Below are 62,223 nucleotides of genomic sequence, written 5' to 3'. Positions count from 1 at the left end.
AACATTACGGTAGTCCTAATTTTGTTCGCAAAACATTCAAGAACTAGTGGAAATAATTGTTGGTTTCACTTTAGCTTGGGTTAAGTCCAGTGGTGTAAAGAAAAATTACTTTAAAGTACTACTTAAGTCGTTTTGGGGGGTATTTGTACTTTACTTTACTATTTATATTTTTGACAACTACATTCCTAAAGAAAATAATGCACTTTCTACTCGATACAGTTTACTTTGCACCAAAAAAGTACTAGTTACATTTTGACTGCTTAACAGGACAGGAAAATAGTCCAATTCACGCACGTAAAGAGAAGATCCCTGGTCATCCCTATTGCATCTGATCTGGCGGACTCACTAAACACAAATGCTTTGTTTGTAAATTAAGTTCTTAAATAAAGAAAAACAAGAAAATGGTGCCATCTTGTTTGCTTAATATAAGGAATTTGAAATGATTTATACTTTAACTTTTGATACTTAAGTATATTTTATACCAAATACTTTTTTACTTTTACTCAAGTATGATTGTACTGGGTGACTTTCACTTTTACTTGAGTCATTTTCTATTAAGCCTCCTGTTGTGTTTGTTTCATGTTAGTGTAACAGTATAACTTTAGTACGTCCCCTCCCCCCGACACGGGCGCGAACCAGGGACCCTCTGCACACATCAACAACTGACACCCACGAAGCGTCGTTACCCATCGCTCCACAAAAGCCGCAGCCCTTGCAGAGCAAGGGGCAACAGTACTTCTAGGTTTCAGAGCAAGTGACGTAACTGATTGAAACGCTAGTAGGTCGTACCCGCTAACTAGCTAGCCATTTCACATCCGTTACACTCACCCCCCCTTTCCCGCAGCAACCAGTGATCCGGGTCACGGCACCAATGTAACAGTATACCTTTAAACCGTCCCCTCGCCCCGACACGGGCGCGAACCAGGGACTTTCTGCACACATCAACAACGGTCGCCCACGAAGCACGGTCGTTACCCATCGCTCCACAAAAGCCGCGACCCTTGCAGAGCAAGGGGCAACACTACTTCTAGGTTTCAGAGCAAGTGACGTAACTGATTGAAACGCTACTAGCGCGTACCCGCTAACTAGCTAGCCATTTCACATCCGTTACATTAGTTAATTCTGTGTTCCCGGTCCAAAATGGCCGCCCCATTATAGCTGATTATAAATCCATAATAATACAACCTAATGTTGTGTTAGATTGTTTTATCAACTTAAGTTCCTGTGAACATTACAAGTGTTGAACTTCTATTTGCTATTTATGGCCTGTAGGCCTCATTGACCTGAGCTCATACAACTCGTTTTTGAGTAAAAAAAAGCATAATGTCTGGATTATTTTGACTGTAACAAATACTCTGATGAAACATATTGTGCTATTTATCACAGACTACTTTGTTTAACAAGGACTCTCTCCTCCTCACCAGCATCATGATCAAAGATATTTTTTATTTATTTAACCTTTATTTAACTAGGCAAGTAAGTTAAGAACAAATTATTATTTACAATGACAGCCTAGGAACAAGTGGGTTGTTCAACTGCCTTGTTCAGGGGCAGAACAACATATTTTTACCTTGTCAGCTCGGGGAGTCAAACTAGCAACCTTTCCGGTTACTAGTACAACGCTCTAACCACTAGGCTACCTGTCGCCCCACTAGGCTACCTGATCAAGAGCCTCACATACCGTTTGGTCATTGTGCTGCCACAGAATGAATTGTGTGCAAGAAAAAGCTTTATATACCAGAGCTGCGAGAAAAGTTCTATATATTATTGAAACAATGTTGCGATTGTTTGTGAGAATGCCAACAGGTGTGTTTCCCGTGGAGGAAAGATTCTATTGGAGAAAGGAAGCCAAGATGGACACACTTCCTCTCCCAGACCCCCCCCCCCCCACACACACACACACATCACACACACACATACACACATGAATGTGGGATCTGGGAGAGGAAGTGTGTCCATCTGATGAATGGGCATGTGCCTGAACTCAATTTTATACACTAATTGTAGTCTCACCCATTCATTTCTAATGACCGGTCAAAGGGAACACCACAGGTGTACAAAAGTTAAATAAAACCCCCAAAATGTAATGAAAATCATCCAAATGTATGTTGTGTGTTCAGATGCCCTGTGTGGACAAAGTCATGGTATCTTATGACAATCAGATTAAATGAACGACACGTTTTAGAGAGAAAACTTCAAGAATGAAAATTGGGGACTTTTTCCCACCACTGGTAAAGACTGTTCAAATACTCTTATTATAATGTTATACTGCTATTATAATGTTATTACAACGGTCATTATAAAGTTACTAAACTGTTATTATCAATTTAATAAAGAAAACATTGATGCTGTATCTGCGCGGAATTATATTGTCAGTTTCCTTCCATTCCATCAGTTACTGCGCCTGCGCCTCTCGAGCCGTAGCCTGCTGCAGGCGCGCTCGCTGATTGCGGCAGTGGCAAGCCTCTCTCTGCTAAATAATAACTTTTTTTTAAATTCCCGCATGCCGTTTTGTTTTCTTTTATACATTTCAAGTGCAGTCAAATCATAGTCTTAACCGACATGGTCTATCGTCGATCCAGTAGGTTAACCTAGCTAAAGGGGTGGATGGTTATTCAGAGATTATACGCTCCTCATCATCAAACGGTGGGTACTCCGCTCCGGCGTCATGCACAGCAACACAGCCAGGGATGCAGCGTTATATCAATGCATATAGAATTAAGCCTACTTGTTAAACCCCCCCGGACCAAACCCACCCTCCCCCCAATGAGAATATCGTCGTGATGGCTGATGAAGATGGACAACAACAACCTGGTCAGCTGAAGCCCAACTCGGTATTGGGCTCTCTTCCAACGCTAGTACCAGGACTCCAGGGGCCTGAGGCCAATGCGTTGCAGTACAAAATTAAGAATTCAATTTGGTAAGACATGTAGCAATGCAATGGCCAATGCACACACACACTATACACACTTCACTCGCTTATAAATTAGCCACGGTGCTGCACAGGTACAACATGATGACAGATCAGGAACTCGCTCTCATTTAGCTATTGGATTCGTTAGCTAATCAATATGTAGTTAGCTAATAGCTAACTAAAATGATGTGTTTTTAACTAGCTAGTAGTAGAATATTAATTGCGTTTAGTTTGTTAGCTAGCTAACTAGCTAATATTGGTCATCTCTCCTTGCTAGGCTGTGGGGCTGGTTGTGAAATGATTGCTGCTAGTTAGCCTAGATAGCTAGCCAATTTTACAGACAGTGAAATAGCTGGCTGTACACACACACTGTAGCTTGCTAGCTACAACATGACAACTAGCTAGCTAACATTGATAATGTAATGTGTGTGTAATAGCTAGCTAGCTACATGTATGCATGCATAGCCAAGGGAGGCCCAATGAAAGTCATAAGACTGCAGTATGATTAGCCAGCTATATGTCCATGACATAAATTACCCATAATGCCATTGAATCCAGTGTTTGGGCACAACGTGGACTGTTCCGTATTCTTGTTGATGAGACCTGTCCTAGATAGTAATACTTTGGCTAGGTGGGATATCCACCACGTTGCTTAGGCCTATCATATCTTGTCATATTCTGTCACATCCTATCACATCCTATCAAATCTTATCCTATCATACCCCTATCACATCCTATCATAAGTGAATAGGGTGTAGGTAGGCCATAGGGCCTCGGGGTCTCCTTCTAGATTCTATTGCTATGATGTAAACGCAACATGCTGTTGTGTGGTCCAGAAGAGGACTGGCCACCCCTCATAGCCTGGTTCCTCTCTAGGTTTCTTCCTAGGTTTTGGCCTTTCTAGGGAGTTTTTCCTAGCCACCGTGCTTCTACACCTGCATTCTAGCTGTTTGGGGTTTTAGGCTGGGTTTCTGTACAGCACTTCGAGATATTATCTGATGTACGAAGGGCTATATAAAATAAAATTGATTGATTGATTGATTGAATTGAGGGCTTGTACTGACCTGAGAACATGTTTGTTATGCTACTGCCTTTTCCCACTGTCTCTCTCCCTTTCTGCCCCCCTCCCTCTCTCTCTCTCTATTCCCCCTCTCTCTCTCCCCCCTTCTCTCTCTCTCTCTCTCTCTCTCTCTCTCTATTCCCCCTCTCTCTCTCCCCCCCTTCTCTCTCTCTCTCTCTATTTTTCTCTCTCTCTCACTGTAGCAAATCTGTCCAGTCAAAAGTGGACAACATATTGGTGAGTAGTTGTGATCGTCATAGATAGATATCAGTTTATGTCTTAGATGCAGAGTGAAAAACAAGACTTTAGACTTTAGGTCAAAGGTGCCGGAATCTACCGGAATGCACCAATTTAGTGATGATTTCGATTTCCTTGTGTCTTTTTGAAGAATATGGCAGAGAAATACCAGAAATTGCGAGTACAACTGTGTTTCAGTAACAACTTTATTTAAATGAGGTATATACCGCAGGTATAATGCGGGTTATAAGCATGTAGTTATGAGCCTTCATAATAATGTCATAAGGCTGATAAGCTATCGAGGTTTGGGGTCAATTCCATTTAAATTCCAATTCAGGAAGGACACTGAAATTTCAAATTCTTTTCACAATGAGGACATTTTGGTATTGGAATCGGAGTTTTGTTTACTTTGTGGATTCACTGGAATTGAAATGGAATCGACCCCAAACCCTGAAGGGATCACTGAATGTGTTATTATTATTACTATATCGCTTGTCTGTGTCAACATAGAGAGCATGACAGTCTGTCTGGTCTGTTCATCCTGTCACCGCGGGCCCGTGTCTCAGAGTAATGAGTGCTGTGCGAAGATTCTGTCATGTCTCTGGTCTGGTCTGTTCATCCTGTCACCACGGGCCCGTGTCTCAGATGTCGGCTTGATAATGTTACGCTGTGTCATTATCATACGCAAAGTCTTAACCTGGGTCGTGTTCATCAGGGCACAACCATAGCAAAATGGTTTTCAACGAAATGCAAAAAAAACATTTGATTGTTATTGGACAGGTCCAGGTAGTTCCTTACAATGTCAGTCCATTTTTTTTCTTCTCTCTTTGTGTGCTTAATGAACACAATCCTGGTAATAAGCCTTACTGATATGATGACCCATTTAATATGTGTGCCTTACGTGTGCCAATCATAATAGAATGAAAGCAGACTATAGCTAGCCTAAATTGTTTAGAAAAGACTGTGGCAGGCGGCTGCTAACAAGCAGGTTGTCACGCCCTGACCATAGTTTGCTTTGTATGTTTCTATGTTTTGTTTGGTCAGGGTGTGATCTGAGTGGGCATTCTATGTTGTATGTCTAGTTTGTCTATTTCTATGTGTTTGGCCTGATATGGTTCTCAATCAGAGGCAGGTGTTAGTCGTTGTCTCTGATTGGGAACCATATTTAGGTAGCCTGTTTTGTATTGTGGGGTGTGGGTGATTGTTCCTGTGTTGTCACCATACGGGACTGTTTCGTCTTCGTTTATTTTGTCCGTTTTTTGTTCTTTATGTTCAAGTATCCTTATTAAAATGGATACTTACTACCCTGCTCCTTGGTCCTCCTCTCTTTCTCCTAACGATGGACGTTACACAGGTTGTGGTGGAATCCAGTAAATTGCTATTTTATTCTCCGCTGATTGGCTGACAACTCTCATCTCATTCATAAGTATCGCTACCCTTAACAACAAAGAGGCAAATAGAGAATGAAGTGATGACATTCATGAAAACTTTAGAAACCAATTGAAAAGGAGGTGGGGTGTCATCTGTTGTGTAGTGGGAATCAAATACGTGTTGTCAGTGAGCCAGCAACATGTGTAGTGGGAATCAAATACAGGTTGTCAGTGAGCCAGCAACATGTGTAGTGGGAATCAAATACAGGTTGTCAGTGAGCCGGCAACATGTGTAGTGGGAATCAAATACAGGTTGCCAGTGAGCCAGCAACATGTGTAGTGGGAATCAAATACAGGTTGTCAGTGAGCCAGCAACATGTGTAGTGGGAATCAAATACAGGTTGCCAGTGAGCCGGCAACATGTGTAGTGGGAATCAAATACAGGTTGTCAGTGAGCCAGCAACATGTGTAGTATTTTGATTATCATGATAACCACATTTACATGGCATTTTAGTCTTATCTAGAAAGACTGACATGTAACTGCCAAAGTAATGGAAACACTTGATTGAATGGTGGATACAAAGTATATTTAAAGCAGGTGCTTCCACACAGGTGTGGTTCCTGAGTTAATTGAACAATTAACATTCCATCATGCTTAAGGTCATGTATAAAAAAATAGCTGGGAAGTCGATGATTCTGGCTACCGTAGTTATGGCCCCGTCGGATGACAATGCCCCCCATCCACAGGGCACGAGTGGTCACGGAATGGTTTGATGAGCAGGAAAACATGAAAACCCCATGCCAGTCACCAGATCTCAACACTGTTGAACAATTCTGGGAGATTTTTTTTATTTAACCTTTATTTAACTAGGCAAGTCAGTTAAAGAACAAATTATTATTTACAATAACAGCCTAGGAACAGTGGGTTAACTGCCTTGTTCAGGGGCAGAACAACAGATTTATACCTTGTCAGCTCAGGGATTCGATCTAGCAACCTTTTGGTTACTGGCCCAACGCTTTAACCACTAGGCTACCTGCCGAGATGCTGTGTTTTCCACCACCATCAACAAATCACCAAATTATGGAATTTCTCTTGGAAGAATGGTGTCTCATCCCTCCAATAGAGTTCCAGACACTTGTAGAATCTATGTCAAGGTGGATTGAAGCTGTTCTGGGTTGTGGTGACCCAACGCCCTACTAAGACACTTTATGTTGGGGTTTCCTTTATTTTGGCAGTTACCTGTAACTACAAGCAGTACATTGGGGCGGCAGCGTAGCCCAGTGGTTAGAGCGTTGGACTAGTAACCAAAAGGTTGCAGGATTGAATCCCCGAGTTGTAGTTCTTCCCCTGAACAAGGCAGTTAACCCACCGTTCCCTGGGAGGCTGTCATTGAAAATAAGAATTTGTTCTTAACTGACTTGCCTAGTAAAATATATATATATTTTTTTAAAGTAGTACATTCAACTAAAGTAAGTAGTAACTGGCAACAGTGAAGCAGTACTACATGTTTTGTTTCCCCTCTACTACCTCTCATTTTACAGCAAGATGTTGAGAAGTTTACAGACATCGAAAAACTCTACCTCTACTTGAAGTTGCCTTCTGGTCCCAGCAATGGCAATGATAAAAGGTAATTTCTTGTTTCTCCTTTTTCTCTCATTTATTAATAATAATATATATATATATATATATATATATATATATATATATATATATCCCCAGTATACCCCCAGTATATATATATGTCATGTAGCAGATGCTTTTATCCCAGGGAGACTAAATGTTTGGTATGGGTGGCACCTGGAATCAAACCCGCAGTCCAGGCATCGCGAGGGCCTTGCTCTACCAACTGAGCCATACAGAACCATTTAGCTATACCTCATTGCACTTTGTAGCCTATATTTTATAATATACATACATATATATATATACATATATATATACATATATATACATATACATACATATATATACATATATATATATACATATATATATATACATATATATACATATACATCATATACATATATACATATACATACATATATATATATACATATATATACTTTCCGAAAGTATTCACTCCCCTTTGCCTTTTTACAAATGTTGTTGTTTTACAAAGCAAGATTCAAATTGATTTCATTATCATATTTTGTTAACGATCTACACAAAATACTCTATAAAGTCAAAGTGGCAGAAAAATTCTAACATTTGTAAAAAAAAAAAAATATATATGTATTTTTAAAAACATGAATAATAAAACAGTAATATATCTTGATAAGTATTCAACCTCCTGAGTCATTACATGTTAGAATCACCTTTGGCAGTGATTACAGCTGCAAGTCTTTCTGGGTAAATCTCTAAGAGCTTTCCACTCTTGGATGGTGCAACATTTGCCTATTATTCTTTTGAAAATTCTTCAAGCTCTGTCAAATAGTTTTTTGATCATTGCTAGACAACCATTTACAAGCCTTGTCATAGATATTCAAGCAGATTTAAGTCAAAACTTTAACTCGGCCACTCAGGAACATTCACTTTCTTCTTGGTAAGCAACTCCAGTGTAGATGTGGCCTTGGATTTTAGGTTATTGTCCTGCTGATACGTGAATTATTCTCCCAGTGTCTGGTGGAAAGCAGACTGAACCAGGTTTTCCTCTCGGATTTTGCCTGTGCTTAGCTCCATTCCGTTTCTTTTTTAACCTGAAAAAGTCCCCAGTCCTTAACGATTACAAGCATACTCATAACATGATGCAGCCACCGCTATGCTTCAAAATATGGAGAGTGGTACTCAGTAAAGTGTTGTATTGGATTTGCCCCAAACATAACACTTTGTATTCAGGACAAAAAGTGAATTGCTTTGCCACATTCTTTGCAGTATTACTTTAGTGCCTTATTGCAAACAGGATGCATGTTTTGGAATATTTTTATTCTGTACAGGCTTCTTTACTTTCACTCTGTTATTTATGTTAGTATTGTGGAGGAACTACAATGTTGTTGATCCATCCTCAGTTTTCTTCTATCACAGAAAGTCACCATTAGCCTCATGGTGAAATCCCTGAGCAGTTTCCTTCCTCTCCGGCAACTGAGTTAGGAAGGACGCCTGTATCTTTGTAGTGACTGGGTGTATTGATACACCATCCAAAGTGTAATTAATAACTTCACCATGTTCAAAGAGATATTCAACATTTTTTGTTGTTGTTGACCCATCTACCAATAGCTGCCCTTCTTTGCGAGGCAATGGAAAATCTCCCTGGTCTTTGTGGTTTAATCTGTGTTTGAAATTCACTGCGCGACTGACGGACCTTACAGATAATTGTATGTGTGGGGTGTCATGTTAAACACTAATATTAATGTTTTACTCCTGAACCTTTTTAGCCTTACCATAAGAAATGGGTTGAAAACTTATTGACAATCAAGCTTTTTATTTTAAATCTATTTGTAAACATTTCGAAAAACATAATTCCACGTTGACATTATTGTGTGTAGACCAGTGACAAAATGTAATCCATTTTAAATTCTGGCTGTAACACAACAACATGTGGAAAAAGTCAAAGGGGTGTGAACACTTCCTGAAGGAACCGTATTCTCTCATTCCACTTTGTATCCTATATTTTATAATATATTCTCTCATTCCACTTTGTATCCTATATTTTATAATATATTCTCTCATTGCACTTTGTATCCTATATTTTATAATATATTCTCTCATTCCACTTTGTATCCTATATTTTATAATATAATCTCTCATTGCACTTTGTAGCCTATATTTCTGTTTGTGGAGCAGGAAGTTACAAACTGTTATGGCCATTTTATTTTTGGGGGTTTCCTGATATGTTTTTACCCAGCTGTTTTTTGATCACAAGCAGGTAGAGCGCTGCCCGATCCCGACAGGCCACGACATTATACATCCGGTTAGGGCCTATTTTTTTCATCAATAACTAGAGTACCGGCAGGGCTCGTTCAAAACTAAATTGATCAGTAACATTTTGAAGCTGAGCCATTCGCTCGTGCTCTGCTGCTGCTGCAGTACAGTCATATCTGACTAAGATCATTACCATGGTGTCTGAAGCGCTTCAGCCTCGTCAAATACAAGACAGAAGAGGTTATTTTTGTCCCGAGTTTAGAGTAATGAAAAGTAGCTAACAGCTAACTGCTTTCTGGTGTATCTTCGTTGAGCGGAGCAGAGCTCAAGCGGAGCCGTTGCTACGGTTACTCACAGACTCAGAGTCGCCATAAGCAGAGCGCATGCAGAGCGAGCTGCGCGCAGGGAGCTGGTGACAGACAGAGAGGAGCAGCTCATGGATTTACAAAAAAATAGGAAGTTATTTCGGATTTCGGGCAGAGTCCTTACATTTGGCAGAAGTAATCAGGCCTGGGTAGGTAGGGCCTGAACTTCCCAGGCATGGGTGGGCGGGGGCTTAAAATGAATGCCCGTGCAGGGCTCTACAAGCAGGATGTATTCATTCGACTAATATTTCAGTGCATTTTGGGAGAATTTTTTTTTCTCTACAATTCCTTTGCATCAATATTCAACACTGCAGTCTCTGTATTGTGATCTAATGCTTATGACTGCTCATATAATGTTTATTCGTACGATTATGAAGCGCTACTAGTATAATGATTGATTTGCTATTATATCCAGCTTTCCGTGTTTCTTAATTTGTTACTCCGTCTTTATCTGTTTGTCCATCCATTACCTCAACTCTTCAACACTGCAACATCACTAGGAATGAGAACCAGAGAGCCACCACTCCTGGACTATGGTACTTACTACATTACACACACACACGCACACACACACACAGACGCACACACAGACGCACACACACACACACACACACACACACACACACACACACACACACACACACACACACACACACACACACACTATTCCCTGAAAGAAATCCAAAACAAAACCGGAGACCGTCTTTCTTTACACACTGCCTTGTCTTTTCAAGGTCAAACACACATCACAAGAACGTATCAGTTTCCAGGTCCGTTTCACCACTAACCTGTTTGTGTCGGTGTGACTTTAACCGTTTCAGTGACCAGAGTGGCATGTCGTCCAGTCGGACACAACAGATGTACGCTTTCAACTGGATCCGGAATCACCTAGAGGAGCACCCTGAGACATCACTGCCAAAGCAAGAGGTGTACGACGAGTACAAGTGAGTATGGCCTGTACATTAGGTTTGCAAAAGGTTTTCCAGGAAATCCTGGTTAGAAGATTGACAGGAATCAAAAGGGAATAAGCAAAAAAAATCTTAAATCCTCCAAACCAGGATTTCTGAAAAACCTGGTTATTTTTGAGGAAAGGTACTGGAATTTTGTAACCCTACCTGGGTTCTCAGCACAGAATCTCCATCGAAAGTGCTTCCTAGACTAGGTTTAAACTGTGTCTGAGACAGCAGCCGTTGAGTGTATTAGTAGTGGTTTGTCCGGTTGAAGGAATGGATTGATGAATGTACCTTGTGCCAAAATCGTCGATAGGAAAATCATCCAAGTTCTAGTTCAAAAGTTTTAAGTTTATTTGCCACGTTTACATTTATTATATTTGTTTATCTTATATTCACTGGAGAATCATTTAACTTTAGTGTGTTTCTTTCTGTCAATCAAATGTATTTTATAAAGCCCTGTTCACATCAACAGTTACCCAGCCTTAAACCCCAGAGATGGCAAGCAATGCAGGGGCAACAGTGGTTAGGAATAACTCAACATGTACAGATTGTATTGTATTAATACAAGTCATGTCTACCATATTGTATTAATACAAGTCATGTATATCATATTATATTAATACAAGTCATGTATATCATATTGTATTATTACAAGTCATGTCTATCATATTGTATTAATAAAAGTCATGTATATCATATTGTATTACAAGTCATGTCTATCATATTGTATTACAAGTCATGTCTACCATATTGTATTAATACAAGTCATGTATATCATATTATATTAATACAAGTCATGTCTATCATATTGTATTACAAGTCATGTCTATCATATTGTATTACAAGTCATGTCTATCATATTGTATTAATACAAGTCATGTCTATCATATTGTATTAATACAAGTCATGTATATCATATTGTATTAATACAAGTCCTGTCTATCATATTGTATTAATACAAGTCCTGTCTATCATATTGTATTAATACAAGTCATGTCTATCATATTGTATTACAAGTCATGTATATCATATTGTATTAATACAAGTCCTGTCTATCATATTGTATTAATACAAGTCATGTCTATCATATTGTATTACAAGTCATGTCTATCATATCGTATTATTACAAGTCATGTAACCTCTTGCCTTTTGCACACATTGTATATAGATTCTCTTTTTTCTACCATGTTATTGACTTGTTTATTGTTTACTCCATGTGTAACTCTGTGTTGTTGTCTGTTCACACTGCTATGCTTTATCTTGGCCAGGTCGCAGTTGCAAATGAGAACTTGTTCTCAACTAGCCTACCTGGTTAAATAAAGGAGAAATAAAAAATGTCTATCATATTGTATTACAAGTCATGTCTATCATATTGTATTACAAGTCCTGTCTATCATATTGTATTCCAATTTGTAAGTCGCTCTGGATAAGAGCGTCTGCTAAATGACTTAAATGTAAATGTAAATTACAAGTTCTGTCTATCATATTGTATTAATACAAGTCATGTCTATCATATTGTATTACAAGTCCTGTCTATCATATTGTATTACAAGTCATGTCTATCATATTACATTACAAGTCATGTCTACCATATTACATTAATACAAGTCATGTCTATCATATTGTATTACAAGTCATGTGTCAGGACCCGGTGCGAGAAACAGTCACTAATAATCGTCAGAACCCAGAAGATGAGGCAGACACAGCAGTACTAGAGATGGTGGTTTAATTAAAGAACAAAATCTTCAGGCAAAGAATCTAAATCCACAATGTCCAAACATAAAGCCAAGAAGCACAAAATGGATATCCTCTAAAATACAAAGCAACTCCACAAAGTGGTAAAAACAGCAGGGAAAAACAAACCTGAAAAGACTACTCAAAAATACACAAGAACTAAACCAGAGAACCTCTGGAAAATCCAATAGGAGAATCATATGTTCAGAACAAGGCTTGGGCTGGGGCTGGGTGCTAACATACAAACACTGAGCAAGGAACTGAGGAACACACAGGGTTTAAATACTAACAAGGGAACGACACACAGGTGCAAACAATAATTAGAGCAAGGAAAAACAAAAGGTACAAAAAAGGTGCAATGGGGACATCTAGTGACCAAAACCTGACACATGTCTATCATATTGTATTAATACAAGTCATGTCTATCATATTGTATTACAAGTCATGTCTATCATATTGTATTACAAGTCCTGTCTATCATATCGTATTACAAGTCATGTCTATCATATTGTATTAATAAAAGTCATGTCTATCATATTGTATTACAAGTCATGTCTATCATATTGTATTAATACAAGTCATGTCTATCATATTGTATTAATAAAAGTCATGTCTATCATATTGTATTACAAGTCCTGTCTATCATATTGTATTAATACAAGTCATGTCTACCATATTGTATTAATACAAGTCAAGTCTATCATATTGTGAATGTGTTTCAGGAGCTACTGTGACAGTCTTGCCTACCACCCATTGAGTGCTGCAGACTTTGGAAAGATCATGAAGCATGTGTTTCCCAACATGAAGGCTCGCCGCCTGGGCATGAGGGGCAAATCTAAATACTGTTATAGTGGACTGAGGAAGAAAGCGTTTGTTCACATGCCTTCTCTGCCCAACTTGGACTTACAAAAATCAGGCGACGGGGTAAGTTTTACACGATGGCTCTTTTTTTTCTTTGCCAGGAAGTGGCCATAATAATTTCAGAGTAAGTACATATAGATTTCATGGTTGGGGTCAGTTCCATTTCATCATGGTTGGGGTCAGTTTCATTTCATCAGGGTTGGGGTCAGTTCCATTTCATCATGGTTGGGGTCAGTTCCATTTCATCAGGGTTGGGGTCAGTTCCATTTCATCAGGGTTGGGGTCAGTTCCATTTCATCAGGGTTGGGGTCAGTTCCATTTCATCAGGGTTGGGGTCAGTTCCATTTCATCATGGTTGGGGTCAGTTCCATTTCATCAGGGTTGGGGTCAGTTCCATTTCATCTGGGTTGGGGTCAGTTCCATTTCATCATGGTTGGGGTCAGGTCCACTTCATCAGGGTTGGGGTCAGTTGAATTTCATCAGGGTTGGGGTCAGTTCCATTTCATCCGGGTTGGGGTCAGTTCCATTTCATCAGGGTTGGGGTCAGTTCCATGTCATCAGGGTTGGGTTCAGTTCCATTTCATCAGGGTTGGGGTCAGTTCCAGGGTCAGTTCCATTTCATCAGGGTTGGGGTCAGTTCCATTTCATCAGGATTGGTGTCAGTTCCATTTCATCAGGGTTGGGGTCAGTTCCATTTCATCAGGGTTAGGGTCAGTTCCATTTCATCAGGGTTGGGGTCAGTTCCATTTCATCAGGGTTGGGGTCAGTTCCATTTCATCAGGGTTGGGGTCAGTTCCATGTCATTACGGTTGGGGTCAGTTCCATTTCATCATGGGTTGGGGTCAGTTCCAGGGTCAGTTCCATTTCCTCAGGGTTGGGGTCAGTTCCATGTCATTACGGTTGGGGTCAGTTCCATTTCATCAGGGTTGGGGTCAGTTCCAGGGTCAGTTCCATTTCCTCAGGGTTGGGGTCAGTTCCATTTCATCATGGTTGGGGTCAGTTCCATTTCATCAGGGTTGGGGTCAGTTCCATTTCATCAGGGTTGGGGTCAGTTCCATTTCATCAGGGTTGGGGTCAGTTCCATTTCATCAGGGTTGGGGTCAGTTCCATTTCATCAGGGTTGGAGTCAGTTCCATTTCATCAGGGTTGGGGTCAGTTCCATTTCATCAGGGTTGGGGTCAGTTCCATTTCATCTGGGTTGGGGTCAGTTCCATTTCATCATGGTTGGGGTCAGGTCCACTTCATCAGGGTTGGGGTCAGTTGAATTTCATCAGGGTTGGGGTCAGTTCCATTTAATCCTGGTTGGGGTCAGTTCCATTTCATCAGGGTTGGGGTAAGTTCCATGTCATCAGGGTTGGGTTCAGTTCCATTTCATCAGGGTTGGGGTCAGTTCCAGGGTCAGTTCCATTTCATCAGGGTTGGGGTCAGTTCCATTTCATCAGGATTGGTGTCAGTTCCATTTCATCAGGGTTGGGGTCAGTTCCATTTCATCAGGGTTAGGGTCAGTTCCATTTCATCAGGGTTGGGGTCAGTTCCATTTCATCAGGGTTGGGGTCAGTTCCATTTCATCAGGGTTGGGGTCAGTTCCATGTCATTACGGTTGGGGTCAGTTCCATTTCATCATGGGTTGGGGTCAGTTCCAGGGTCAGTTCCATTTCCTCAGGGTTGGGGTCAGTTCCATGTCATTACGGTTGGGGTCAGTTCCATTTCATCAGGGTTGGGGTCAGTTCCAGGGTCAGTTCCATTTCCTCAGGGTTGGGGTCAGTTCCATTTCATCAGGGTTGGGGTCAGTTCCATTTCATCAGGGTTGGGGTCAGTTCCATTTCATCAGGGTTGGGGTCAGTTCCATTTCATCAGGGTTGGAGTCAGTTCCATTTCATCAGGGTTGGGGTCAGTTCCATTTCATCAGGGTTGGGGTCAGTTCCAATTCATCATGGGTTGGGGTCAGTTCCATTTCATCAGGGTTGGGGTCAGTTTCATTTCATCATGGTTGTGGTCAGTTCCATTTCATCAGGGTTGGGGTCAGTTCCATTTCATCAGGGTTTGGGTCAGTTCCATGTCATTACGGTTGGGGTCAGTTCCATTTCATCATGGGTTGGGGTCAGTTCCATGTCATTACGGTTGGGGTCAGTTCCATTTCATCAGGGTTGGGGTCAGTTCCAGGGTCAGTTCCATTTCCTCAGGGTTGGGGTCAGTTCCATTTCATCAGGGTTGGGGTCAGTTCCATTTCATCAGGGTTGGGGTCAGTTCCATTTCATCAGGGTTGGGGTCAGTTCCATTTCATCAGGGTTGGAGTCAGTTCCATTTCATCAGGGTTGGGGTCAGTTCCATTTCATCAGGGTTGGGGTCAGTTCCAATTCATCATGGGTTGGGGTCAGTTCCATTTCATCAGGGTTGGGGTCAGTTTCATTTCATCATGGTTGTGGTCAGTTCCATTTCATCAGGGTTGGGGTCAGTTCCATTTCATCAGGGTTTGGGTCAGTTCCATTTCATCAGGGTTGGGGTCAGTTCCATGTCATCATGGTTGGGGTCAGTTCCATGTCATCACGGTTGGGGTCAGTTCCATTTCATCAGGGTTGGGGTCAGTTCCATTTCATCAGGGTTGGGGTCAGTTCCATTTCGTCATGGTTGGGGTCAGTTCCATTTCGTCAGGGTTGGGGTCAGTTCCATTTCATCATGGTTGGGGTCAGTTCCATTTCATCATGGTTGGGGTCAGTTTCATTTCATCAGGGTTGGGGTCAGTTTCATTTAATCAGGGTTGGGGTCAGTTCCATGTCATCACGGTTGGGGTCAGTTCCATGTCATCACGGTTGGGGTCAGTTCCATTTCATCAGGGTTGGGGTCAGTTCCATTTCATCAGGGTTGGGGTCAGTTCCATTTCATCAGGGTTGGGGTCAGTTCCATTTCATCATGGTTGGGGTCAGTTCCATTTCATCAGGGTTGGGGTCAGTTCCATTTCATCAGGGTTGGGGTCAGTTCCATTTCATCAGGGTTGGGGTCAGTTCCATTTCATCAGGGTTGGGGTCAGTTCCATTTCATCAGGGTTGGAGTCAGTTCCATTTCATCAGGGTTGGGGTCAGTTCCATTTCATCAGGGTTGGGGTCAGTTCCATTTCATCTGGGTTGGGGTCAGTTCCATTTCATCATGGTTGGGGTCAGGTCCACTTCATCAGGGTTGGGGTCAGTTGAATTTCATCAGGGTTGGGGTCAGTTCCATTTAATCCGGGTTGGGGTCAGTTCCATTTCATCAGGGTTGGGGTCAGTTCCATGTCATCAGGGTTGGGTTCAGTTCCATTTCATCAGGGTTGGGGTCAGTTCCAGGGTCAGTTCCATTTCATCAGGGTTGGGGTCAGTTCCATTTCATCAGGATTGGTGTCAGTTCCATTTCATCAGGGTTGGGGTCAGTTCCATTTCATCAGGGTTAGGGTCAGTTCCATTTCATCAGGGTTGGGGTCAGTTCCATTTCATCAGGGTTGGGGTCAGTTCCATGTCATTACGGTTGGGGTCAGTTCCATTTCATCATGGGTTGGGGTCAGTTCCAGGGTCAGTTCCATTTCCTCAGGGTTGGGGTCAGTTCCATGTCATTACGGTTGGGGTCAGTTCCATTTCATCAGGGTTGGGGTCAGTTCCAGGGTCAGTTCCATTTCCTCAGGGTTGGGGTCAGTTCCATTTCATCATGGTTGTGGTCAGTTCCATTTCATCAGGGTTGGGGTCAGTTCCATTTCATCAGGGTTGGGGTCAGTTCCATTTCATCAGGGTTGGGGTCAGTTCCATTTCATCAGGGTTGGGGTCAGTTCCATTTCATCAGGGTTGGAGTCAGTTCCATTTCATCAGGGTTGGGGTCAGTTCCATTTCATCAGGGTTGGGGTCAGTTCCATTTCATCATGGGTTGGGGTCAGTTCCATTTCATCAGGGTTGGGGTCAGTTTCATTTCATCATGGTTGTGGTCAGTTCCATTTCATCAGGGTTGGGGTCAGTTCCATTTCATCAGGGTTTGGGTCAGTTCCATTTCATCAGGGTTGGGGTCAGTTCCATGTCATCATGGTTGGGGTCAGTTCCATGTCATCACGGTTGGGGTCAGTTCCATTTCATCAGGGTTGGGGTCAGTTCCATTTCATCAGGGTTGGGGTCAGTTCCATTTCATCAGGGTTGGGGTCAGTTTCATTTCATCATGGTTGTGGTCAGTTCCATTTCATCAGGGTTGGGGTCAGTTCCATTTCATCAGGGTTTGGGTCAGTTCCATTTCATCAGGGTTGGGGTCAGTTTCATTTCATCAGTGTTGGGGTCAGTTCCATTTCATCAGGGTTGGGGTCAGTTCCAGGGTCAGTTCCATTTCATCAGGGTTGGGGTCAGTTCCATTTCATCAGGATTGGTGTCAGTTCCATTTCATCAGGGTTGGGGTCAGTTCCATTTCATCAGGGTTGGGGTCAGTTCCATTTCATCAGGGTTGGGGTCAGTTCCATTTCATCAGGGTTGGGGTCAGTTCCATTTCATCAGGGTTGGGGTCAGTTCCAGGGTCAGTTCCATTTCCTCAGGGTTGGGGTCAGTTCCATTTCATCTGGGTTGGGGTCAGTTCCATTTCATCAGGGTTGGGGTCAGTTCCATTTCATCAGGGTTGGGGTCAGTTCCATTTCATCAGGGTTGGGGTCAGTTCCATTTCATCATGGGTTGGGGTCAGTTCCATTTCATCAGGTTTGGGGTCAGTTCCATTTCATCAGGGTTGGGGTCAGTTCCATTTCATCAGGGTTGGGGTCAGTTCCATTTCATCAGGGTTGGGGTCAGTTCCATGTCATCAGGGTTGGGGTCAGTTCCATTTCATCAGGGTTGGGGTCAGTTCCATTTCATCAGGGTTGGGGTCAGTTCCATTTCATCAGGGTTGGGGTCAGTTCCATTTCATCAGGGTTGAGGTCAGTTCCATTTCATCAGGGTTGGGGTCAGTTCCATTTCATCATGGTTGGGGTCAGTTCCATTTCATCATGGTTGGGGTCAGTTTCATTTAATCTGGGTTGGGGTCAGTTTCATTTAATCAGGGTTGGGGTCAGTTCCATGTCATCACGGTTGGGGTCAGTTCCATTTCATCAGGGTTGGGGTCAGTTCCATTTCATCAGGGTTGGGGTCAGTTCCATGTCATTACGGTTGGGGTCAGTTCCATTTCATCATGGGTTGGGGTCAGTTCCAGGGTCAGTTCCATTTCCTCAGGGTTGGGGTCAGTTCCATGTCATTACGGTTGGGGTCAGTTCCATTTCATCAGGGTTGGGGTCAGTTCCAGGGTCAGTTCCATTTCCTCAGGGTTGGGGTCAGTTCCATTTCATCAGGGTTGGGGTCAGTTCCATTTCATCAGGGTTGGGGTCAGTTTCATTTCATCATGGTTGTGGTCAGTTCCATTTCATCAGGGTTGGGGTCAGTTCCATTTCATCAGGGTTTGGGTCAGTTCCATTTCATCAGGGTTGGGGTCAGTTTCATTTCATCAGTGTTGGGGTCAGTTCCATTTCATCAGGGTTGGGGTCAGTTCCAGGGTCAGTTCCATTTCATCAGGGTTGGGGTCAGTTCCATTTCATCAGGATTGGTGTCAGTTCCATTTCATCAGGGTTGGGGTCAGTTCCATTTCATCAGGGTTGGGGTCAGTTCCATTTCATCAGGGTTGGGGTCAGTTCCATTTCATCAGGGTTGGGGTCAGTTCCATTTCATCAGGGTTGGGGTCAGTTCCAGGGTCAGTTCCATTTCCTCAGGGTTGGGGTCAGTTCCATTTCATCTGGGTTGGGGTCAGTTCCATTTCATCAGGGTTGGGGTCAGTTCCATTTCATCAGGGTTGGGGTCAGTTCCATTTCATCAGGGTTGGGGTCAGTTCCATTTCATCATGGGTTGGGGTCAGTTCCATTTCATCAGGTTTGGGGTCAGTTCCATTTCATCAGGGTTGGGGTCAGTTCCATTTCATCAGGGTTGGGGTCAGTTCCATTTCATCAGGGTTGGGGTCAGTTCCATGTCATCAGGGTTGGGGTCAGTTCCATTTCATCAGGGTTGGGGTCAGTTCCATTTCATCAGGGTTGGGGTCAGTTCCATTTCATCAGGGTTGGGGTCAGTTCCATTTCATCAGGGTTGAGGTCAGTTCCATTTCATCAGGGTTGGGGTCAGTTCCATTTCATCATGGTTGGGGTCAGTTCCATTTCATCATGGTTGGGGTCAGTTTCATTTAATCAGGGTTGGGGTCAGTTTCATTTAATCAGGGTTGGGGTCACTTCCATGTCATCACGGTTGGGGTCAGTTCCATTTCATCAGGGTTGGGGTCAGTTCCATTTCATCAGGGTTGGGGTCAGTTCCATGTCATTACGGTTGGGGTCAGTTCCATTTCATCATGGGTTGGGGTCAGTTCCAGGGTCAGTTCCATTTCCTCAGGGTTGGGGTCAGTTCCATGTCATTACGGTTGGGGTCAGTTCCATTTCATCAGGGTTGGGGTCAGTTCCAGGGTCAGTTCCATTTCCTCAGGGTTGGGGTCAGTTCCATTTCATCTGGGTTGGGGTCAGTTCCATTTCATCAGGGTTGGGGTCAGTTCCATTTCATCAGGGTTGGGGTCAGTTCCATTTCATCAGGGTTGGGGTCAGTTCCATTTCATCATGGGTTGGGGTCAGTTCCATTTCATCAGGTTTGGGGTCAGTTCCATTTCATCAGGGTTGGGGTCAGTTCCATTTCATCAGGGTTGGGGTCAGTTCCATTTCATCAGGGTTGGGGTCAGTTCCATGTCATCAGGGTTGGGGTCAGTTCCATTTCATCAGGGTTGGGGTCAGTTCCATTTCATCAGGGTTGGGGTCAGTTCCATTTCATCAGGGTTGGGGTCAGTTCCATTTCATCAGGGTTGAGGTCAGTTCCATTTCATCAGGGTTGGGGTCAGTTCCATTTCATCATGGTTGGGGTCAGTTCCATTTCATCATGGTTGGGGTCAGTTTCATTTAATCAGGGTTGGGGTCAGTTTCATTTAATCAGGGTTGGGGTCACTTCCATGTCATCACGGTTGGGGTCAGTTCCATTTCATCAGGGTTGGGGTCAGTTCCATTTCATCAGGGTTGGGGTCAGTTCCATGTCATTACGGTTGGGGTCAGTTCCATTTCATCATGGGTTGGGGTCAGTTCCAGGGTCAGTTCCATTTCCTCAGGGTTGGGGTCAGTTCCATGTCATTACGGTTGGGGTCAGTTCCATTTCATCAGGGTTGGGGTCAGTTCCAGGGTCAGTTCCATTTCCTCAGGGTTGGGGTCAGTTCCATTTCATCAGGGTTGGGGTCAGTTCCATTTCATCAGGGTTGGGGTCAGTTCCATTTCATCAGGGTTGGGGTCAGTTCCATTTCATCAGGGTTGGAGTCAGTTCCATTTCATCAGGGTTGGGGTCAGTTCCATTTCATCAGGGTTGGGGTCAGTTCCAATTCATCATGGGTTGGGGTCAGTTCCATTTCATCAGGGTTGGGGTCAGTTTCATTTCATCATGGTTGTGGTCAGTTCCATTTCATCAGGGTTGGGGTCAGTTCCATTTCATCAGGGTTTGGGTCAGTTCCATTTCATCAGGGTTGGGGTCAGTTCCATGTCATCATGGTTGGGGTCAGTTCCATGTCATCACGGTTGGGGTCAGTTCCATTTCATCAGGGTTGGGGTCAGTTCCATTTCATCAGGGTTGGGGTCAGTTCCATTTCGTCATGGTTGGGGTCAGTTCCATTTCGTCAGGGTTGGGGTCAGTTCCATTTCATCATGGTTGGGGTCAGTTCCATTTCATCATGGTTGGGGTCAGTTTCATTTCATCAGGGTTGGGGTCAGTTTCATTTAATCAGGGTTGGGGTCAGTTCCATGTCATCACGGTTGGGGTCAGTTCCATGTCATCACGGTTGGGGTCAGTTCCATTTCATCAGGGTTGGGGTCAGTTCCATTTCATCAGGGTTGGGGTCAGTTCCATTTCATCAGGGTTGGGGTCAGTTCCATTTCATCATGGTTGGGGTCAGTTCCATTTCATCAGGGTTGGGGTCAGTTCCATTTCATCAGGGTTGGGGTCAGTTCCATTTCATCAGGGTTGGGGTCAGTTCCATTTCATCAGGGTTGGGGTCAGTTCCATTTCATCAGGGTTGGAGTCAGTTCCATTTCATCAGGGTTGGGGTCAGTTCCATTTCATCAGGGTTGGGGTCAGTTCCATTTCATCTGGGTTGGGGTCAGTTCCATTTCATCATGGTTGGGGTCAGGTCCACTTCATCAGGGTTGGGGTCAGTTGAATTTCATCAGGGTTGGGGTCAGTTCCATTTAATCCGGGTTGGGGTCAGTTCCATTTCATCAGGGTTGGGGTCAGTTCCATGTCATCAGGGTTGGGTTCAGTTCCATTTCATCAGGGTTGGGGTCAGTTCCAGGGTCAGTTCCATTTCATCAGGGTTGGGGTCAGTTCCATTTCATCAGGATTGGTGTCAGTTCCATTTCATCAGGGTTGGGGTCAGTTCCATTTCATCAGGGTTAGGGTCAGTTCCATTTCATCAGGGTTGGGGTCAGTTCCATTTCATCAGGGTTGGGGTCAGTTCCATGTCATTACGGTTGGGGTCAGTTCCATTTCATCATGGGTTGGGGTCAGTTCCAGGGTCAGTTCCATTTCCTCAGGGTTGGGGTCAGTTCCATGTCATTACGGTTGGGGTCAGTTCCATTTCATCAGGGTTGGGGTCAGTTCCAGGGTCAGTTCCATTTCCTCAGGGTTGGGGTCAGTTCCATTTCATCATGGTTGTGGTCAGTTCCATTTCATCAGGGTTGGGGTCAGTTCCATTTCATCAGGGTTGGGGTCAGTTCCATTTCATCAGGGTTGGGGTCAGTTCCATTTCATCAGGGTTGGGGTCAGTTCCATTTCATCAGGGTTGGAGTCAGTTCCATTTCATCAGGGTTGGGGTCAGTTCCATTTCATCAGGGTTGGGGTCAGTTCCATTTCATCATGGGTTGGGGTCAGTTCCATTTCATCAGGGTTGGGGTCAGTTTCATTTCATCATGGTTGTGGTCAGTTCCATTTCATCAGGGTTGGGGTCAGTTCCATTTCATCAGGGTTTGGGTCAGTTCCATTTCATCAGGGTTGGGGTCAGTTCCATGTCATCATGGTTGGGGTCAGTTCCATGTCATCACGGTTGGGGTCAGTTCCATTTCATCAGGGTTGGGGTCAGTTCCATTTCATCAGGGTTGGGGTCAGTTCCATTTCATCAGGGTTGGGGTCAGTTTCATTTCATCATGGTTGTGGTCAGTTCCATTTCATCAGGGTTGGGGTCAGTTCCATTTCATCAGGGTTTGGGTCAGTTCCATTTCATCAGGGTTGGGGTCAGTTTCATTTCATCAGTGTTGGGGTCAGTTCCATTTCATCAGGGTTGGGGTCAGTTCCAGGGTCAGTTCCATTTCATCAGGGTTGGGGTCAGTTCCATTTCATCAGGATTGGTGTCAGTTCCATTTCATCAGGGTTGGGGTCAGTTCCATTTCATCAGGGTTGGGGTCAGTTCCATTTCATCAGGGTTGGGGTCAGTTCCATTTCATCAGGGTTGGGGTCAGTTCCATTTCATCAGGGTTGGGGTCAGTTCCAGGGTCAGTTCCATTTCCTCAGGGTTGGGGTCAGTTCCATTTCATCTGGGTTGGGGTCAGTTCCATTTCATCAGGGTTGGGGTCAGTTCCATTTCATCAGGGTTGGGGTCAGTTCCATTTCATCAGGGTTGGGGTCAGTTCCATTTCATCATGGGTTGGGGTCAGTTCCATTTCATCAGGTTTGGGGTCAGTTCCATTTCATCAGGGTTGGGGTCAGTTCCATTTCATCAGGGTTGGGGTCAGTTCCATTTCATCAGGGTTGGGGTCAGTTCCATGTCATCAGGGTTGGGGTCAGTTCCATTTCATCAGGGTTGGGGTCAGTTCCATTTCATCAGGGTTGGGGTCAGTTCCATTTCATCAGGGTTGGGGTCAGTTCCATTTCATCAGGGTTGAGGTCAGTTCCATTTCATCAGGGTTGGGGTCAGTTCCATTTCATCATGGTTGGGGTCAGTTCCATTTCATCATGGTTGGGGTCAGTTTCATTTAATCAGGGTTGGGGTCAGTTTCATTTAATCAGGGTTGGGGTCAGTTCCATGTCATCACGGTTGGGGTCAGTTCCATTTCATCAGGGTTGGGGTCAGTTCCATTTCATCAGGGTTGGGGTCAGTTCCATTTCATCAGGGTTGGGGTCAGTTCCATTTCATCAGGGTTGGGGTCAGTTCCATGTCATTACGGTTGGGGTCAGTTCCATTTCATCATGGGTTGGGGTCAGTTCCAGGGTCAGTTCCATTTCCTCAGGGTTGGGGTCAGTTCCATGTCATTACGGTTGGGGTCAGTTCCATTTCATCAGGGTTGGGGTCAGTTCCAGGGTCAGTTCCATTTCCTCAGGGTTGGGGTCAGTTCCATTTCATCATGGTTGGGGTCAGTTCCATTTCATCAGGGTTGGGGTCAGTTCCATTTCATCAGGGTTGGGGTCAGTTCCATTTCATCAGGGTTGGGGTCAGTTCCATTTCATCAGGGTTGGGGTCAGTTCCATTTCATCAGGGTTGGAGTCAGTTCCATTTCATCAGGGTTGGGGTCAGTTCCATTTCATCAGGGTTGGGGTCAGTTCCATTTCATCATGGGTTGGGGTCAGTTCCATTTCATCAGGGTTGGGGTCAGTTTCATTTCATCATGGTTGTGGTCAGTTCCATTTCATCAGGGTTGGGGTCAGTTCCATTTCATCAGGGTTTGGGTCAGTTCCATTTCATCAGGGTTGGGGTCAGTTCCATGTCATCATGGTTGGGGTCAGTTCCATGTCATCACGGTTGGGGTCAGTTCCATTTCATCAGGGTTGGAGTCAGTTCCATTTCATCAGGGTTGGGGTCAGTTCCATTTCGTCATGGTTGGGGTCAGTTCCATTTCGTCAGGGTTGGGGTCAGTTCCATTTCATCATGGTTGGGGTCAGTTCCATTTCATCAGGGTTGGGGTCAGTTTCATTTCATCATGGTTGGGGTCAGTTCCATTTCATCAGGTTTGGGGTCAGTTTCATTTCATCAGTGTTGAGGTCAGTTCCATTTCATCAGGGTTGGGGTCAGTTCCAGGGTCAGTTCCATTTCATCAGGGTTGGGGTCAGTTCCATTTCATCAGGATTGGTGTCAGTTCCATTTCATCAGGGTTGGGGTCAGTTCCATTTCATCAGGGTTGGGGTCAGTTCCATTTCATCAGGGTTGGGGTCAGTTCCATTTCATCAGGGTTGGGGTCAGTTCCATTTCATCAGGGTTGGGGTCAGTTCCAGGGTCAGTTCCATTTCCTCAGGGTTGGGGTCAGTTCCATTTCATCAGGGTTGGGGTCAGTTCCATTTCATCAGGGTTGGGGTCAGTTCCATTTCATCAGGGTTGGGGTCAGTTCCATTTCATCAGGGTTGGGGTCAGTTCCATTTCATCATGGGTTGGGGTCAGTTCCATTTCATCAGGGTTGGGGTCAGTTCCATTTCATCAGGGTTGGGGTCAGTTCCATTTCATCAGGGTTGGGGTCAGTTCCATTTCATCAGGGTTGGTGTCAGTTCCATGTCATCAGGGTTGGGGTCAGTTCCATTTCATCAGGGTTGGGGTCAGTTCCATTTCATCAGGGTTGGGGTCAGTTCCATTTCATCAGGGTTGGGGTCAGTTCCATTTCATCAGGGTTGAGGTCAGTTCCATTTCATCAGGGTTGGGGTCAGTTCCAGGGTCAGTTCCATTTCCTCAGGGTTGGGGTCAGTTCCATTTCATCAGGGTTGGGGTCAGTTCCATTTCATCAGGGTTGGGGTCAGTTCCATTTCATCAGGGTTGGGGTCAGTTCCATTTCATCAGGGTTGGGGTCAGTTCCATTTCATCATGGGTTGGGGTCAGTTCCATTTCATCAGGGTTGGGGTCAGTTCCATTTCATCAGGGTTGGGGTCAGTTCCATTTAATCAGGGTTGGGGTCAGTTCCATTTCATCAGGGTTGGGGTCAGTTCCATGTCATCAGGGTTGGGGTCAGTTCCATTTCATCAGGGTTGGGGTCAGTTCCATTTCATCAGGGTTGGGGTCAGTTCCATTTCATCAGGGTTGGGGTCAGTTCCATTTCATCAGGGTTGAGGTCAGTTCCATTTCATCAGGGTTGGGGTCAGTTCCATTTCATCAGGGTTGGGGTCAGTTCCATTTCATCAGGGTTGGGGTCAGTTCCATTTCATCAGGGTTGGGGTCAGTTCCATGTCATCAGGGTTGGGGTCAGTTCCATGTCATCATGGTTGGGGTCAGTTCCATGTCATCATGGTTGGGGTCAGTTCCATTTCATCATGGTTGGGGTCAGTTTCATTTAATCAGGGTTGGGGTCAGTTCCATTTCATCAGGGTTGGGGTCAGTTCCATTTCGTCATGGTTGGGGTCAGTTCCATTTCATCAGGGTTGGGGTCAGTTCCATTTCATCAGGGTTGGGGTCAGTTCCATTTCGTCATGGTTGGGGTCAGTTCCATTTCGTCAGGGTTGGGGTCAGTTCCATTTCATCATGGTTGGGGTCAGTTTCATTTCATCATGGTGTGGGTCAGTTTCATTTAATCAGGGTTGGGGTCAGTTCCATGTCATCACGGTTGGGGTCAGTTCCATGTCATCACGGTTGGGGTCAGTTCCATTTCATCAGGGTTGGGGTCAGTTCCATTTCATCAGGGTTGGGGTCAGTTCCATTTCATCAGGGTTGGGGTCCGTTCCATTTCATCAGGGTTGGTGTCAGTTCCATTTCATCAGGGTTGGGGTCAGTTCCATTTCATCAGGGTTGGGGTCAGTTCCATTTCATCAGGGTTTGGGTCAGTTCCATTTCATCAGGGTTGGGGTCAGTTCCATGTCATCATGGTTGGGGTCAGTTCCATGTCATCACGGTTGGGGTCAGTTCCATTTCATCAGGGTTGGAGTCAGTTCCATTTCATCAGGGTTGGGGTCAGTTCCATTTCGTCATGGTTGGGGTCAGTTCCATTTCGTCAGGGTTGGGGTCAGTTCCATTTCATCATGGTTGGGGTCAGTTCCATTTCATCAGGGTTGGGGTCAGTTTCATTTCATCATGGTTGGGGTCAGTTCCATTTCATCAGGTTTGGGGTCAGTTTCATTTCATCAGTGTTGAGGTCAGTTCCATTTCATCAGGGTTGGGGTCAGTTCCAGGGTCAGTTCCATTTCATCAGGGTTGGGGTCAGTTCCATTTCATCAGGATTGGTGTCAGTTCCATTTCATCAGGGTTGGGGTCAGTTCCATTTCATCAGGGTTGGGGTCAGTTCCATTTCATCAGGGTTGGGGTCAGTTCCATTTCATCAGGGTTGGGGTCAGTTCCATTTCATCAGGGTTGGGGTCAGTTCCAGGGTCAGTTCCATTTCCTCAGGGTTGGGGTCAGTTCCATTTCATCAGGGTTGGGGTCAGTTCCATTTCATCAGGGTTGGGGTCAGTTCCATTTCATCAGGGTTGGGGTCAGTTCCATTTCATCAGGGTTGGGGTCAGTTCCATTTCATCATGGGTTGGGGTCAGTTCCATTTCATCAGGGTTGGGGTCAGTTCCATTTCATCAGGGTTGGGGTCAGTTCCATTTCATCAGGGTTGGGGTCAGTTCCATTTCATCAGGGTTGGGGTCAGTTCCATGTCATCAGGGTTGGGGTCAGTTCCATTTCATCAGGGTTGGGGTCAGTTCCATTTCATCAGGGTTGGGGTCAGTTCCATTTCATCAGGGTTGGGGTCAGTTCCATTTCATCAGGGTTGAGGTCAGTTCCATTTCATCAGGGTTGGGGTCAGTTCCAGGGTCAGTTCCATTTCCTCAGGGTTGGGGTCAGTTCCATTTCATCAGGGTTGGGGTCAGTTCCATTTCATCAGGGTTGGGGTCAGTTCCATTTCATCAGGGTTGGGGTCAGTTCCATTTCATCAGGGTTGGGGTCAGTTCCATTTCATCATGGGTTGGGGTCAGTTCCATTTCATCAGGGTTGGGGTCAGTTCCATTTCATCAGGGTTGGGGTCAGTTCCATTTAATCAGGGTTGGGGTCAGTTCCATTTCATCAGGGTTGGGGTCAGTTCCATGTCATCAGGGTTGGGGTCAGTTCCATTTCATCAGGGTTGGGGTCAGTTCCATTTCATCAGGGTTGGGGTCAGTTCCATTTCATCAGGGTTGGGGTCAGTTCCATTTCATCAGGGTTGAGGTCAGTTCCATTTCATCAGGGTTGGGGTCAGTTCCATTTCATCAGGGTTGGTGTCAGTTCCATTTCATCAGGGTTGGGGTCAGTTCCATTTCATCAGGGTTGGGGTCAGTTCCATGTCATCAGGGTTGGGGTCAGTTCCATGTCATCATGGTTGGGGTCAGTTCCATGTCATCATGGTTGGGGTCAGTTCCATTTCATCATGGTTGGGGTCAGTTTCATTTAATCAGGGTTGGGGTCAGTTCCATTTCATCAGGGTTGGGGTCAGTTCCATTTCGTCATGGTTGGGGTCAGTTCCATTTCATCAGGGTTGGGGTCAGTTCCATTTCATCAGGGTTGGGGTCAGTTCCATTTCGTCATGGTTGGGGTCAGTTCCATTTCGTCAGGGTTGGGGTCAGTTCCATTTCATCATGGTTGGGGTCGGTTTCATTTCATCATGGTGTGGGTCAGTTTCATTTAATCAGGGTTGGGGTCAGTTCCATGTCATCACGGTTGGGGTCAGTTCCATGTCATCACGGTTGGGGTCAGTTCCATTTCATCAGGGTTGGGGTCAGTTCCATTTCATCAGGGTTGGGGTCAGTTCCATTTCATCAGGGTTGGGGTCCGTTCCATTTCATCAGGGTTGGTGTCAGTTCCATTTCATCAGGGTTGGGGTCAGTTCCATTTCATCAGGGTTGGGGTCAGTTCCATTTCATCAGGTTTGGGGTCAGTTTCATTTCATCAGTGTTGGGGTCAGTTCCATTTCATCAGGGTTGGGGTCAGTTCCATGTCATCAGGGTTGGGGTCAGTTCCATTTCATCATGGTTGGGGTCAGTTCCATTTCATCAGGGTTGGGGTCAGTTCCATTTCATCAGGTTTGGGGTCAGTTCCATGTCATCAGGGTTGGGGTCAGTTCCATGTCATCAGGGTTGGGGTCAGTTCCATGTCATCAGGGTTGGGGTCAGTTCCATTTCATCAGGGTTGGGGTCAGTTCCATTTCATCAGGGTTGGAGTCAGTTCCATTTCATCAGGGTTGGGGTCAGTTCCATTTCATCAGGGTTGGGGTCAGTTTCATTTCATCAGTGTTGGGGTCAGTTCCATGTCACCAGGGTTGGGGTCAGTTCCATTTCAATTCAGGAAGTAAACTGACAATCCAATTCCAAATCTCATTGAGAAGCAAGTTTAGGAAAATTTGAATTTGAATTTCAGTTTAGATCTGAATTTAAATGGAATTGATCTCATTCCTAGTAAATCCACCCAAACTTCAGACAGGATATCATATCTGAATGACCTCTTCCCCAAACTCCAGACAGGATATCATATCTGAATGACCTCTTCCCCAAACTCCAGACAGGATATCATATCTGAATGACCTCTTCCCCAAACTCCAGACAGGATATCATATCTGAATGACCTCTTCCCCAAACTCCAGACAGGATATCATATCTGAATGACCTCTTCCCCAAACTCCAGACAGGATATCATATCTGAATGACCTCTTCCCCAAACTCCAGACAGGATATCATATCTGAATGACCTCTTCCCCAAACTCCAGACAGGATATCATATCTGAATGACCTCTTCCCCAAACTCCAGACAGGATATCATATCTGAATGACCTCTTCCCCAAACTCCAGACAGGATATCATTTCTGATCTCTTCCCCTACTTAACCCTCTTCTCCCCAGTGTGAGCCAATGGAACCGTCATCGGGCCAGTCTCCCAGTGCGGAGGATGAGATGCGCTCAGCGGCCTGTGGCCTGGTGTGTGAGTGGGCTCAGAAGGTCCTCAGTAGACAGTTTGATGCCGTGGAGGACCTGGCTCGCTTCCTGCTCAACAGTCATTACATAGGAACCAAGTCTATGGCTGCCATCACCGTCATGACTGGGACTCCCACAGGTAGGCATGGCTAATGGGGATGGTGGTATGGAAGCCACAGGTAAGCATGGCTAATGGGGATGGTGGTATGGACGCTACAGGTAGGCATGGCTAATGGGGATGGTGGTATGGAAGCTACAGGTAGGCATGGCTAATGGGGATGGTGGTATGGAAGCTACAGGTAGGCATGGCTAATGGGGATGGTGGTATGGAAGCTACAGGTAGGCATGGCTAATGGGGATGGTGGTATGGAAGCTGCAGGTAGGCATGGCTAATGGGGATGGTGGTATGGAAGCTACAGGTAGGCATTGCTAATGGGGATGGTGGTATGGAAGCTACAGGTAGGCATGGCTAATTGGGATGGTGGTATGGAAGCTACAGGTAGGCATGGCTAATGGGGATGGTGGTATGGAAGCTACAGGTAGGCATGGCTAGTGGGGATGGTGGTATGGAAGCTACAGGTAGGCATGGCTAATTGGGATGGTGGTATGGAAGCTACAGGTAGGCATGGCTAATGGGGATGGTGGTATGGAAGCTACAGGTATGCATGGCTAATGGGGATGGTGGTATGGAAGCTACAGGTAGGCATGGCTAATGGGGATGGTGGTATGGAAGCTACAGGTAGGCATGGCTAATGGGGATAGTGGTATGGAAGCTACAGGTAGGCATGGCTAATGGGGATGGTGGTATGGAAGCTGCAGATAGGCATGGCTAATGGGGATGGTGGTATGGAAGCTACGGGTAGACATGGCTAATGGGGATGGTGGTATGGAAGCTACAGGTAGGCATGGCTAATGGGGATGTTGGTAGAGACGGTATTGGGTGTTGTTGATGGCCACAGTCAACAGTCACTCAACGGTCACTACATTGGGACCAAGTCCATGGCAAGGCTAAGCGGGCACCCACAGGTAACGGGGCTAGGTTTAGGGCTGTTGATGGGAACGAAGTTGTGAGTCTTGCTCATGTATCAAACTGTAGTTGATTCAACAATTTTTTTAAACCATTTCTCAGGCGTGTTGAGAAATCTCTTTTCTCATCTGTATATCTCGCCAGGTCTGAAGACGCCCACGCCAACCTCTGCGTTCATGCCCACGTCCGAGGCCTCGTCCTTCCAGCCGCAGGTGAAGACGCTGGCCTCTCCCTCGGTGGACGCCAAGCAGCAGCTCCAGAGGAAGATCCAGAAGAAACAGCAGGAGCAGAAGCTCCAGTCCCCCCTGCCTGGAGAGGCCCAGGGACAGAACCAGGCCAGGAGGACCGAGGCCAGTACCCCAGGGCCAGCTATCCCCTGTGGAAGTCCAGCTCTGCTCTCACCACAACCTACCATTGGTATTGTGGTGGCAGCCGTCCCCAGCCCCATCACGGTACGATGGGATAACATATGTATGCAGAGATACACACACACACAGATACACACACAGATACACACACAGATACACACACAGATACACACACACAGATACACACACACAGATACACACACACAGATACACACACAGATACACACACAGATACACACACACAGATACACACACACAGATACACACACAGATACACACACACAGATACACACACAGATACACACACACAGATACACACACACAGATACACACACACAGATACACACACACAGATACACACACAGATACACACACACAGATACACACACACAGATACACACACAGATACACACACACAGATACACACACACACAGATACACACACACACACAGATACACACACACAGATACACACACAGATACACACACAGATACACACACACAGATACACACACAGATACACACACACAGATACACACACACACACAGATACACACACACACACAGATACACACACACAGATACACACACACAGATACACACACACAGATACACACACAGATACACACACAGATACACACACACAGATACACACACAGACACACACACAGATACACACACACAGATACACACACAGATACACACACAGATACACACACACAGATACACACACACAGATACACACACAGATACACACACACAGATACACACACAGATACACACACAGATACACACACAGATACACACACACAGATACACACACAGATATACACACAGATATACACACACACAGATATACACACACACAGATACACACACACAGATACACACACACAGATACACACACAGATACACACACAGATACACACACACAGATACACACACACAGATACACACACACAGATACACACACACAGATACACACACAGATACACACACACAGATACACACACACAGATACACACACACAGATACACACACAGATACACACACACAGATACACACACACACAGATACACACACACACACACAGATACACACACACAGATACACACACACAGATACACACACACAGATACACACACACACACAGATACACACACACACACAGATACACACACACAGATACACACACACAGATACACACACAGATACACACACAGATACACACACACAGATACACACACAGATACACACACAGATACACACACACAGATACACACACAGATACACACACACAGATACACACACACAGATACACACACAGATACACACACACACAGATACACACACAGATACACACACACAGATACACACACACAGATACACACACAGATACACACACACAGATACACACACACAGATACACACACACAGATACACACACAGATACAGACAAGATTGATACTGGTTTTAGACAACATGCTCAGTATTAAAAGGAAAGGCAACAGTTTATTGAATGTCAAGAATGGCGCTGCGATGGATAGCTCCTGAACAATTCTGCTGTTTGGTGTCTTTTTTGACACTGACCGTAACCTTTTATGTACATAATGTTGATTCCATTGATCACTAACCTCGATTTGAAATGAAGATTTCTACTTCAATGAGTTGCTGGAGCAGGACATACTGCCAGGCCCTAATCCCAGAAACTAGACCGGGCCCTAATCCCAGAGACCGGGCCCTAATCCCAGAGACCGGGCCCTAATTCCAGAGACCGGGCCCTAATTCCAGAGACCGGGCCCTAATCCCAGAGACTAGACCGGGCCCTAATCCCAGAAACTAGACCGGGCCCTAATCAGAGAGACTAGACCGGGCCCTAATCAGAGAGACTAGATCGGGCCCTAATCCCAGAGACTAGACTGGGCCCTAATCCCAGAGACTAGACTGGGCCCTAATCCCAGAGACTAGACTGGGCCTTAATCCCAGAGACTAGACTGGGCCCTAATCCCAGAGACTAGACCGGGCCCTAATTCCAGAGACCGGGCCCTAATCCCAGAGACTAGACCGGGCCCTGATCCCGGAGACTAGGCCGGGCCCTAATTCCAGAGACTAGACCGGGCCCTAATCTCAGAGACTAGACCCTAATCCCAGAGACTAGACGGGGCCCTAATCCCAGAGACTAGACCGGGCCCTAATCCCAGAGTCTAGACCGTGCCCTAATCCCAGAGACTAAACCGGGCCCTAATCTCAGAGACTAGACCCTAATCCCAGAGACTAGACGGGGTCCTAATCCCAGAGACTAGACCGGGCCCTAATCCCAGAGACTCGGAAGAGAAAAGGCGGTGTCAGAGAGGCCGACGTGCGAGTACCCTGATGAAGCTACGTCAGCGAAGAAATAATCCGCCTCTATCCTCCGTTCTATTGGCGAACGTACAATCACTGGAGAACAAAATTGACAAGCTCCGTTTAAGACTATCCTATCAACGGGACCTGAAAAACTGTCATATGTTTCCCAGAGTCGCTGAATAAGGACATGGATAATATACATCTAGCTCGTTTCTCTACGCATCGTCAAGAGTTTACAGCAGCTTCGGGTAGGGTTAGTGGAGAAGGGTGTGTCTCTTTGTTAACAACAGCTGTTACGCAATCTCTAATATTAACCTGTTTTGGCTGCAAGCCCGATGTCTGTACACCTATGACAACATCCAGCTCAATTGTAGGGCGCGAAATTCAAAATCTATTTTTTTTAAATATTTAACTTTCACACATTAACAAGTCCAATACAGCATTTGAAAGATAAACATCTTGTCAATCCAGCCAACATGTCCGATTTTTTAAATGTTTTACAGAGAAAACACCACATATATTTATGTTAGCTCACCACCAAATAAAAAAGAGGACAGACATTTTTCACAGCACAAGTAGGATGCAAGTAGCATGCACAAGCCAACCTAACTAACCTAGAACCAACCTAAATAACCTAGAAAAAACTACCTCAGATGACAGTCCTATAACATGTTACACAATAAATCTATGTTTTGTTCAAAAAATGTGCATATTTTAGCAATAAATCAGTTTTACATTACTGCTACCATCATAGCTACAGTCAGAAATCGCACGGGAGTAGCCAGAGTAAATACATACACCAACGTCAACTACCTAATTACTCATCATAAAACATTTCAGAAAAATATATGATGTATAGCAAAATGAAAGACAAAGATCTTGTGAATACAGACAATATTTCCGATTTTTTTAAGTGTTTTACAGCGAAAACACAATATATCGTTATATTAGCTTACTGCAATGGCTAACACACAAAAGCATTGATTCCAAGTAATCGGTAGCGATAGCACAGCTCGACAGATATATTAAATAGCATTCCAAATTGGGTCCTTATCTTTGTTGATCTTCCATCAGAATGTTGTAAAGGGGTCCATTGTCCAGTACCGTCTTTGTTTTGGATCCAGAACAAACTATTTCCCTCTTGAATTAGCAGGCACACTGGCCGTGCGGCGCTAACCTCTCCTTCATGAAAGAATTCTTCCAAAGCATCACGTCTAAAGTCCCGAATAAATTTCAATAATATAATTAAACTATATTGAAAAAACATACTTTAGGATGATATTGTGACATGTATCAAGTCAAATCGAAGCCGGAGATTATATTCACGTATAACGACAGTTTTCCAGGAGGCAATACAAAGTCCAACTTCGCGCCATGGAGAAAAAAAATTATGGCGGTCCTCTCACTCCAAGAGGCTGTATTCAATCCCTGAACGAGATATTCAAGTGCTTTCTGCTCTCACTTCCGCATGACACCCAGGGGAAGGCGTATGACGTGTTTCTATGGTCCCAAATGGCATGCCCTTTTATAGACAAGCTCTTGAAAAGAGACCTCGCATTTGGAAATCTCACTTCCGGATAGGAAATGGGCTGCAGAAAGAGTTCTGGTTCACTTAGAGAAATAATTCAAACGGTTTAAGAAACTAGAGAGTGTTTTCTATCCAATAGAAATGATAATATGCATATTGTACGAGCAAGAATTGAGTAGGAGGCCGTTTGAAATGGCCACCTATTTTCAGGTTACTCAGTGCTGCCCCTTGCAGCCATAAGAAGTTTTAAGGAAGTCTCAAGGTTCTGCTCAGATAAACTGTAGACCATACTATTTACCAAGTGATTTTTCATCTATATATTTTTTTGTAGCTGTCTGTTTACCACCACAAATCGATGCTGGCACTAAGAGCTGTATAGGGCCATAAGCAAACAGAAATGCTCATCCAGAGGTGGCGCTCCTAGTGGCCGGAGATTTTAATGCAGGGAAACTGAAATCTGTTTCACCAGCATGTCAGCTGTGCAACTAAAGGAGACAAAACTCTAGACCATCTTCTTTACCCCACACATAGAGATGCATACAAACCTCTCCCTCACCCTGCATTTGGCAAATCTGACCTCCTGATTCCTGCTTAAAAGCAAAAAACTCAAACAGGAAGTACCAGGAAGTGGTCCGATGAAGCGGATGCTAAACTACAGGACTGTTTCGCTAGCACAGACTGGAATATGTTCCGGGAGTTACCCGATGGCATTGAGGGGTTTACCACATCAGTTACCGGCTTCATTAATAAGTGCATCGACGACGTCGTTCCCACATTGACCGTACGTACATATTCCAACCAGAAGCCATGGATTACAGGCAACATCCGCACTGAGCTAAAGGCTAGAGCTGCTGCTTTCAAGGAGTGGAACATTAATCCAGACGCGTATAAGAACTGTCCTCTTATTTATTATGATATAAAAGGCTAAACTGATCCTAGATCTGCATTCCTTTTCTGAGAGGCTTTCTGAATAGTGGCCCAGATCTACATGACCTTCGGCCCAGATCTACATGACCTTCGGCCCATATTCTACATGACCTTCGGCCCATATTCTACATGACCTTCGGCCCAGATCTACATGACCTTCGGCCCAGATCTACATGACCTTCGGCCCAGATCTACATGGCCTTGGGCCTAGATCTACATGGCCTTGGGCCCAGATCTACATGACCGTGGGCCCAGATCTATATGACCTTGGGCCCAGATCTACATGGCCTTGGGCCCAGATCTACATGGCCTTGGGCCCAGATCTACATGACCTTGGGCCCAGATCTACATGACCTTGGGCCCAGATCTACATGACCTTCGGCCCAGATCTACATGACCTTGAGCCCAGATCTACATGACCTTGGGCCCAGATCCACATGACCTTGGGCCCAGATCTACATGACCTTGGGCCCATATTTCATGCCTGAGGAGTGTTACTTCCTTCTTCACCAGTAATAATAAAAATATAGATTTCTTTAACAGATGCTTTTATCCAAAGCGACTTACAGTCACACTGCATACATTTTACGTATGGGTGGCCTCGGGAATCGAACCCCCGACCCTTTGGCATTACAAGCGGCCGTTGTCTAACATGTTCCCACTGTGCGTGTCTCCCGGCAGGTCCAGAGGAGCAGGCAGCTGATGACTTCCCCTAGCCCGGTGGGGTCCGCCGAGGGGAAGGTCATGCCAACGGTCAACTTCCAGGTGGTCACCCACACCCAGTCTCTGACCCACAGACAGTCCCCTAAAACGCCCCAGAACATCTCAGCCAGCCCCGTGGGAGACCGCCTGGCTAGGCACAGGTAATAATGACAATCATCATCATCACCATTTATCATAATAATAGATTTTATTTCTATAGGATACTTTTAAATACACTATGGGACGGTTTTCCGGACACAGATTAAGCCCACCCTCTTAGTAAAAAGGGTTCCAAAAGGTTTCCTCAGCTGTCCCCATATGAGAACCCTTTTTGGTTCCTGGTAGAACCCTTTTGGGTTCCATGTAGAACCCTGTTAGCAGTTGATGTTACTCTTCAATAACACAGACCCCAAAAGCAAATCAGGGGGAGAAAAATAGGTTTATTCAAAGAGGACAAATCATGGATGTTATGCTGAGAGGTAGATGTTAATTCTCCCCTGTCCACAGTGATTCTCTTCAGTGATTCTCTCCTCAGTGATTCTTTCCTCAGTGATTCTCTCTTCAGTGATTCTCTCCTCAGTGATTCTCTTCAGTGATTCTCTCCTCAGTGATTCTCTTCAGTGATTCTCTCCTCAGTGATTCTCTTCAGTGATTCTCTCCTCAGTGATTCTCTCCTCAGTGATTCTCTTCAGTGATTCTCTTCAGTGATTCTCTCCTCAGTGATTATCTCCTCAGTGATTCTCTTCAGTGATTCTCTTCAGTGATTCTCTCCTCAGTGATTCTCTTCAGTGATTCTCTCCTCAGTGATTCTCTCTTCAGTGATTCTTCAGTGATTATCTCCAGTGAACAAAGTGACAGAATGTAGTTTTATAACCCAACCCTAGCCTGTGGTTGACCAATTAGAATTCCTTGCGATAAAACTGGGCCAATAGCCAAATAACAAGTATCCTATTTCAGGCTCAATGTATTAACAATTTGGACCAATGAGAACATACCATGTACCTATGAGTCCCAGACTGAATTTCCTCCCATGTCTCTGACCCATTGATCATTAATCCCCTATTACAGAAAAAAACACTATTTCCAATGATCGTTAGTACTGTATTGACCTCTCGTCCTCTTGACCTTTAGTACTGTATTGACCTCTCGTCCTCTTGACCTTTAGTACTGTATTGACCTCTCGTCCTCCTGGCCTTTAGTACTGTATTGACCTCTCGTCCTCCTGACCTTTAGTACTGTATTGACCTCTCGTCCTCTTGACCTTTAGTACTGTATTGACCTCTCGTCCTCTTGACCTTTAGTACTGTATTGACCTCTCGTCCTCTTGACCTTTAGTACTGTATTGACCTCTCGTCCTCCTGACCTTTAGTACTGTATTGACCTCTCGTCCTCTTGACCTTTAGTACTGTATTGACCTCTCGTCCTCCTGACCTTTAGTACTGTATTGACCTCTCGTCCTCTTGACCTTTAGTAGTGTATTGACCTCTCGTCCTCCTGACCTTTAGTACTGTATTGACCTCTCGTCCTCTTGACCTTTAGTACTGTATTGACCTCTCGTCCTCTTGACCTTTAGTACTGTATTGACCTCTCGTCCTCCTGACCTTTAGTACTGTATTGACCTCTCGTCCTCCTGACCTTTAGTACTGTATTGACCTCTCGTCCTCTTGACCTTTAGTACTGTATTGACCTCTCGTCCTCCTGACCTTTAGTACTGTATTGACCTCTCGTCCTCCTGACCTTTAGTACTGTATTGACCTCTCGTCCTCCTGACCTTTAGTACTGTATTGACCTCTCGTCCTCTTGACCTTTAGTACTGTATTGACCTCTCGTCCTCTTGACCTTTAGTACTGTATTGACCTCTCGTCCTCTGCGTTGTGTATTTATCTTCAAAAAATTCTTACAACCCTCCGTGGAAAGGGTTCTGCATGGAACCCAAAAGGGTTCTAACTGGAACCAAAAGGGTTCTAACTGGAACCAAAAGGGTTCTAACTTCTAACTGGAACCAAAAGGGGTCTACATGGAACCCAAAAGGGTTCTACATGGAACCCAAAAAGGTTCTAACTGGGACCAAAAAGGGTTCTTCAAAGGGTTCTCCTATGTGGACAGCCGAAGAACCCTTTAAGGTTCTAGATACAGTAGCATCCTTACCATCATAGCCCTTGTAGCTAAAAAGCTAATCCAATTAACATTCTCCATTGATCATGCTTTTTAGTCCAAGAAACCAGCCCTATAAAGTTCAGTTGTCTTTGTTTGTGTTAATAATTTATTTCCATCTCCTGACGCCACAGGTACCCCCAGATCCTCCCCAAGCCCTCTGCCACGGGGGCCATCACCCTGCGTTCGCCCCCCACCCTGCTCATCACCAACAGCCCCATGAAGACCCACCACGTGATCCAGCCCCAGTTCAGCTCCCACGTCAACGTGGTCAAGATGACCGCCGTCTCCTTGACCCCGAGCAACACTATCAGTACCAGCAGTAACAGTATGGTCCTCAGGCCGGCTTCAGCCTCGGCCGGGGTGGGAACCACCAACACCACCACCACCTTTACCACCATCGCTGCCCTAGAGGAGGTCCAGCAACAGGGACAGAGCCAGGGAGGCCCCCCAGCCACCCCACAGTGCCCTGCAGTACGGCCTGACGCCCCAGCCTCCACCCCTACTCCCACAGTGGCTCCCGAGGCCATCATCACTGACAATAATCCGGGCTCTAACTCTGATAAACGGAGTACCATACAGAAGTCCCCCGGTGGGTCCAAGGGTCCAGAGAGGGCCACTAAGTACCGTGCGTCCAGCGAACCCTCGCTCCTGGTCATATGCTCACCGGGACCTGACAGAGTGACCGACAGGACCAAAAGCTACCCCTCCTCTAGCTCCCCTCCCACCTCTGCCACCAATGCAGCGACTATTAGGGTAGAGACCAAGCAGGACAGCAATAACAACAGCAGCATTGCCACCACCTGTCACCAAGAAAGTACTTTTTATCTGACTGTTGTGCCCTCGGCCAATCAGAACGCTCCTAACGTCAGCGGAAAGTCCTCCTCGTCCAATGGCTTATCGGCTGTTACCCTATTGTCTGCTAAAGACTCCTCCTCCTGTGCGTCAGGATCTAAGAGTCCCCGGAAGCGAACCGGCCCTGGTCTGGATTCCACCCACGTGATCCCTGTGAAGCGTGTCTTCATTTCCCAGCAACCTTTAGGTGTGACCTTTGACCCCAAACCAGGGGTTCCCGCCGCCGTCAAGAGGGTCCCAGCCAGACAAGGCACCCCCGCCCGACCAGAGAGCGCCCCCTGTCGAGTGACGGTGAAACAACACCTAGTGCCCACGCAGATCCTGGCGCTGTCTGACTCGCCCGTCACAAACGCAGAGATCTCCTCTCAGACTGGCAGTGTGAAGCCCAGGTCCTCCTCGTTGCTGCTAGTGAAACAGGAAGACCAGTCCTCTCTAACTCTATGTCTCAGCACTGTCAGCAGTCACACCAGCACCACTGAAGCCTCTGGTACAACCACCACCACAGTGTCTGAGCAGCAGCAACAACAACAACAACAGCAGCAACAACAACAACAACAACAACAACAGCAGCAACAACAACAACAACAGCAGCAGCAACAACAACAACAACAGCAACAACAACAACAGCAACAACAACAGCAGCAACAACAACAACAGCAGCAACAACAACAACAACAGCAGCAACAACAACAACAACAACAACAACAGCAGCAACAACAACAACAACAACAGCAGCAACAACAACAACAACAACAACAACAGCAGCAACAACAACAACAACAGCAGCAACAACAACAACAACAACAGCAGCAACAACAACAACAACAACAACAACAGCAGCAGCAACAGGCCTTACTACAGCAGATCACAGCAGGGACCGTAGGGGCACAACAACACTCTGAGGCCTCTGTGATGGCGGTAGGAGCACAGCAACACTCTGAGGCCTCTGTCTCTGTGATGGCGGTAGGGGCACAGCAACACTCTGAGGCCTCTGTCTCTGTGATGGCGGTAGGAGCACAGCAACACTCTGAGGCCTCTGTCTCTGTGATGGCGGTAGGAGCACAGCAACACTCTGAGGCCTCTGTCTCTGCGATGGCGGTAGGGGCACAGCAACACTCTGAGGCCTCTGTCTCTGTGATGGCGGTAGGAGCACAGCAACACTCTGAGGCCTCTGTCTCTGTGATGGCGGTAGGAGCACAGCAACACTCTGAGGCCTCTGTGATGGCGGTAGGGGCACAGCAACACTCTGTCTCTGCGATGGCGGTAGGAGCACAGCAACACTCTGAGGCCTCTGTCTCTGCGATGGCGGTAGGGGCACAGCAACACTCTGTCTCTGCGATGGCGGTAGGAGCACAGCAACACTCTGAGGCCTCTGTCTCTGTGATGGCGGTAGGGGCACAGCAACACTCTGAGGCCTCTGTCTCTGTGATGGCGGTAGGAGCACAGCAACACTCTGAGGCCTCTGTCTCTGTGATGGCGGTAGGGGCACAGCAACACTCTGAGGCCTCTGTCTCTGCGATGGCGGTAGGAGCACAGCAACACTCTGAGGCCTCTGTCTCTGTGATGGCGGTAGGGGCACAGCAACACTCTGAGGCCTCTGTCTCTGCGATGGCGGTAGGAGCACAGCAACACTCTGAGGCCTCTGTCTCTGCGATGGCGGTAGGGGCACAGCAACACTCTGAGGCCTCTGTCTCTGCGATGGCGGTAGGGGCACAGCAACACTCTGTCTCTGCGATGGCGGTAGGAGCACAGCAACACTCTGAGGCCTCTGTCTCTGCGATGGGGAACATGAATAGCACAATGTTGGAAGAGTCAGCCTTAGGACATCTGGAAGAGCTGCAAAAACAGGCCTTCACTCAGACGGTGAGTACTTATTATGACCCACTATGTGCCGGTCTTTAGTACAGTATATCAGGCTAACTATTTTTCATTTGTGGAGTTTACAAAAGTTTGTTAACCTGTCTGGCACCGGGGTTCCGCTAGCGGAACTCCTCCCACATTCCACTGAAAAGGCAGAGCGCGAAATTCAAAAGATATTTTTTAGAAATATTTAACTTTCACACATTAACAAGTCCAATACAGCAAATGAAAGATACACATCTTGTGAATCCAGTCAACTTGTCCGATTTTTAAAATGTTTTACAGCGAAAACACCACATATATTTATGTTAGCTCACCACCAAATACAAAAAAGGACAGACATTTTTCACAGCACAGGTAGCATGCACAAAGCCAACCTAACTAACCAAGAACCAACCAAACTAACCAAGAAACAACTTCATCAGATGACAGTCTTATAACATGTTATACAATAAATCTATGTTTTGTTCGAAAAATGTGCATATTTGAGGTATAAATCAGTTTTACAGTTTGGTCACTTCTGAATGCTGGCGGTGCTCTCACTCTAGTGGTAGCATGAGACGGAGTCTACAACCCACACAAGTGGCTCAGGTAGTGCAGTTCATCCAGGATGGCACATCAATGCGAGCTGTGGCAAAAAGGTTTGCTGTGTCTGTCAGCGTAGTGTCCAGAGCATGGAGGTGCTACCAGGAGACAGGCCAGTACATCAGGAGACGTGGAGGAGGCCGTAGGAGGGAAACAACCGAGCAGCAGGACCGCTACCTCCGCCTTTGTGCAAGGAGGTGCACTGCCAGAGCCCTGCAAAATGACCTCCAGCAGGCCACAAATGTGCACATGTATGTGTCACATGTATCAAATAAAATCAAGGCCGGAGATATTAGTCGTCTATAACGACAGCTTTTCAGAAGGCAAAACCAGGTCCCTTCACGCGTTCTCCAGAAAACAGGAAACTGGTGACACGTCATGCCGAGAGCTTTTATTCGACCCCAGATCAAGTTATACACTCCATTTCTTCTCTCACTGCCTGTCGACATCTAGTGGAAGACGTATGAAGTGCATGTATACTGATATATATGAAGGACATTTATAGGCAGGCCCTAGAACAGAGCATCGATTTCAGATTTTCCACTTCCTGTTAGGAAGTTTGCTGCAAAATGAGTTCTGTTTTACTCACAGATATAATTGAAACGGTTTTAGAAACGAGAGAGTGTTTTCTATCCAATAGTAATAATAATATGCATATTGTACGAGCAAGAATTGAGTACGAGGCCGTTTAAATTGGGCACGATTTTCCCCCAAAGTGAAAACAGCGCCCTCTGTCCTCAACAGGTTAAAGTGTCATTCCACAATATTATAACAATTGATCGGACACATTACTTATTACAGATACACATCTGTATTACAGATTATATCTGTGTCATTTGATGTTTTTGAAATCATCCTTGTAGGGTGATACCAATAAAACATTGTCCCTCCTCTGATTGTCAATAAAGTTCTGTTCTATTTCACTCTATTCTAGATAGCAGCAGACCACACCAAGCAGCAGACCCTGGATTCTACCGACCAACACCAACTCTCCAACATCATGTCCCAGACCTCAGACTCATCTGATCAGTTATCTGGCCTTCACCAGGAGATGGTGGACTTTACCTCCTCATCCTCTCAGCACGGCTCCACCATGGACTACTTCTCATTTAACGATGATGATATGACCCAGGACAGCATAGTAGAGGAACTGGTACTGATGGAAGAACAGATGAAGCTGAAGGGCCTCCAGCCGTTGTTCAGTAGCTGTGTGGATAATATGTCTCTCCAGGGCCTGCCTGGGGGCCCTCAGGGGCCCATCCTCAACACCCACCACCAGGGGGGTAGCTCCTCTTTCTACCAGTCTGCCCATAGCAGCACAACCCCCATCCAGACCCCCACCCCAACCCCCACCCTGACTCCAACTCCTACCCCCACGGAGATGACTCTCGGCGGGTACGGGCTGACCAGAGAGAGCCCCTGCTGCCATCACAGCATGGCCCCTATCACGCCCGTGGAGGGGCCTCTAGGAGGCCGACACACCCCTATAAGCGCTCTGTCTAACTGTTCTAGCGGCATCCCGCCCAGCCCGGTGGAGTGCAGGAACCCATTTGCCTTCACCCCTATCAACTCCAGCATGACAGGGGGTCACCACGATGCCTCCGTGATGTCTGTGTCCTCCAGTCCCATCAAGCCCATGCAGAGACCCATGGCCACGCACCCAGACAAGGCTAAACTGGAGTGGATCAACAACCGCTACAACAGTAGTGGTACTGAAGCTACTGGAGAAGATGGTGCAGGACCAGGGTCTGGGTTAATCATCTCGAACCACAGCCTTGGTGGACTCCTGCCTAGTTACCACGTTCTAGTGGACGATCACTTCCGTAAGCCGCACGCCTTCGCTGTCCCGGGCCACAGCGGCCAGTCTTTCCAGGCCCAGTCCAGACAGCAGGACGGCAGCCATTTTGAACATCTCACACTCATCTCTCCGGTGCGACAGCAGTTGACCGGCGTATCGACCACACCAACCAACACGGCAACCAAACAGGATGAGAGCTTCGCTGTGCCCGCCCCTCTGGACAGCAAGGGTGGAGCCTTGTCGTCAGGGGGCGGGACGTTCCGTTGTCGCAGCGTCAGTCCCGCCGTGCGTCAGATGACCTTCAGCGGTACCGACACAACCATTGGTACCGTCACAACCCCCGGCACCGGCACTACCACTCGATTGGTTGTCTCGCAGTTTAGTTCCCCCATGACCTCACAGGAAATACTCAGCATCCTGTCCGACAGCCAATCGGTGGGCGGCAACCTCCACAGCATGGCCCAGCGCAGCCAATCGGTGCCCTTAAACATCATGATGCAGAGCGTTGTGGAGATGCAGGGCATCCAGGGACAGAACCAGAGTAATGCCACTAAGATCACCAACGTTCTCCTGAGTAAGATGGACTCTGACGTGAACGACGCTGTGAGGGGCCTGGGCATCAACAACCTCTCTTCCAACTATACCGCCCGCATGAACCTCACCCAGATGCTGGAGACCCAGTCTCAGAGTCAGACTTCCCCTGGTGGCTTCACCGCTGGAGGAGATGGAGGAGGGAACGCCCATCAGTCTCAGCTGCAGACTGTCAGCTCCAGCCCTGCCTCTTTCGAGCTCCAGCAGCACGGGGGCTACCTCGCCAGTACCGGAGGAGGCGGGGGGGAGATGAGCTTCAACCAAGCACAATCAGGCCCTGGCGGTGAGGATGTGGACCTGGAGCTACAGCAGATCCAGGAGCTTCAGGAGGCCTCAGGACAGCTCCATCCCCAGCTACTACAAACCCAGGCTAGGCTGCTCCAGAGTCCCCAGCTCCAGAGTCCCCACCCCCAGCTCCAGAGTCCCCACCCCCAGCTCCAGAGTCCCCACTCCCAGCTCCAGAGTCCCCACCCCCAGCTCCAGAGTCCCCACCCCCAGCTCCAGAATCCCCACTCCCAGCTCCAGAGTCCCCATCCCCAGCTCCAGAGTCCCCACCCCCAGCTCCAGAGTCCCCACCCCCAGCTCCAGAGTCCCCACTCCCAGCTCCAGAGTCCCCATCCCCAGCTCCAGAGTCCCCACCCCCAGCTCCAGAGTCCCCACCCCCAGCTCCAGAGTCCCCACTCCCAGCTCCAGAGTCCCCAGCTCCGGAGTCCCCACCCCCAGCTCCGGAGTCCCCACCCCCAGCTCCAGAGTCCCCACCCCCAGCTCCAGAGTCCCCACCCCCAGCTCCAGAGTCCCCAGCTCCAGAGTCCCCACCCCCAGCTCCAGAGTCCCCACCCCCAGCTCCAGAGTCCCCAGCTCCAGAGTCCCCACCCCCAGCTCCAGAGTCCCCAGCTCCAGAGTCCCCACCCCCAGCTCCAGAGTCCCCACCCCCAGCTCCAGAGTCCCCACCCCCAGCTCCAGAGTCCCCACCCCCAGCTCCAGAGTCAACAGCTCCAGAGTCCCCACCCCCAGCTCCAGAGTCCCCACCCCCAGCTCCAGAGTCAACAGCTCCAGAGTCCCCACTCCCAGCTCCAGAGTCCCCACTCCCAGCTCCAGAGTCCCCACTCCCAGCTCCAGAGTCCTCAGGCCCTGCTCCAGATTCCCCACCCCCATCTCCAGAGTCCCCACCCCCATCTCCAGAGTCCCCACTCCCAGCTCCAGAGTCCCCACTCCCAGCTCCAGAGTCCTCAGGCCCTGCTCCAGATTCCCCACCCCCAGCTCCAGAGTCCCCACCCCCAGCTCCAGAGTCAACAGCTCCAGAGTCCCCACTCCCAGCTCCAGAGTCCCCACTCCCAGCTCCAGAGTCCCCACTCCCAGCTCCAGAGTCCTCAGGCCCTGCTCCAGATTCCCCACCCCCATCTCCAGAGTCCCCACCCCCATCTCCAGAGTCCCCACTCCCAGCTCCAGAGTCCCCACTCCCAGCTCCAGAGTCCTCAGGCCCTGCTCCAGATTCCCCAGGCCCAGGCCGGGTTCCAACTCCTCCAGACCATCACCACCCAGCAGCAGCAACAACAACAGGATGAAGAAGACAAGGCACAACAACAGCTAGACTTCAACAACACTGTTAAAGACCTGTTAGGCGACGACGGTCTCAACGTCCACGCTGAAGGCCTCAACCCTAGTTCTCAGCTGGTTGGTCAGGTGGCCTCGGAACTCAACGCCGCTGTGGCGTCCGACTTCACCAACGACATCAGGCTGACCTCCGACCTCTCCAGTAGCATCACAGACCTGAACACGTTGGACGCCGACCTGCTGTTCGATCCGTCCAATCAGCAGCAAGAACAGTACGAAGACGCCACACTGGAAGAGCTGAAGAACGATCCTCTGTTTCAGCAGATATGTAGTGATACTGTGAACTCCTCGTTCGACTGGCTAGAGAGCCAAGACCAGCCTACTACCGTAGAGATGTTGGGCTAATGTTATTATTTTGTGTGAACGAATGGAAGCTTTTTCCCTTATGTAGTTTACTATGGGTCTTTGTCTATTGGCCCTAGTCAGAAGCAGTGTACAATATAGGGACTAGGGTATCATTTCAGATACAGACTGGCTTAAATAAAATACATATATTTATGTTTTATTTTTATTTTATTGTTTTGTCAGGAGAGAAAAAAACTTCTGGACTCTCGGCCGTTAGTCCAGTGAAAAGTGCCAGCCTGGAAATCTCCCCTAATTTTTCTTGTTTTTATATCACTTTTATTGTCAAGATATCTGAATCACAATACATTACCACTCAATTTCATCTTCCTATGAAATCATCAAAGAGTACATTTCAAGTGAGTGAAGATATGGTCTGTGAGACGTGGTCAGTGAGACGTGGTCTGTGAGACGTTGTCTCTGAGACGTGGTCTGTGAGACGTGGCCAGTGAAACGTGGTCAGTGAGACGTGGCCAGTGAGACGTGGTCAGTGAGACGTGGTCTGTGAGACGTGGCCAGTGAGACGTGGCCAGTGAGACGTGGCCAGTGAGACATGGACTGTAAGACGTGGCCAGTGAGACGTGGACAGTGAGACGTGGCCAGTGAGACGTGGTCAATGAGACGTGGCCAGTGAGACGTGGTCAGTGAGACGTGGTCTGTGAGACGTGGCCAGTGAAACGTGGTCAGTGAGACGTGGCCAGTGAGACGTGGTCAGTGAGACGTGGTCTGTGAGACGTGGCCAGTGAGACGTGGCCAGTGAGACGTGGCCAGTGAGACGTGGCCAGTGAGACGTGGTCAGTGAGACGTGGTCAGTGAGACGTGGTCAGTGAGACGTGGACTGTGAGACGTGGTCTGTGAGACGTGGCCAGTGAGACGTGGACTGTGAGACGTTGTCTGTGAGACGTGGACTCTGAGACGTTGTCTGTGAGACGTGATCAGTGAGACGTGGCCAGTGAGACGTTGTCTGTGAGACGTGGTCTATGAGACGTGGTCTGTGAGACGTGGACTGTGAGACGTGGTCAGTGAGACGTGGTCAGTGAGACGTGGACTGTGAGACGTTGTCTGTGAGACGTGGACTCTGAGACGTTGTCTGTGAGACGTGGTCTATGAGACGTGGCCAGTGAGACGTGGTCTGTGAGACATGGACTGTGAGACATGGACTGTGAGACGTAGCCTGTGAGACGTGGTCAGTGAGACGTGGCCAGTGAGACGTGGTCAGTGTGACGTGGCCAGTGAGACGTGGTCAGTGAGACGTGGACTGTGAGACGTGGACTGTAAGACGTGGTCAGTGAGACGTGGCCAGTGAGACGTGGTCAGTGAGACGTGGCCAGTGAGACGTGGCCAGTGTGACGTAGCCAGTGAGACGTGGTCTGTGAGACGTGGTCTGTGAGACGTGGTCAGTGAGACGTGGCCTCTGAGACGTGGCCAGTGAGACGTGGTCTGTGTCTGACATGCCACCCTAGGGCTCTGATCAAGAGTCCTGCACTACATGGAGTAGGGGTCCTTGTTATAAGGGGTAGATTGCCCAAGGTACAGTATACTGAACACCACACAGTAAAACCATATCTTCCTATGTTGTGTGTACTCATTCAATAATGCAATAGTTTTATTCAGAAATCATCTAACGAATAGGACATCTGGCGCAAAATCACACAATCACAAGATCACACAATCACACAATCGCACATATTTGCTGTAGGATGTAGTATCCTGTTTTAGTGTGTTTCAAATGGTGAATCCAAACAGAAAAATACAACATTAGAAGACAACTTAATAACATGCACATGACATTTTAGCAGTAAATTTGCCTACCATGTACGAATACTAAACGGGTAGCATCGAGAAGCTACCAGGTGCTGAATTTAAGCCTCTCCATCATGCATCATATTGATACCAAATCAATGGCATACTGGTTCATATCTGAACAGTTTAAATGTCAAAGTCTATAAATACTACTTGTACTGTTCAATTAGGAAGAGATGAGAGGGATTTTTGAAGATGAGGAAGATGAGCTGGATTCGCTAGTACTGGTAGTCTTATCTGGTGAAGAACCAATGTGACACTCCTGGGAAGGGAAGCAACAACAAACATGGCTGCCTTATTTTCCAATCTCCAAGGCCTTACGCCATCTCTACAGACAGACTGTGTATAATACTATTCAGTAGTGCATAGAATCTAGAACCGATTCTAGAACCGATTCTATAGTTCTAGAACCATCCAGAGCTGCACCATTCATATCAAGGCAGCTGATTAAACTGTGCTAATGTTTTTAATACTTTTTCTTATGATTCTCTTGTTATTTGCAGTGTCACTTGAGGCATCCATAGTGTATAAAAACAAAGCACATGCTGTGTGCCCTTACTTATTATCAGGTGTAGATGGAGAATAATGTTGGGCAGGCGGTCACACGTTTTAGTGGACAGAGTGTTACTCCCAGGGTTGAACAAAATATATTACAGCTGTGTCCTAAATGGAACCCTATTCCCTATTTATAGTGCACTACTTTAGACCAGGGCCCTATAGAACCCTATTCCCTATTATAGTGCACTACTTTAGACCAGTGCCCTATAGAACCCTATTCCCTAATAGTGCACTACTTTAGACCAGAGCCCATAGAGCTCTGTATAGGGAACAGGGTACCATCTGAGATGTATCCAATATAAATGGTATGGTGATGGTTAAATAGTCCCAGCTCCAGAGTCCCCAGCTCCAATGTCCCCAGCTCCAATGTCCCCAGCTCCAGAGTCCATATAAATGGTATGGTGATGATTAAATATGTAATTGAAGGCAACACAGAGGCTGCATAGATACCGTAGCTGTAAGATTTGGTTTCTGGATTTTGATGATGTCAACTTGAGATCTAGTTACGAGTCGTGTTTGGTTATTGTCTTTCCGGAGATCCAGCCTTATTTCCATACCAAAGAAGAGCTGTTGTTTAAATGAACGTACTTTTACGTTAGAAGAAGTTATATAAGGTTTGTATAAGAGGTTGTTATACATGGGATTTAAAATCATCCATTCACTATTAGTGACTATGTTATCAGTGAAGAGAAAACAAATATAACTGGGGTCTACGTCCCAATTGGCACTCCATTCCCTTTATAGTGGAGGGGTTTCCATAGGGCTCTGATCAAAGCAGTGCACTGTATAGCCCAGTGTGACCCAACTACGGTCCTCCAGCACTCCCAACATCAACACATTGTTATTTTAGCCCAGGACAAAAAAAACACCTGATTCAACTCGTCAAGTGGCTTGATGATTAGTTTAGCTTGTCCTGGGGGCCACAATAAAAAATATGTACTGGCGGGGATACTGGAGGATCGAGTTGGGAACCACTTGGGACGCATGTGTATAAAAGACGAAAAGCTGTAAAAATCTATGTAAAGTATGTAAATGGCTGAGGTCCTTGTTGTTGCTTAGGCAACACTGGGCCAAAGAGCATGTTGTTGAAACAATCAGCCAGTTACAGTGCCTTCGGAATGTATTCAGACCCCTTGACTTTTTCCACATTTTGTTATTCTAAAAAAATATTATTTTTTTTAACACATCCACAGCAATCTACACACAATACTCCATAATGACATCACAATACCCCATAAGGGCATCACAATACCCCATAATGACATCACAATACTCCATAATGGCAAAGCAAAAACAGGTAAAAAAAAAAAATTTGCAAGTATTTACATAAGTATTCAGACCCTCGAAGTTGCTCAACAACCGGGAGACTATTCAGGACCGAGGGAAAGATGAACGGAGAATAGAGTATAGAGAGATCATTGGTGAAAACCTTCTCCAGAGCGCTCAAGACCTCAGACTGGGGAAAGGTTCACCTTCCAACACAACGCAGGAGTGGCTTCGGGACAAGTCTCTGAATGTCCTTGAGTGACCCAGCCAGAGCCCGGACTTGAACCCGATCGAACATCTCTGGAGAGACCTGAAAATAGCTGTGCAGCAACGCTCCCCATCCAACCTGACAGAGCTTGAGAGAATCTGCAGAGAACAATGGGAAAAACTTCGCAAATACAGGTGTGCCAAGCTTGTAGCGTCATACCCAAGAAGACTCAAGGCTGTAACCGCTGCCAAAGGAGCTTCAACAAAGTACTGAGTAAAGGGTCTGAATACTTACGTAAATGTGATATTTCAGTTTTTTTTATTTTGTATAAATTAGCAAACATTTCAAAAAAAAATAACAGTTTTTGCTTTGTCATTATGAGATATTGTGTGTAGATTGACGAGGGGGGGGGGGGGGACGACGACAATTAAATAGATTTTTGAATAAAGCTGTAACGTAAAACAAAATGTGAAAAAAGTCAAGGGGTCTGAATACTTTCCCGAATGCAATTTATAACAGTAGGATGATTTGCTTGAATTTTGGCTATTGTTGTAAAAGTCATAATAAAACTAAAGCTTCGTTAATTTTGTAAATAGGATAGATACATAGAAATGTGTTGTATCACGATGAAAAAGGCACTTTTATGTTCATCGTTCTAGTTAATAAAATCTATGTTCCATTTGAGAGAGAGAAAAAATAGAAAGTTTAAACAGATCTATAATAGTGAAGATAATGGGGAAGATATTGTGTGTTGGAATTTCTGGCTCATCGATGTATTTGTAAAAGTAACGCTGTCCGTTTGGTCTCTGGTTTGCTGCTGTGTTTTGACTTTTCTTATCAAAAAGATAATTATAATAATAGGTCTCTGATGTGTGCTTTGAAAGAGAACAATCGCATGGTTTTATTGACAAGAACAAAACAGATGAGTAGTGGTATGAGATATTAGCCGGTTGCATACATTTCTGTGACGTCATCGATTCTATAGGCGTTGTGCTCAGAACCTTTTAAGGGGAAACACTGGAAAGACGTGTCTATGAGGAAAGACGTGTCTATGAGGAAAGACGTATCAATGAGGAAAGACGTATCAATGAGGAAAGACGTATCAATGAGGAAAGACGTGTCAATGAGGAAAGACGTATCAATGAGGAAAGACGTGTCAATGAGGAAAGACGTGTCAATGAGGAAAGACGTATCAATGAGGAAAGACGTATCAATGAGGAAAGACGTGTCTATGAGGAAAGACGTATCAATGAGGAAAGACGTATCAATGAGGAAAGACGTATCAATGAGGAAAGACGTGTCTATGAGGAAAGACGTATCAATGAGGAAAGACGTATCAATGAGGAAAGACGTATCAATGAGGAAAGACGTGTCTATGAGGAAAGACGTATCAATGAGGAAAGACGTATCAATGAGGAAAGACGTATCAATGAGGAAAGACGTATCAATGAGGAAATACGTATCAATGAGGAAAGACGTGTCAATGAGGAAAGACGTGTCAATGAAGAAAGACGTCCCTGTTTTCAACAGACAAACTTTGTAGGTTCCTTTTTATTTCACTACATGTTTATGATATGAAACATAGCTTCGTCACATAAACCTCATAATGGACAAATGTTACGATGGAAGGACGAACGAAGGCCCGTAGTAGCAACAATAACAAAAAATACACAAAATATTTTTTATGATCTTTAAGGTAAGAAAGAAAGTAAACATTTTAAGAATTGTCATGTAGAAAATGACTCCACTATAATTGTCTTGTAGCAAATATGTGCATTAATAATAATCTCAGTGAGATTTAATCATTCTCATCCACGAGAATATAATCTAAGTTTTGAGGAAAAATGTCATGTTTAAAAAAACTTTTAAAAACCGACGTGCTTCATTATGTTGATGAATGACTGTAATACATGTGTTGATAATTTCTATTTTACTACTTTCTATTCTTAAGTGCTTACCAAAATGGCACCCTATTCCCTATATAGTGCACTACTTTAGACCAGGGCCCTGTAGAACCCTATTCCCTATATAGTGCACTACTTTAGACCAGAGCCCTATAGAACCCTATTCCCTATATGGTGCACTACTTTTGACCAGAGCCCTATATAGTGCACTACTTTAGACCAGAGCCCTATAGAACCCAATTCCCTATATAGTGCACTACTTTAGACCAGAGCCCTATAGAACCCTATTCCCTATATGGTGCACTACTTTTGACCAGAGCCCTATATAGTGCACTACTTTAGACCTGAGCCCTGTAGAACCCTATTCCCTATATAGTGCACTACTTTAGACCAGAACCCTATAGAACCCTATTCCCTATATAATGCACTACTTTTGACCAGAGCCCTATAGAACCCTATTCCCTATATGGCGCACTACTTTTGACCTTGTCCGGACAGTAGTAGTGCACTATATAGGGAATAGGGTTCCATTTCAGATGCACATTCAGTAAGGTAACCACTGTCTGTTATGGTAAGGGCAGCTTCTGTGTACCTGACTGGCAGTGCTATTGTAGTTAACTTAATTACAGTAAGTTGGGCAGGTTCTGTGTACCTGACTGGCAATGCTACTGTAGTTCACTTAATTACAGTAAGTTACATTACTTTACATTGTGGGCTGTTTACTTAATATAAGGTAAGATAATTCTCTGTTTCGTTAATGACTGACTGTTATTTTTTTTGCATACTTTTTAAAAATGTTGCATTTGTAAAGAAAAAAGCTGTTAACAAAAAGGTATTGATTTTGTGGCATTATATTATAAGGCACTGATATTTGAATTTAATCTTTGAATGAAGGAAAATTATCCTCCATCTTTAGACGAGTTCCAACTATAGAATTAGAATGAATTGTTCTGATTCTAAGGTTCCATCTAGCAGTGACTCGTGAGTTCCGACTGACCCTGAGCCAGAACCAAACTCAGTTTGACTCTTATCTATCCTGTTCATTCCTACCAGTAGAAGAAGCTCCCCTCTCTCTCTCTCTGTTGTCGTGTGGTGTACTGCGTCGTATGTACAAGTAGCTTGTTAATATGGCAAAACAAAAGCGTTCATGTTTCTTTTTCAATGGAAAGTGCTCACTGGTGAGATTTTTAAAGTGGTTTTGTAAAGCCAATAAACTTTTTTTATAGAATCTTGCTCTTTGTCGTGTTTGCTTCATTTTTAAATGGTAACGTTGAAGATCCACTGTATTCTATTTAAAACGTATAGATATAGTACTGATGAAATACTGGCCTCTAGTGACAACACTATTGAAGATAGCCTACTGAGAAGCTTCTCTGTGTCCCCTATGATGAACAGGAACTAACAGAAATACCTTATCTTTTTTTTTGTAATGAGTTTTATCCGAAGTTTTAAACATTTCTCCCACTTTCTTAATACAGTGCATTTGTAAAGTATTCAGACCCCTTGAAGTTTTATTATTATTTATTATTTACTTATTCCAAGATGGATTAAATCGTTTTTCCCCCCCTCATCAATCTACACACAATTCCCCATAATGACAAAGTGAAAACAGGTTTAGAAATTTGGGCAATTTTTTTTATTTTTTTCAAATATTTTTTTATTGAACACACACAGGAATGGTGTATAGGTATGAAAGGCAGGTATACAATTTTTAACTAAACATAAAAGAGCAGACAGAAATAAAAAGATCCAGAGTTCTGGGTACAAAACAATTATAACAAAACAAGACATACAAAACAAGGACAGGTAGAAAGAAAGAGGGTGGGTGTAACCCCCCCCTTATTCCCCCCCTTTATCCCTCCCCCCCTTTATCCCTTCCCCTTATACCCCTCCCCGCTGCTCAGGTGGCGGTGCCAGCACATGCTGCCCAGAGGTGGATTAAAATATTACAATGGAGAGTGCGTTAAAAAGTACAAATTCACAGCGCCGAATGGTCCAAGTAAGAGAGGAAAGGCTGCCAGATCTGATCAAATGTTAATAATTTATTGTTCAGAATATATCTAATCCTTTCTAAGTGTACAGTGTTTGCCAATTCGCTGAGCCATAATTTGGTAGTGGGCGCTTCCCTCTTTTTCCAGAACAACAAGATTCGTTTTTTTGCCGAAATGAGACTGTAAGAGATGAGTTGTTTTTGGGGGTTGGTTAGTCCGATTAGGGAATCAGACACTCCCAGGATTATCAGAAGCGGGTCTGGGTCAATTGAAGTCTCCAGAACTTCAGAGAGGATCCTAAAAATTCCACACCAGTAACCATGCAAGCTAGAGCATAGGGCAAAGCAGTGGAGAAGTGTACCCTGTGCAGCCTGACATTTATCACACAAAGGGGATGTATCAGGAAATATCCTATGCAGTTTGGTTTTGGAATAGTGTAATCTGTGTAATACCTTGAATTGTATGAGCCGATGTCTGGAGTTAATGGAGCAGGTGTGGATATACTCCAAGCTATCTTCCCAGTCTGCCATCGAAATGTCAGTCCCTAGTTCTTCCTCCCATTTTGCCTTAATGGCCTCTGTAGAGGGTGTGCTAACCGATTGAAAAGAGTCATATAAACGAGATATCAGTTTGTCTGAGGTGGGGGATGTTTTTATGCATCCGTCAAACATGGAAGGCTTAGCGTTCCCAAATGTTGGGAGGTGTTTCCTAACATAGTCTCTGATTTGTAGGTATCTGAAAAAGTTATTTCTGGGAAGATTATAAGTTTCCCTCAGCAACTCAAAGGAAGCAAAGGTCCCTTCTATATATAAATCCCCTATGGTACTTATCCCCAACTCTCCCCATTGCTCAAAGGTGTTATCAAGGTTGGAGGGGGCAAAGGAGGGGTTCCTGGCAACAGGGAGCATGAATGACATTGGTCTAAGCTCAAAGTGGGTTTTAATTTGCTTCCAGATTCGGACTGTGCAATGTATAATAGGATTGTTACGATAAAGTGACCTCTCCAGATTGACAGGCGACAAAATCACAGCACCAATAGAGAAGGGGTGACACTCCTCACGCTCCATACTAAGCCAGGTGGGTGACGGACGTGCGTCATCCAGCAAAAACGTAACCGCACGGAGGTTAGCGGCCCAATAATAAAATATAAAATTTGGGAGAGACAATCCTCCTTCCATCTTGGATTTGCAGAGGTGTTTTTTACCTATCCTGTGTGTTTTATAATCCCAGATGAAAGGATTGATAATTGAGTCCAGTTGTTTATGAAAGGATTTAGGTATGAATACTGGGATGTTCTGGTATAGGTAGAGCAGTTGTGGGAGGAAGACCATTTTAATGGCATTAATTCTTCCGAGCAGAGAAATTGGGAGAGTTCTCCAAAATTGTATGTTTGTTTTTAGTTTTTGCATCAGCGAGGGGAAATTCTCTTTAAATAGTAAGGAATATTGTTTGGTAACTACAATTCCTAGATAGGTAAATTTTTCTGAAGATAACTTAAGTGGAAGATGTTCTAGCCAGGAGGTGTTTTGTAACCGTATGGGCATTAATTCACTCTTGTTCCAATTTATTCTGTATCCCGAGAAGGTACCAAACAAATTAATCACATCAAGAATAGCTGGAATACTAGCTTGGGGTTCTGTTACATAGAGGAGAATGTCATCTGCGTATAGGGAAATCTTATTTAGAGTATCTTTAGTATTATAGCCGTGTATTGCTGCATCAGATCTAATCGTCTGAGCGAGAGGTTCAATGATTAGGGCGAAGAGCATAGGCGACAGCGCACAACCCTGCCTTGTCCCTCTGTAGAGGTTAAATCGGGGCGACAATGATTGGTTAGTGAGTATTCTCGCACAGGGGTTCCTATATAAAAGCTGGATCCAATTTATGAACCCATCTCCAATATTAAATTTCTGTAGGACTTTGAATAGATAGGACCACTCAACTTGGTCAAAAGCCTTCTCGGCGTCAAGAGATATAACGGCAAGGTCCATGTTTGGTAACCTCTGAGAATACATAATGTTGAAGAGGTGCCTGAGATTGAAGAATGAGTTTCTGTTCGGGATAAAGCCGGTCTGGTCCGAATGGACCAGTTTGCCAATTAAAGTGCTACGCCTGTTAGCCAGGGTTTTTGCTAAAATCTTTTGGTCTGTATTGAGGAGGGATATTGGTCTGTACGACCCTACCTCTTCCGGATCTTTACCCTTCTTATGTATAACTGTAATGAATGCTTCATCCAAAGTAGATGGGAGAGCTCCATCCTCTCTGGACTGAACCAACATTTTTTGCAGGTAGGGAGAGAGCATGTTGCTGAATGTTTTATAGAATTCACCCGGGTATCCATCTGGGCCCGGGGTCTTGCCACTCTTTAGAGTTTTGATTGTTTCTCGAATTTCTTCAAGAGATATTTCCTTATTCAGGAAGTTAGAATCTTCCTGGTTCAGGGCAGGAAGATTACAGTCATCCAAAAAGTTTTGCATAATTAAGGGGTTAGAATCGGCTTTAGATGTATATAGAGTCTCATAAAACTGACGGAATCTGTCATTGATGTCTTTGGGGGAAGAGAGTAATTCCCCAGATGCAGACTTAACTTTGTGAATCATTCGGTCACTCACAATTTTTTGAAGTTGTCTGGCGAGTAATTTGTGTGGTTTGTCACCAAACTCAAAATATTTTTGCTTGGCGTAGAGAAAAGATTTAGCAATTTTAGCTGAGAGAGTCTGATTATATTCAAATTTTAAAGAGGTAATTTTTTTATGTTTCTCCATAGATGGATGTCTAGCATTCTCCCTATCCAGTAAGTGAATTTGTCCCTCCAGTTCTACCAATTTTCCCTTGTTTTGCCTACTCCTGGCAGTCTGATAGGAGATGATACAGCCTCTCAAATAAGCCTTAAGTGTTTCCCACAGTAATGCTGGGGAAGTCTCTGTGTTGTCGTTGGTATCAAAGAAAAATGTTATTTGGTCTTTAAGATGTTCACAGAATGTTGGTTCTGTGAGGAGCTGAGGATTTAACCTCCAGACCCTCTCGTTTGGTACCATGTCACCCAATCTCAGGGAGAAGGTGAGTGGACTGTGGTCCGAGATTATAATATCATGATACTTCACATTACAGGTATAGTGGAGTAGTTTAGCATCAACCAAAAAGTAGTCAATTCGAGTATAAACATTGTGAACATGAGAGTGAAAGGAGTATTCCCTGCCCGTAGGGTTAGTGATCCTCCATATATCAAATAAGTTAGAATTCTTTATGTAGGTATTCAAGAATTCACTTGAATAGGAGGTGGGGGTTCGCCGGGTAGAGGATCTGTCCAAATATTGGTCTAGCACGCAGTTAAGGTCCCCTCCAATGATCAGGTTAGTATGGGAGATATCTGGAATCAGGGCAAGGACTCTTTTGAAAAAAGAGGGGTTATCAATGTTTGGCCCATAGATATTTAGTAGAGTTACAGAAGTAGAGTGGATCTCTCCTATTACGATCACATAACGACCCTCTTTATCCACAATAGTGGTTTTATGTAGAAAGGGAATTCCTTTCCGTACCAGAATCGCTGTGCCTCTCGTTTTGGCAGAGAAGTTAGAGTGATACACTTGCCCCACCCACCTACATTTAAGTCTGCTGTGAGAATTATTTTTCAGATGGGTTTCTTGCAAAAATATGATATCAGACGAGAGTGCTTTCAAGTGGGCTAGGACCTTGCCTCTCTTAATTGGTTCGTTTAAGCCCTTCACATTCCAGGAAGTGAATGTGAGCCCCGCCCCCCTCTCATTTGTAGTTCCTATGGTGGCCTGCATAACTTGTAACTCAATAAAAAGGTAAGAAAGCGCACCAAACCATCACGATCAGCATATGTAGCAGCTACACCCGAGCAGTATCCAACCAGCCCCTCCCCCCCTGCAAGCCCCTTTACTTCCCACCCTGTTCCCCTACTTTCCCCACTATTTACCCCCCCGCTCAACCCACCTTTAACAGGCATACACAAATAGGAGAGAAAATTAAATTAAAATAAAAATAATAAACACATTGTCTGGCCGATGCCAAAAAAGCACGGGGCGACCTCGAACAAGAGGTGAAACAATAATAAAATCCCAACTGTACGTTCACCTCTCACTATCCTAGAACTTCTACTAACATATGAACTGAGGAGGCTCCCGCGAATAAAGTGTCCAATTAGCATCTAATAAACCTAAAGAGAATAAGTTGCAACCTAAACATATTGCGCACTTAAGCGTCATCTTGGGTCTATCTATCCCTGAGATAAGCAAGATATAGCATCACAAGATTATTTTGCTAAGCACTGCCGGTCTAAACATGAACCATCAGCAACCAACTTAGACAGCCGTACATTTACATATTGTGGGTTAGATCGGAAACAAGAATTTTTCTAAATTAAACGTATCCCCCAGTCAGAAAATAAATAAATAAAAAGGTTATATACATGTATACATACACACACATACACATACTTACCCATATACATATATATATATATATACATATATACATATACATACATACATATACACACATATATATATATACATACATACACATACACACACACATACATACATACAAACACATACACACACACACACACACACACACACATCCCCAAAAAATACATATAAAGGTATATATTTAAAAATATATATATATACATATACACACACACACACACACCCATACATATCTACATATGCGCATATACACATACATACCCATACATACAGAAACATTCATGCCCCAGAGTAATAATCTACACTAATTTAAAATATACACATACATAATAGTAACATGCTAAGAGAAAATAATTATAAAGTACAAATAATAATTATATGTACACACACCTACCTAGACACTACAGAGGGCTGGTAGGGATCTAATCGGGAGAGCGGCCCTCGGCTATATCAAAGGCAGAACGGCACAAAACATCCACTTGCTATCCAGGTGTCTGCCCCTTCCCCACCATCACCCCCAGTCCCCTGAAAGCTTTAAATAAATGGTATTGTAATAACAATAAATGTAAGAATTAAAAAATAAATAACGAAACAAAACAAAACAAAAAAATGGGGGGAATATAAGTATATTCATCCGAAAGTGTCAATGATCAAACCTGGAAGGCATCCTAAATAGGCATCGCTCTGAACACAGCCAGAATGAAAGTGACTTTAATTGAGAGCCAAGACCGCCCTCCACAGCATCTTACATGTTCGGTAGCCCTTGTTGAGACCGTTCAATACGGTTTCACCCGTTATGGTTTAGTATGGATTCGATTCCATGAGCAGACCCTAACACACAATGACAAGGCACTCTAACCTGTACGGGGGATTGGCGTATGTTCCCGGATAAACTTCTCTGCGTCCAAAACCGAGGAGAGCCACATCTTCTCACCAGAGGGCGGGGTAATTCTTAGTCTTGCAGGGAAGAGCAAGGCTGGGCGAAGCTGGAGTTTGTAGAGTTTGGCCATGACATCTCTGTAGCCCCAACGGTCCTTTGCCACATCGGGCGCATAATCATCATAGACACGGAAGGGGTGCCCTTTATGTAACAGGTTGCCCCTCATTCGGGCCTCGCGCAGGATAAGATCCTTGGTCTTGAAACTGTGACAACAGATGATTACTGGGCGAGGGCGTTGACCCGGTCCAGGCACTGGGACAGGGGCGCGATGTGCACGGTCCAGCTGGGGGTCCGAAGCCAAAACGTCCGATCCCATTGCATCCTTCAATAGCTTGGCGAAGAAGTCGGTGGGGCGAGAGCCCGCCTCTACCCCCTCTGCCAGACCAACAACGCGAAGGTTATTACGTCTGGAACGGCCCTCCAGGTCGACCACTTTCACAGAAAGCCTCTGCACAGTGCCCTGTAGTGACGAGCACAGCTTCTCTAACTCGTCGATCCTACCAGCGCTGAATTCAGAAGCCCTCTCAAGGTCCACAATACTCTGGCCCTGCGAAGCGACCGCTCGAATGGTGCCCTCGATTTTGGTGTCCAGTTCAGCAATAGTAGCCTTAAGATCCTCGGCTAAAGCAACACGTAGTTCTCCCAAAGCCTGGGTAAGTTCTTTAAGTGTCACGTTGTTGCCTGTGCCTTCCGCCATGTCTGTCTCGTTGTTTGGTGTGGAGTAGGCCTCCGATGTGGATTTATTGTCCTTTGGTCGCTTATTACTCGGCATTTTTACACAGAAAGTTACGATGTTGTATTAGAAAGAAACGTTTGTTGTAAAAAGTATCATAAAGTAGGTTAAGTTAGATTATTTCGCAAAAAAGTTGCAGGAGCCTCTCACACGCAGCCGTTCACTCCAACATGCTAGCTCCGCCCCCTTATTATTTTATTTTTTTAAACTGAAATATCACATTTACATCAGTATTCAGACCCTTTACTCTGTACTTTGTTGAAGCACCTTTGGTAGCAATTACAGCCTTGAGTCTTCTTGGGTATGACTCTACAAGCTTGGCACATCTGTTTTTGGGGAGTTTCTCCCATTCTTCTCTGCAGATCCTCTCAAGCTGTGTCAAGTTGGATGGGGAGCGTCGCTGCACAGATATTTTCAGGTCTTCAGAGATGTTCGGTTGGGTTCAAGTCCGAGCTCTGGCTGGGCCACTCAAGGACATTCAGAGACTTGTCCCGAAGCCACTCCTGCGTTGTCTTGGCTGTGTGCTTAGGGTCGTTGACCTGTTTGAAGGTGAACCTTCACCCCCGTCTGAGGTCCTGAGCACTCTGGAGCAGGTTATCATCAAGGATCTCTCTGTACTTTGCTCCTTCCATCGTTCCCTTGATCCTGAATAGTCTCCCAGTCCCTGCCGCTGAAAAACATCCCCACAGCGTGATGCTGTCACCACCATGCTTCACTGTAGAGATGGTGCCAGGTTTCCTCCAGACGTGACGCTTGGCACTCAGGTCAAAGAGTTCAATCTTGTTTCTCATGGTCTGAGACTCCAAGAGGGCTGTCATGTACCTTTTACTGAGGAATGTCTTCCGTCTGGCTACTCTACCATAAAGGCCTGATTGGTGAAGTGCTGCAGAGATGGTTGTCCTTCTGGAAGGTTCTCCCATCTCCACAGACAAACTCTGGAGCTCTGTCAGAGTGACCATCGGGTTCTTGTTCAGCTCCCTGACCAAGGCCCTTCTCCTCTGATTGCTCAGTTTGGCCCGGCGGTCAGCTCTAGGAAGAGTCTTGCTGGTACCAAACGTCTTCCATTTAAGAATGATGGAGGCCACTGTGTTCTTGGGGACCATAAATGCTGTAGAAATGTTTTGGTACCTGTCCCCAGATCTGTGCCTCGACACAATCCTGTCTCGGGGCTCTACTGACAATACCTTCGACCTCATGGCTTTGGTTTTTGCTCTGACATGCACTTTCAACTGTGGGACAATATATATAGACAGGTGTCTGCCTTTCCAAATCATGTCCAATCAACTGAATTTACCACAGGTGGACTCCAATCCAGTTGTAGAAACATCTCAAGGATGATCAATGGAAACAGGATGCACCTGAGCTCAGTTTCTCAGAGTCTCATAGCAAAGGGTCTGAATACTTATGCAAATCATTTCAGTTTTTTATTTTTCATACATTTGCAAAAATGTGCTTTGTCATTATGGGGTATTGTGAGTAGATTGATGAGGAAACATTTTTCTTTAATCAATTTTAGAATAAGGCTGTAACGTAACAAAATGTGGAAAAAGTCAAGGGGTCTGAATACTTTCCGAATGCTCTGTAGATGTTGTATCTGATTGTTCTTTTGCATTGACAATATGGCAGAGCTGGGGGTCAACCTCAAGCCCCTACCCCTAAAAAGGTTAGAGGTCAAGTCAGCCCACTGGATGGCTCCTGGGTTAACTGGGGGGGAGGGGCCTCCCTCTTCCCCCACACAAATCCCCTCGACCAATCCGGAAGAAGTCTGTTGGTCTTGTCTCTCCGTTCCCAGGCCCTCCACCTTATTTATGACATGTTAATGACCTCTACTCCTATTGATCATGACCTCGCCCAGCCTGACCCCTGACCTCTGACTCTTGACCGTGAGAGTGAGGAGCCTTGTCACTGTGCTGTGTCTCCACACAGTGACAGTGTTGTTCAAGCAGCATGTATTCCAATCAATGACTTAGAGCAATATAGAATACACCCCTTAGCTGAGATGCTGACTGAAGGAAAATGAACTATACACATGAAGAAAAAAGTTGCACACTCATCTCTCCTTGCTCTCGATATTGGTCAATCCTATATGAATTCCACACAGTGCCATTTAGCAGTGTTGGGGAGTAGTGAACTACATAAAGTTTAACTAGTAATTTAATTATGTTTTGATGTAGCTTGGTGGTAGTTGAACTGAATTCAAATCTAGGTTGTGTTTTCAGTAGTTAATAATAAAAAATAAAAAAACATGTAGCGGTGTAGCTAACTACTGGAACTACACACTACTGTTTTACCATGTAGCGGTGCAGCTAACTACTGGAACTACACACTACTGTTTTACCATGTAGCGGTGTAGCTAACTACTTGAACTACACACTACTGTTTTACCATGTAGCGGTGCCAAGAGTG

General features: G+C 45.4%; 1 protein-coding gene across 1 annotated transcript; it reads left to right on the top strand.

Moving 5' to 3' along the window:
- Nucleotides 1-2,416: 2,416 nt before the first annotated feature.
- LOC129861961 (DNA-binding protein RFX7-like) lies at nucleotides 2,417-52,928 on the top strand. The gene is made up of 12 exons (XM_055933191.1): nucleotides 2,417-2,920; nucleotides 4,178-4,211; nucleotides 7,124-7,209; nucleotides 10,309-10,344; nucleotides 10,630-10,752; nucleotides 13,218-13,419; nucleotides 29,189-29,399; nucleotides 30,432-30,739; nucleotides 36,138-36,319; nucleotides 38,447-41,030; nucleotides 42,547-44,331; nucleotides 45,199-52,928. The coding sequence occupies exons 1-12, from the start codon at nucleotides 2,784-2,786 to the stop codon at nucleotides 45,958-45,960; spliced, it is 6,450 nt and encodes a 2,149-aa protein (XP_055789166.1). The 5' UTR covers nucleotides 2,417-2,783; the 3' UTR covers nucleotides 45,961-52,928.
- Nucleotides 52,929-62,223: the final 9,295 nt, after the last annotated feature.

This window comes from Salvelinus fontinalis, chromosome 9 (assembly GCF_029448725.1).
Source record: "Salvelinus fontinalis isolate EN_2023a chromosome 9, ASM2944872v1, whole genome shotgun sequence".
In the NCBI taxonomy this organism is placed as follows: Eukaryota; Metazoa; Chordata; class Actinopteri; order Salmoniformes; family Salmonidae; genus Salvelinus; species Salvelinus fontinalis.
Note: the sequence above shows the minus strand (reverse complement) of the source record. Positions and strands in the feature narration are given on the sequence as shown.

Coding starts and splice junctions, on each gene's coding strand:
- LOC129861961 (XM_055933191.1), top strand. CDS start 2,784: ATGGCTGATGAAGATGGACAACAACAACCTGGTCAGCTGAAGCCCAAC. Junction 7,210..10,308: donor AGCAATGGCAATGATAAAAG/GTAATTTCTTGT, acceptor CAACATCACTAG/GAATGAGAACCAGAGAGCCA. Junction 10,345..10,629: donor GCCACCACTCCTGGACTATG/GTACTTACTACA, acceptor TAACCGTTTCAG/TGACCAGAGTGGCATGTCGT.